Source organism: Falco peregrinus, chromosome 7, assembly GCF_023634155.1.
Source record: "Falco peregrinus isolate bFalPer1 chromosome 7, bFalPer1.pri, whole genome shotgun sequence".
Lineage (NCBI taxonomy): Eukaryota > Metazoa > Chordata > Aves > Falconiformes > Falconidae > Falco > Falco peregrinus.
The window spans coordinates 27716304-27788392 of record NC_073727.1 but is presented as its reverse complement, the minus strand read 5'-3'; positions in this window follow the sequence as shown (position 1 = coordinate 27788392).

The window sequence follows — 72089 nt, the reverse complement described above, 5'->3', positions numbered from 1 at the left end:
TTGTTAGGAACAGTCCATGGGCTTGGAACTAAGACGCTCTGTCCTTTCCCTCTTTTCTCTGCTACCATGAATTTCTTAGGTAAGGGTTTTAGAAATAATTCCTCCTTTATTTGTCTCAATCACATTGGGAAATAAAATAATTTCAGTAGAAGGGGAAGTTCAGATCTCCTCAGACCTGATGCCACAGTCACTAAGACCGTGCACATTGGCAAATACTCCTTACAGACAGACAGAAAAGTAAATCCTCATGGGCAAAGGAGACAGATGAAGTTCTGCAGCTTTCCCCCTCATAAGTGGAGTTCTACTCCCTGATTTGCCAACATCCCTTCTCAGGGACCACTGAGGAGCAAGGGAGCTGTAGATGCAAACACCATGTGAAAGCCAGACACAGCAGGTGAGCGTTGTGCCAGACCCGGGCATGTGGCTGAGTGGCCATGCAGCAAGAGGCATCACACACAGCACTGCAGAGCATCATCTCATACAACTGTATAATTTCAGGTTAGAGCCTGTGCGAAGTAGGTTTGGTATAACAATGTGAAAAATGAGCATCTAATTCAGCCTCAGATTTGCTTGCATAAGGCAGAAGCCTTATCTGAGATTCTGCACCAGCTCTGACACACAATTTGGTAACTTTTGCGTGGGATGTCTTGAATTTTAATCACAAAGCTTCAAAACAGATTAGTTTTTCTAAGTGTTAGGAAGGCCAGCTTGCAACCCAGCCTCATGCTTGTCTTTCATCCTGAGAAAAATGAAGAGAGAGGTGTTGAGAAAATTGATCAGAGACACAACTGTAAAAAAAAATGAGATAGACCTATTTATATATTTAACCCCATGTCAACAGGCAAGGACAAAGGATTTTTTTTTTCCTTTGTTGTCCCTCATCCTTTACTTTAAGAAGCAGGATAGCATGTCACACAGCGACTGAGCTAGTAAAGTGACCCATCAGGCTACACCACCTACAAAATCCATAGAGCTTGATACTAAATTTGTAGATTTTCAGCTGGGTCACTTGTACCAAACAATCTCAGAATCGGTCATTTTTCAAAGAACAGCTATCAAACAGCCAAAACCCAAATCATCTTCTGTCCTATCCAATACCTATCTAAGGTGGTAAAGGCAGTCAGCAGTGGTCAAAGAATACCTTGAGATACAATACTGCTCCCTTGAATGTGGTGGGAGCCTGATTACAAGGCTGTTCCTTCCCCCTGTACACCCACCTCTCTAAAGCAGCATGTTTTGCATCAGCAGGTATAAGCAAAAATCAATTCTTCTCTAAGTTAGGATGCTGATTTCACAAATAAAGAAAGAATTAACTTCACCAGGAATGCACTCAGGAAGAATTAGAGTCTGAGCAGTGGCTTTGTACTAGTGATTTCAGGTGATAAACTGCTCTCCAAACTATAGACTGGCTGGCCAGCCAGGCTGCTCTGCCCTACAGCTGGGTGCCAGGAGGCAGCAGCAGTCTCACACATGCTGCTGTCCTCAGTCTTTAACTCTGCAACTGAAGGAAAGTGGGCATGCATGTAACAGAGATAAGAAGTCCTATAGAGTAAGTAGACAGTGGAAGGAGAAGCTACATGAAAGGTAGGAAACTTACAGTAGAATTATCTTGGTTTGTGGGAAAAGAGAGAAGCTTTCTTTAGAGCTGAAGCAAAAGAACACAGACCTGAATGTTCCTGTTGCCAGGCAAATTAAGTGATTTTTTTTTCTCTCTTTTAAAATTATAAGCTGTGAATGATGCTCTGTCAAAGCTAGTTCTATACCTACAGTGAAGAAGTAGGGAAAAAAATTTATAAAAAGTATTACATCTTAATCTGAAAGCTCCTTGTCTTCCTAAGAGAATACCCATGGACACACACAAAGCCACTCCTGCAAAGTGCGTGCGCGTGCTAGGGATAAGGGCTGAATAGAAATATTCTTGACACAAGTCAAGCTTTCCATATTTTTGAAATCAAAGAGATTTAGGAGAATCATAAACTCCAGAGCTGTTCCCTCAAATGATTTCAACAGCTTGAGGCAAGTTCATTAAAAAAAATGTATCTCCAGTCGTTCAGCAGAGACAAGTTCTCCATAGGACAGCACTGTTGCTTATCTGGGAAGGGCCTCTCGCTGAGTTCCCACTGGTTTATTCGAGACTGGCACTGGGCTCCTGTTACTCTTCTCCTGCTGAAAGTTAAACTTGTTTCATCTAGTCAGTGCTGTCTGATGGATCTAAATAAGGCAATGCTGAGCATGCAGACCACACTCTGATACAGAATATGATTACCATGGAAAGCCTTCCAAATTCGAAACAGCCAGGAATTTTGACTTTGGAGCCAAGGCAGTTCTAATAAGAGGGAGGAAATTGCCTTCTGAATTTAATTTGCAAAGTAACATTAATAGGAAAAGAAATAACTTGTACATACTTCTCTTGTCTTCTAATGAGAAGTATGATAAAACGTCAGGAAGATTCAAAACCCAGATTATCAAAGTCCAAGATGTGTGATTCAGACAGAAAACCCAATGATACACATATATGTGCATAGTAATGAAAAGAATTAAAGCCTGGAAATATGTGTAACATTTTAGTTTGGAAATTAATCTATCTGGGTTCAAATATAGTTATGTTCATATGTATCACATTTTTAAGCAGGGAGGGATTGTTCCACAAAAATGTGTGCATTTTTCCCAGCTCCACGACTTGGTCTGAGACAATGTATTTTTTCTCCACATAAGTTCATCTCGCTTCATTCTTCACAGCTATGAAATATCTTTCTCATGACTCCAGATCATATTGCTTGTCTGTCGGGGCTCAGGACTGGACATGAGAAATAAAGTTAGCTGGGAAAGTTTCCCTATCCTCCATAGATATAGTTCCATAGTCTCTTACATCATAGATATGTGTATCATCATAGAGATTTTGGATATTTAAAATAGATAGTGTCTTCTATTAATACTTACATCTCTGTTTTTGAATCCCATACAATCTCATACAAAACCTGAAAAGCGTTGTCTGCCAAATCTAGGACATGCATATAAGTTCCTATAAAAAGCCAGGTGTTCACAACACAATTTTTCAATAGAAATCTTGTCTGATATGCAAAACTTTGGTAAGAACCAGACAGAGGCATGAGGTCTTTTCCCATTTGCTACTGTTTAGTTCATGTTAAAGGGGAAATCATAGTTACCCACATCTTCAAACTACTTTCAGTTTTGGAGTGTACCATGTAAATATAATATTGATATTATTGTTATTACTGATCACAAATTCATGTAATTTCCATTATGACATGACTGTAATGGTACAAATACATGTAGTGGTACAAATACATGGAAATCTACAAAGCTAAGATATTTTTGTTAAATATTATTAGTTCTATATACAAGTATAAGCTCAGTCGAACAACGGAATGCCACAAGGTATTCTGAACCCGCAATATGCATTCAGAAAGTCCTGTGCAGCAGGATTATCACATTATTTCACATAATATTCAAAACTCACAAAATATACTGCAAACAAATGAATTAATATAACTTATGAAACAAGATAAAACCTTCATCAAATTCTAAAAAAGACCCTTTCCTGCATCTTAATATGTTAATCTAGAATGCAGGATACACTCTTAGAAGCTACATATGTTTATTTATTTTCAACACATATTTACCATGATAATTAATCACAAAAAAACCCCTACTGATGCAGCAATAAAGCAATTTATTCAGGAAGTTGAGCACCTAAAACACATACACTGAGCCTGCTTCTCACTCCCATGTAAGATAATTTAATAAGTAGCAAAGCTGCATGAAAAAAACAGTCAGCACTATATCAGAAGAGTAATTTATTAAAAGCCAAATATTTTACTCAGAATCAGTGTTAACTAATTTGTTAATACTGTTAAGTTCCCACCAGAGCAACTCCTTTAGGAGTGCTTTGCTTTGTAAGAAGTTCTGCTGGGGTAAGTTCGAAACAGGACCTTTTTCTGTAACATAGCAATATTTTCTGTCCATCTATCAATGTCTTTCTCCTTTTGTCTTTTTTTGTCCCTAATGGAACTGGGGTTTTTTTGTTTTTTTGGGTTTTTTACTTCTAAAACGTTGGGGTTTTTTTCTTTTAAACTTAAAAAAAAAATATAAATCAAGCCTTGGTTGTATGAGGTTTCTTTTCCACCTAAAAACAGTTGCAAAGCTGGGTGAATACTAACGCTTTGTGTAATCTCATTCTAACTTTTATTTGCAAAGAAATCTTCCCAGTAAGAAATTACTCTGGGCCATCTAACTGAGTCGGTTAAAGAGAAATCAAAATAACAAGTGGTGAGAGCTGCTGGTTTTGACGGATATGCTAATTTCAAAGCCTGATAAAAGCACCTAAGAAGAATATATTATTATTTCTCATTTAATCAGTTTTGCCGAGATCTTGATTTATTCTGAGTGGAGCTTAAGCACCATGTCCTCAAACTCAGTTTAACCTCTGTCCAGAGATGAATGCAAAGTGATTTCCCCCCTCAGGTTAACAGTTCATATGGAAGAGTTTCTTTATACCTTTCTATTTAGTTTAATCTATTTAGGGTCATGGCTCCTGACCTTTACTTTGAGTTCTGAGCTCAGATGAAGCCCAAACATTGAGACTGATTTCTCTTGCAGCTGCCACGCGTCACCTGGTAGTAAATGCAGTAAAAAAAGCAAGAGGAAAGAAAGTCTAGAATTTTATGTATTGTGTCTCACCCTTCGTGCTTTTCTAGTGACAGGTAAAGTACTTAACATCCTCCTATGTTTTCCTGGCAGTTACTCAGACATGAATGGCCATGGCAAATGGTGACAGCAATAGGAGGCAGAGAGGGGGGTGGGGGGACAAACAAGGACATGACAATGGTGACTTTTTTTTTCAAAAGTCTAATGAATGAAGGCAACAAAACAATCATGTTTTATTACTTCATAGTTCTACATTCAAGCAAAATGGAAATAAAAGTCTTATCTTGAAAAAGAAGCTATTAAAACATGCTAGCATCCACAGTAAAGCAAAAAGAATCAAAATGTTCCAAGTTATACCACTTTATGTCGACACAAACACTTCAGTGTCACAGAAAGAAGCACACACTGAAATTGTGTTGTTTAAACACCAACTCTTTCTGAACCCAAGCTCAGTGTGAAGCCAGTATGAAGCTGGATGTAAAATGCAGTTGAAACTGAGAAAGGTTTTTCTTTGGTAGGAAGTTTTGACTATTAGCCGAATGTTCAGTCAGTAGAAATCAGCAACCCAGAAAGAAGCATTCGGTACCAGTAAAAGTAAAGCCATCCACAACTGGCTGTACGTTTCTGCATCTGTGTGAAGATTGTTTCAAACGGCTGCACTGTTTCCTAGAAGATTTTTTTCCAGATGGAAATTTTCATCTGTCGCTAGCATTTTTCATTCATTGTTGATTTCTGCTTCTGTGGGTTACGTGCAAACTATGGCAAAGATAGCCATTAGAAATCTGGAAAATCATGAAGAGCTATTAAAAGATTTTAGAAACATTTGTGGTATATAGCGATATTTTACAAAACTACACCCTCTTTTCACTAAATATACCTGTTCCCTGTACAGTTAGTTTGCTAACTCACAGATTAAGGGTGAAACATGATCAAGTATTTTAGGCATCACTGTGCCTAAAATTTTCTAGCTATAGATGAAAGATCCTTGGAAGCAGCAAAAGGCATGTGAGCCTCTTAGGAAGTCACTGACAATGCACAGTTCCCACAAGAACCTTTTCAGAGAGTGGAGCTGTTTGTAGCTCATCCCTGGGAAACTAACGGACACGCAATGCAGGCAAACTCAGAGCAGCCCCATAGCTTTCCCAAGGTGTTAGAGCAGCAAGCTAACTGAGCAAGAGCTACTGTTTAAGAAGATACTGGGGATGCTTCTCTTGTTACCCCGTTTACCCTGTAACACAGAAGCCTGAGGCCTCCTTCCTCTCTCCTCTCCAACAGTAGCATTCCCTCCGGCTCCTGGGGCAGATGTACACACAGCTCTCCTGCTCCATGGGTTGAGTTTTTGGCTACCTGGCTGATGCCATGTGAGCAGGCAACAGCATTGACACTTGCCAGAGTTTTCAATGAGAGGCACCGGGGCTGGAGTACCTTTTCAGTGGGTATCTGCTCTATCAGGTGGAGGGGCAGGTGGGACGTGTCCAGGTCACCCCTGAATCCCACCAGAGAATGGGTGTGAACAGGGTGCTGAGCACTAACGACTCTTCAAGGGTGCTAGGGAAGTTCATCAGCAAAAGGCAAGGTAGCCTCAAATGGGAGCTCTATAGACCACCCACCCGGGTTTAGTTTCCTAAATTTCTCCCACAGCCTCTCTGTCACCAAAGCAGGATTTCAGGGTCTCTCCCTACATTTCCCCCCCACTTTGCCTGATAAAACTTTAATACAATACAGAATCTGCTTGTGCAAACTTAAAGTAACTGGTTCTTTTATTTTAATATCTATTCACTCATTTTAGGGTACTCAAAATGGTGTGAGAATGTGGTTTCAGTGCCATGGGGAAAACTCTGCTCCCTTGGAGTCACTTAGATGTCTGCAGCAGATCTTAGATCTCAAGATCCTCTCTGCTGAACCTCAGTGCACACCTACATGCTTTAATTCATGATCCTGATGCTGCACAGTTTAAGAAGGTTATTACAGTTCTATTAATTCCATCATATCTGGTTAGAAATTTGCCCAGATTACCTTACACATTATGTACATTACCTTCTTTGCCTATATATATATATGTCTCCACTCTTTCATATTGAGAAGAATAAAGAACCTCAAAGGTAACTGAAATAAATCATCACATATTTTTGAAGTTCTGAATGTTTGAAGCAGTAAAAGCAAGAAGAAAATAAAGTCTTCCTATGCAGGCATTGGTCTGGCAACAAAGACCCACAGCAAGTAATTATTAAAAAAGTCACCCACCATAATGAACAATAGACAAAGAACGTTGAACGAGTTACTTTTTACTTTTGTATAACACTTTATAGTATCTTTTTTCCCCTCAATATATATATATTTAACCAAGATTGGTTGCTAATTAACACTATCTTGTTTGGCAACACTAGCTAACAAAATCATATTTCCCAAGAACTCCATTGATTTCCTAAAAAGATCTGAAGGCCATGCAAGTTGCTGACCTTATTTATAAAGTCCTTATAATGATTTAGCTTCCATTTACCTTGGAGATTATTTTCCTTTACGCTTTTACTGTGACGATTCAAGTTGATGGATTCTCCCAGGGTTTACACATCTGGAACAAGTCATATGTTCCTTCTACAGGGGCTTCAGTTACACTGTTTTACTTGGCCCTTTGAGCAAAAGAAGAGTCTAGCAGTGTTTCTTAAGGTGTAATGTTGTCTTTAGTTACAACATAGTGCAAAATTTCAAAGTGGAAAGTTCATTCAGAAGGTTGTTTTGGTTTGATTACCTTGTCTATATTCAAATCAATGAGACAATGTGGGGAGCAAGGTCGGTCTGAATGCAGGTCCCTGAGATAACCTTTAGGTTGTAAAGGTCAGTCCTTTAGTAAGGAATAACTGTTATCATCGTGACCAGCTATTATTATTATTTCATATTTATTAAGATGTTTAATAAAATGAGAGTGCAACTGAAATATAAGTGTGTAGTATGAATTTATCTTTCATAGAATTTCAACCACTTAATTTAATTATCTGTTGCATATTATTTGAAACATTTTCTACAGCTCTGGCAGCTATGAAACAAATAAATTTCATAAATCTATGGAAAGAAGTTGTAAATATGAAAGACCAGCTACTGAGTCTATTTACAGAAGGATTAATATGAATAAATGTTGTTGACATCAATGAAGCAACTATGTATTGATGTTGAGAGACCTGAGATCAGGATTCAATTATGTGTTAATTAATTACCAATGACTATTGGTTGGTGCATACATTTTCAAAGGACATATCTTTTTTAACTTTATCATGTTAACAAAATACTGTGGTATTTCACAGCAGTAATTTGAAATGTTTAATCTTATTGTTAGTGGCAGTACAGAGTGGATGGTTATTATGGGATTTACCATAAATAATCTGTACAGTGAGGAATCTTGTGAAAATAGACATTTGTGAGCAAATTTTAGGGCTAGCTTTTGTCACCTTTTCTCACAAGGGCTGTTCAAGAAGCAGTAGGCAGGAGAAATGCAAACTGGATTGTGGGGGTTTGGCTGAGAACTCTCTCAGGGCAATTAATGGTGTAAAGAGCATCTGTAACCTTTCAGCTAACTCATACAAACAGCTGTGAAAGGAGCATTCATATGACATAATCTTTCTCTGATCCCCTGCAGGAAAACTTTTATCAATATCAGGACAACAGCTATCATTAGATCAGGCTTGAAAACCTGTTGGTGCTCTCCATGAAATCTGTAAGCCATCACTGACTAATTCATTTCTTTTAGCAGAAAATGAGCCTTACATTGTTTCCTTTCTGTCTCATTATTCATTTAGCTTGGATAGAGAAGTACAGAATGTTGCTGCTGAGGAAGAACCAAATATTTCAGAGTAACTGACTTCACCCAGGGAAAGCCATTTGAATTAGATGGGACTATAACAGAAACAAAGCTCTTTCAGTCTTCTTCCCCGTTCCTGCCAAAGTACAGTGATCTCTAACCTACCAAAATTCAAAGGTATTTGCTGTACCGTGTTGGCCGACGCACACATCCTTTTGTTCAGTGTTAAGCTTTTCTAGTTTTAAGTATTACAAATGTATAAACAGATGATCTGAAGCTGATTCTAGCCCCTGGGCTTCCCTTTGAGCCCAAACAGCACAGCTGCAGAAGTTTTATAATTCCTTCAGAGAAGGAAAAAAAAAAATGTTCAACATTCCTTTCATTGAGCTCTTGGAGCAAAAATCTAGTTTCAGACCAAGTAGTGATGGTTTTTCCCATATGGCTGAGTTCACAATCAGAAAGGCTATACAAAACTGTTTTCCTTTAGCACCAAATACAAAATTTGTATTTGGGCTCAAAGCAGTTGCAGCCTACCTGATGCTCCCATTCTGTTTAGTGCCTGCTAATGACTGATAACGGAAGAAGAAGGTACAATTCTCTTTTGATGCTGGAGATACAAAGCACCTGCCTTCCCTTTTCTTCTTAATCAAGTCTCCCTTCTCTTCTTAAGGAAGAAACTTTACATTTTTTTCTCAATTATTTCTGGAGATAGCACATAGGTAAATACAAGCTACACCACATAGTGGTAGCATTCAGGGGTTTGATATTTTCTTTTCCATTAGGGAAGAAATTAATGATTGACTCACATATTTCTCTTGCATTCCTCTATTGGATCCTGGATATAAACATCACATGTAAAATCTCAATTCTTGAACACTATAGAGCCCTAAGACCACCAGTGTTTTATTTGTCTGTAGTACTATGCCTTTTAACAGCATGCGTGTTTTTAACACCGCGTATACCACTTAAATGTGCTTTCTTTAGTTTTCACTTAGATGCACAGAAATACTCTCACTGTTTCTGTTGCTTTTTTAGTGCTTTTGTTGCTCTGCACACAAACGCTCCTATCATCTGACACTCAGTTCCCAAGCTGTGCATTCAGATAACTGATAATTCATAATATATATCTGAATCCTGACCAATTTTTCAAAAGAAAAATAGTGCTTTGGGCAGTGACTCTTATGGTTCCACCTGTCTGTTCCACACAGGAGCTTAACAGCTTTTGCATTTATCTTGAAAGACAACCTCCAGATTTTTCTAAAGTTTTGCTTAATCTGTTATAAAGGAAATATGGCTCTTGAAAAGGAACTTAGAAACAAGACATTTTTAGAAGGAAAAAAATACATTTTAGATTACTTGTTCTCTATGTGATATTACTGTGATAAAATGGATTTCACAGGGTTACTTCTCCAATTGAAGAGTCTCTGTCTGAACACTTCCTAAGTGCAGTGATTTTCTGGGTGGGATAAGACCCATTCTGGGTCAAACTCCACTGAAATATAATCAAATGCCCAACTACATTAGGCAGAAGGCACCTGTAGAAAAACAGATTGGGAAGATCCAAGTCATATGAAAATTTTTAATGCAAATTACCAAATAATATCCAACTCATTATGTGTGGGAAGCTCTTACATGTTTGTGATAACTGTGTACAAATTAAGCATGGAAATTAATGTATTATTTAAATCATAAAATTGCATTTGCTGTTTCCTGGAAATATGTGCTCAAAAGCATACAGCTTTCCACAACTAACTCAATGGTTAGTTTTGTTCCGATAGTTAAAAAAAAAACCTGTTAATACTGTCAAACTTAGTTCTGTTGTACACCATGAGAAAAAACAAGTAGAGCATTGCCACGTATTAGTTTACATTGTTTATTTTATTGAGAGCTGAACTCAGAATGACGTGGGTAGTAGGTGGAAAGATGACTAATTGCACGCATTCAGTATGGCAATGAGACTAATGTGAGAGTTTCAGCTGATATCCTCCCTGCCATGGCACTCTGAATTTAAAAAGAATGATTATGCTTCAGAACAGTGTAAAAATAGACTTATTAAAAAAAAAACCAAAACCAAACCAAAAAAACCCACCAACTTTTTTAATTAGAAAAAACCAAAACCTAGGTGATTAAATGTTAGTAAAATATTAATAGAATAAACGCAATGTGAATGGTTATCCCCAAATCATTTTTTTTTCCTGCCTTGCTTGTTTGTATACAGACAGGTTGTATTCTCATGTTTGGAAAAACATTAAAGAATGTGATTCTTTTTTTTTCACGACTAAGCCTTCCTTTCTCTGAACCATGCAACATATAGAAAGCATCATTTAGTGTAGCCTGCTGCCACAGGACAACACCCACCTACACAAGCAATTTCAGTTAAATGAAACGGGAACAATCTCTGTCTTTCACTGTGTGACTTTACAGAGTTCCCTTGACAGAGTATTCCATACTATCATTATTTCCAAGAAGTTAAATGCTTGGAAATTGCTTAGACTGCTCCACAGCTCTGTAAGATGAAAACAATGTTGGCCATAGATTTTGGAATGTATGGAAGAAGGCACTGCATGCCCTGCAGAATAGCACGATGGATGACAGGAGTAAGACAAGGAAAACAGCACGACTGAGTAAGGACCTCCTGGTCAAATGGAAATGCATAGGCAGTGGAAGTAAGGATAAGCTTCCAAGAAGAATATAGGAATACTTCTCAGGAGTGTAGGGATGGGATCAGGAAAGCTAAGGCACAGCTGGTAAATTTCTCAAAGGATGTGGAAAATAATAAAATGGGCTTCTATGGGTACATTACTCAGGAAAGGAAGACAAAATAAGTGGTACCCCTTGTGATAAATGAGACAAGGGTCCTGAGGGAACTGGCAGATGCAGTTACTAAACCACTCTCCATCATACTTGAAAAATCATGGCAATACGACAAAGTCCCCAGTGACTGGGAAAAGGGAAACATCACACCCATTTTTAATAACGGTAAAAAGGAGGACCCTGGGAACTACCTTATAGTTAGCCTCACCTCTGTGCTCAGTAAGATCATTAAACATATCCTCCTGGAAGCTATGCAAGGCATTTGGATGACAAGGAGGTGTTCAGAGACAGCTAACATGCCTTCATAAAAGGCCTGATTAATCTGGTGGCACTCCACGAGACGTGGCTGTGTTGGTGGATAAAGGAACAGCCAGTATCTTCTATCTTGACATCTGTAAGGCCTTTGACATGGTCCCACACAACATCTTTTTTGCTGCATTGGAGAGATGTGGATTTGACAGATGGGCTATTTGATGGGTAAGAAATTGGCTGGAATTGGTTGGATGGCTACTTTCAAAGAGTTGCAGTGTCCAAACAAAGCACAGTAAAAAGTAGTGTCCTTCAGGGGTCCTTACTGGGACTCATACTGTTCAGTATCTTTATTAATGACATAAACAGTGGAATTGAGTGCACTCTCAGCAAGTCTGTGGATGACACCACACTGACTGGTGCAGTTGATACACTTGAGGGGAGGGATACCATCCAGAGGGACCTTGACAGGCTTGAGGAGTAGGCTCATGCAAACCACATGAAGTTCAACAAGACCAAGTGCAAGGTTCTGCACCTGGGTTGAGGCAATCACCGATATCAGGATGGGCTGAGTGATGGATGGATTGAAAGCAGCTCTGTGGATACGGAATTGGGGACAATGGTGAATGAAAAATAGGATATGAGCTGCCAATGTGTGCTTGCAGACCAGAAAGCCAATGGTATCCTGGGCTGCACAAAAAGAAGCATGACCAGCAGGTCAAGGGAGGTGATTTGGCCCCTCTATTCTCACTCTTATGAAGCCCCACCTGTAGCACTGTGTCCAGCTCTGGGGCCCACAGCATAAGACAGACACAGATATGTTAAAATGATTCCAGAGGAGGGCCACAAAAATGATCAGAAGGCTGGAACACCTCTCCTATGAAGAAAGATTGAGAGAGTTGGGGTTGTTCAGCCTGGAGAAGAGAAGGCTCCAGGGAGACCTTATTGTGGCCTTTCAATACTTAAAGTGAGCTTATAAGAAACATGAAAAGATACTTTTTCCAGGTCCTGTACTAATAAGACAATGGGTAACAGGTTTAAATTAATGGTGATTGGATTTAGCTTAGATATAAGAAGGAAATCCTTTACAATGGGGTTGGTGAGATGCTGGAACAGATTGCCCAGAGAAGTTGTGAATGCCCCATCATTGCTTTGAACAACCTGATCTAGTAGAAGACATTCTTGCCTGTGACAGTGGAAATGGAATGAGGTGATGTTTAATTGTCCTTCCAAACCATTCTGTGACTCTATGACCAACCACTGCGTCTCCTCTGGTTCTCAGCTGTTGCCATTTCTTCACGGGTTTCACAAATATGAGCATGCAACTCATCTAACTGAACTCCACTGGACATCAAATTTCAGAAAAAATCCCAGTCTTTTCATGAGAAGAGTGTTGGAAGACTTCTGTTAGTTTACCACTGTTTACTGGATCTTCAGAAACACTGATGGAATGCACCCAAACCAATCCCCAAACTACCTCAAAGACATGTAAAAGTCCTATATGAAATAAAAAGTTTCATCTAGGGATTCCAAATACAGTTACTTATCATGTCACTTATATAAATACTGTTTATATGATTTCAGCTTCATTTCTAGATAGCCCTCAAATTGTCCTTTCATTTCAGAACATTTGGGTCACAGACTGACACAGCTATTGACACTTCCTATAACAATGCTTAGATTTGTAGTATTAAAATATCTTATAGTAGATTTTGTCAAAGAGCTGTTGAGAGTGACATTATACAGACCCACATACATTTATATTTTAAATAACCAAGGCACCTGAAAGGTGAAATGAAAAAAAACAGAGTATACATAGACATGAGGCAATTTCCTGACCAATATGCTGTTAATCATTAATCAAAGCAGGGTAAAACCCCAGCTTTCATAATTCCAAAATTATTATATGGTCTACACTAGTCTTCACCTTCTGCTACACTTGTAACTTACTACTGTAAACAGTGGCATCTTAATCTTGTAGAAAATCAGTGTTTGCTACTTCAGGAATATAAGAGCACTAAGTTAGAGGGAGGTAATAACTTGCCTGGGCCTGATGGAAGGGCTATGGTTGAAAGCTGAAGAGGCTGTTGAAAGCAATAAATTGTTTCTCCTTACAGACTGTGTGACTGAATGATAATTATTCAGTAATATAGGTAAACCAAGCTTCAGGGAGATGGAGTATGATCCATGACTGTAAAAAAGAAACACTGCAAAATTAGTACATATATCATTACTATAGACTCTTCATTGTGTCCTTTTATTCTGTTTGCTAATAACCAAAGAACTATATGTTTTTCACAAAGCCAACACCCTTTACTTAAATCAAATAATGTTGGTGCTTAAAAAAATGTTGTCTTACACTACAAATATAATGTAATTCAATGTAGAAAGTCATAAAAAACCTTCAAACAAACCTTGTCTTATTTTCCTTCTGTCTTGCAACACAGGTTTTTAGATAGTCCAAGAAAATTCTCTGTTCCCTTTTCCCTATGAAAATATTTTATCCTAATTTCTGTGGAAGACCAGACATTGCTGACAAAGCCAGTATGACTCTTTTATCAAACTATACAATCCTGATCCAAACCTCAGTTCATATACTGATAGGCATGTGAGGAAGCTGCAATTTACATCTAGCATTTCCAATAATCCCCTCTTCAACTTTCATTATTGCTTCTGACTACGAGCTTTCTAGATGACATTACAGCTATTCTTTTTTTTTGCTAATAAATAAAAAAAAGTTTATGATTTTGGAGAACCCAGTAGTCTGGAAATGATGCCAGGACCATAGCACTGCAAGAAACTGTGGTGGTTATAACAGAAATGTAGTGGATCTACAATTTAATCCATATCAGGTCTACTTCACCACTAAACATGGCTAAAGAATTCTGCTAAAGTAGATTTATTCTCTTGTTTAATCAGTCATAATTTCTTAGCACATTCAGTAGAATATAATAAAAAGCTTGAAAATTGCAAGAGACATAGAAACTGCAATGACTAATTGAAATAATAGTATACTAAGTCTAGAATCATGATCTCCAAAAGGATAATAGGAGGAAAATGAATAACACAGTTCTGGCACAAATCTTTGGATTATTTTTTTGTTGTTGCTAAATGCACTATATCTTCATATTCGTTCACACTTTTAAATACTTACTTAACCTTTCCATGCATTACCTAAAAACAAATTATGTAACTCTGCTTGAAACAGTAGGTTGCTTATCACATACTTTTGATCACATTCAGTGACCCAAAGGAATGCTGTATTAATAAAAAGAGGTGTACCTTTATCAACCAAAGCACAGGTTTATACTGACAACATATTTTTATAGTATTTAGCCTTTTTTCACTGACTGAATTGATAAGTTAGTCCTGTAATACTGATTCCAGTGAGAAAGGTGAGACTCAGCATAGAAATAAACCTGATAAAACCACTTAATTACTATGTTTACTCATTGTTTAAATATACTTTTAATTCTAAAATGTGCTTAAAAATTCTCTTTTTAAAATGTGAAAGGTGTTACAAAGTATTGCTCTTTTAACCTCTAGCCATTTTCTGACTTCAGGGACTCAGAACAACAGGACTTTTAGATCAATGACTGTAGATGAATCCCATAATAAAGCAATAACCTGCTGTTATTGAAGATGATGCAGTGATTTTAAGAGTCACAAGGTCTCATCCCAAATCAGGGATGCATGGACATCAGCAGCATGAGCATATGTACATTCCACAACATACACTCCAATACTTTGAAGTACATACAACCTCAGATGTCATCCCATTTGTTTCAAAAGGGCATCACAGAAAATAAAACACTGATCATAGTCAAAGAATATTAGCCTCCATACTTCACTGAAAAATTTCATGATACAGTACATATATTGGTGTTGAAATCATACTCAGGACATTTAAGCATTGATCCTTGATGCTTTTTATAAGAGAAAATAATAATACCTTTATAACAAGGTGGCCAGCAGAAAATCATCAGGCTTCACTTTTGAATTAGGTATAGCAGAAAATTCTGTATGAGAAATTTTGAACTCAGTTTTTTTCACACTTCCTCTTTCTCTTGACTTACAGCCACACTTGTTCAAATTACTTCCTTCACTTATAATCTGTTATTGATTCATAGCATTTTCTTTTGTTTTGCTTTGGTTTTGTGAAGAAATGTGAGCTGTGAATGAGGCTGTAGAAAGCAAAAGTAGGGTTACTAGAGCTGGGCAAAATTTTGGATCCAACCAAAATGCATTGGTTGACCAAAACTGTTGTGAAATACTTGCTAAGTAAGGGAAAACAAGGGAGGAAGCAGGGGAGTCAAATAAAGCTAATAATAATAAAAAAAAAAAGTTGAAAATGTTAAATATTTCACTTCAACATTTTTCCAAAGGATTTCCTTTTTCTCTGATTTTAAATGGTTCTTTCTTTCAAAATTTACCATGTTGTTATATTAAGTCCATAAAAAACCCAACTAATACAAAGCAACATTTTTCATTTTTAAATACATTGAAGTGACTTTTTTCTGGATTTTGCATTTCACCAGTGATACTGAAAAATCTTTCAATTCAGAGTGATCCAAAAGTATTTATTTCTTTTTATCATTTTGGCCAGTGAATCAAAGAACAGCTTTGCACAACTCTGACAGTAAATGGTTTACTTTTTTTCTGAGTATTTCTTTGTACTTGGCAAAGAATTCTATCGTTGCAAGGCATGAAGAAAGATTCTATTTTCTGGATAAGAATTGTTGTTTACAAGCAAACAAGATAATTGCTCATGTTTTGCATTGTATTTTGTCTAATACATTTATGGTGGCTTTGATGTGTGGAACTAACTCATCTTCACGGACTCCTTCTGGAGCTGGCACTTGTGATAGGAGTGGGAGCTAACTTTCCAGTTTTAAAAAGAAAACTGTATATGAAAAGACACTAATGCTTCCTTAGTATGATTATGATAGTATTGTCATTATTTAAGAGCCACCACACTCCTTGGAGATAAGTTTGTTATAGTGGCTTCTAAAGGACCCAACTGCTGATGGGTCGATGTGTGTGCATGTTTTAGTTTTCTCTCTGTCGTCCCCATCACCAACTGTTCAAGCGTGACAAAGTCACAGAGGTCTCCTTTTGTTGCCATCAGAAGTATTTTGTCTAGGAAATCAGGCAGGAAAACCAAGGATCCATATGAAACATAGCCCAGGTTTTGTTCTCCTTCCACATGCTTCCAAAACAATTCCTAGTGCAGGCAAGTAATCATGGAAAATATAAACTTTCATTTGTGTGAGCTGATCTGAAACCAATTAAATCTTAGCATCAAAATGCTTCTGGTCATTTCCATGATATGATAGAGAAAAAAATTTATTAGAGAACACTCCCAAAAATAGGCAATGAGAGTTCACCCTAAAAGCATTAACATTGCTAGCCTGCATTAGTCACTGAGAAATTACTTTTTTTAATTAAGTTAAATGAAAGAACGTACTAGCCTGTATGGACTGATTTTCACGTTTTATTTTAAAAAAAGTTTTTATTGGTGGAAAAAAACTGAGTGCAATTTACACTTCGCGTTGCTAGCTCCTGAGATTTTACTACAACTCTTGTGATATTTGGCATTGATCTGAAATGTTTCTTGACATTTAAATTGATGACAAGATTTTTAGGGATTTAGCTTTTGGGTTGTGAGCACCTGTGGACTGCAATTCTAGCTTATTAGTTTATCTTCAACATCAGAAATGCACAGTCACTTCCCATTGTACAAAACTCTTCATGAATCTCCCATATGCTGTTCTAAGCTGAGACCCTAACATTCCAGCATCACTCACTCATACATAATTTACTTTACTCCACATGCTCTCAGAACCAAGATTTCACCTGGTTTTACTCATCTAAAAAGGATATTGCCATTTAGCCTTGGTTGCAGCCATTGATGGCTTTCAAATTTACTGTAGTCCTGCAACATATGAATTGTATTTAATTTAGAAGGAATATTTTCAGTCCTCACTTGCCTTTCAAATGTGAAACAGTGGGGATGGATGGAAGTCTTTGAATGAATAAGTCATTTGACAAATGCTTATTCCAGTCTAAGGATTTTTTTATAAGCAGTTTGTAATTTTCTCATACATATTAGTCATGCAACTTTGCTGCCTATTTTGTGCAAATACTCTGCAGTCCATCGATTGTACTCCAGCAGATCATTCCAGATATGTAAAATCTGAGCCACTCTAGATATTTGTGACTGGAGACAGAGCTCATGTGACATTAGTTTTGCTTCTCACATTTTGACCACAGCTTTTAGAAACCAGATTTCCCTCTACGGGGATGTCTTAACAAAACCAAAATTAGTTTTCCATTTACATCTCCTACAATTCAATGTTCCTGCAAAAACTATGATCAATAAACTTATTCACTAGAATATCAACAGACATTAAACACAGAACGATAAAAAACAGGACTAGTAAACTACTGCAAACATATAGACTTATTTTGCAGATAAGTATAGAGGTCCTGAACTTATTTTGCAGATAAGAATAGAGGTTCTGATTTGGCAGACCTTTTGGAGGAAGCATAAACTGTAAGGGCTTTATTCACCCCATGAAGCCCTTTCAGCATATATAAATGCTTATCTGTGATATTTTGAAGTTCCTACAATTCTTTTTTTGTGGAATTTTGAAGTTCCACAATTCCTCCCAGATGGAAGAATGACACACACCACAGCAAAACTAAAGTCACCATGGCAGAATTAAAAGAATGAATAGTTATCATAAATTACTATACCATCACTGAACTGCAGTTATTTTTTCTAATTGTTGTTGAGATATTATGCTATTGAGTAGAAGAATTCACCCCACCTAGATTTAGCTAACTAGAAGCTAAATCCTAGATTTAACTAACTAGAAGCTAAAGTTGTCTAGACTAATATTATCATTTTATGTTCTGTGTGGTCGGTGGAATGAACTCAGGCAACACATTCCCTCAAAGACTCTAGTCACAGGTGACTGGGAAGACAGCTCACACAACTAGCTTCTGCTCCAGCCCCAACAGGTGGTGAAAGCAGAATGTGAAAGTTAGGAGAGATGAGTCAAAACAATCATGGACAAATTTCTAATGCTCTTACATAGTAAAGTTCTGTCATACAGCAAAATCCACAAAGAACTGGACTATGTGCTATGTTACTTTGAAACAGTCTGCACAGAAAACATGCTAATGACTCTACACAGAAATGGTGAAAGTGATTGAGGATGCATGATAGCTATAGTCAATATATTTTATAATGTTAAATTTATCAGGATTCCTGTATAAAAAAAAAGGCTTATGTTCCTCAGATATTGGGAATTTAGCTTTTCTGACACAGTCTTTGTTCAAGTTCTCACACATCTCCAAACAGGATAAATATGGCTTTGATGTCAGGCAAAATATTTTTAGTTTTTGTTTCTAATGTGATGGGTTCTTCAAAAATAAACACCTTAAGCAGCTGAGGAGTGTATCACCTTGACTCACTCGAATGAACATTGGAAAGTTATAGCATATTATACCACATTTATTTTTATATCAAAATAAAACAGATTTCAAAGAGTATTTCCAAGAAAAAATGTGTCATTCAGGAAACAAAGAGGGAGACCAAAAGTCAGGAAGACTGTTTCATTTCTGTTTCTGTCTACTGCTTATTGGGTGACCTTGGAAAAGTCACTGCACCTCTGGTTTCATCTTTAACATTTAGATCATAAGCTGTTTTGGATAGAATGTTTTTACCTGGTGATTGCATAACGCCTATTATGCATAAGGAGATGTCTAGAGGAACATAAAGGTTAATAATAACTAAAAAAAGATCTATTTAGTGTATAAAACATAAGTAGGTCACAGGGTATTGTTTAGCTTCTAAATACAAAAAGAAATATCAATGAAATTTCTAGGAACCACACACATATGACATAAACCAAGAAAATGATCTGTCTTTTTCAAACTTCTAGAAGCAAGACTGAAATTACTGACGTGGACCTAGATGAACACCAGCACAAAACATCCACTAGTGTCTTCTTTCTCTACTAAACTGCCTCTTTCACTTGCTAAAAAACTGTATTAGCTTTTATTATTGCAGCAATTATTGAATTATTCACATTGAAAGGAATGGAACAGATCAGGGTTACCTGGTCCATACACTAAGGCAACTGGAAAGGGTTGTGAAGCAAACAAATTCACAACTGTGTGGCCACTGAACCACACAGGTTTCAATGCATCCAACCATAAGATTAGAAAGCGTACATGCCTTCTACATCAAGTAGTTCAACTACACGGCAGATCAGGAGTGTTCCCTAAAGTATATTCACTAATGCGTTGTCCAGTTAAGTTTTAAACATCCCTCATAAATGTGTGTAGTGTGCACAAATTTCCTTGTACTGTAATACTCCTGCAGGGACAGGCCAAAGATCCAAACATCCTGTCTTAGTGTCTGTACCACCTAGGAAGAAATTTATGAAATGTTTTGGTCCTGCTGCTTTCTGGTTGTTTGGGCATCAGGGAAATATGAAACTAAGTCAGTTGGATGCTGTAAGTCTTCTCTTCCTGTTGACTCTGGCACAAAAGTACATATTTCAGGGCTGGAAAGCTGAGATTTCTCCCTGCACACCCAAGTGGATTAAATTTCATAACAGAGGATCAGCCAGTAGGCAAAAAAAATATATTCCATTACTGAAAATACTGGATTAATTTTATGGTGAGTGGGATGACATGGAATGGTCTCATCATTCTGTTATTCTGTGAATCCACAAAGGAGAATGAGAGGAAAGTAAGAATAGTCATATTTACTTGGAGTCCATGAACAAGGATCTGTGATTGATCATGTGAGCAAAATAAAAGTATATAGATATCTAAAGAACATATAATCTGAGGTTTTTCCTTTGGCTAATACATTTCATTAGCCCATGGTGTTTATGCAGCTTGCCTGTTTTCAAATATAAATGAAGAAGAAATTTTAATTACAACAAGATAGAATAAAATATATATACTACATGATAGAATACAACAGTTCTTAAACTGTGGAACATATAGTACTCTGAAGTGTTAGTCACCAGCACAGGTCTAGATGTTGTCATTGACACCAGTACTGTTGCTATTGCTACTGTCGATGGTGAAGGTACTTAGAAAATACCATTAGGTAATACAATATATATAATATACATATTAACAAAATAGCATTCTCATAAATTTTATTAATTCAAATACTTAGCAAATGCCATTCAGAAGTTATCAAAGGTGGGAAATGTTCGGTTAGAAGCCTTTGTCCAGATAAAGAAAAGTCCAGATGGGAGGGGAAATGTTTGTCAATATCGTTTTCCTTCTTAATCAAATGAAAAATGGAGGAATGCCTGACAAGTGTTTCTTTCCAGAGCAAAGATACTGGATGGAAAATTTCTTGTATGCATGCCAGAACAATACTACTAGATTTCTAAAACCAGCCAGGCTGCCATCAATGTCCTTAAGAGGAAACCCCTGCAGGGATTGCAAGTCCAGTATCATGCAATGACCAGTGCTTTATGTGCAGCTGCCTCCTGGTTTGCAGCCCTGGAGCCACTCTCTGTTGGTCAGCAGTGTGCAGTATATCAGCCTGGAGCAATTTTTGCTCAAGTATTAAATGGAAGGAACTGGAAAAACCTGGCTCCAAGAGGAAATCTGGCCTTCCCTTCTTGGGGGTCTGCCAGTGACCTCATCGCTTCAACACTCATTCATCACTACAGTGGCGTCTGTGCAACAGCACGCTTTAGGAAAAAACTCTTCAGTCACTTATATCCCCTGTATCAACTCCGAGTCACCCTTTCCTTAGTCCATAGAAAGGATTATATGATCCTCATCTGCATCACTTTGTTTTTCCTTTCATACCAGAAGCTCCTTGGCAATCTGCAGCAGTGTTCCTCACATCAGAGACCTTTCTATTTCCCTCTAGCCCTTTCCCAAGAGCTCTGCTCCTCAATGAAGGATGTCCTTTCATCTTACAATCGTACCCTTCAGCCTCCTATTTGAAGAACTATTCAGTTGAATGACTGGTCAGTTCTCTCCTGACCTCGCACTCCTGGTCAAGTATGCATACAACCTGTACCCACAGTTACACACAAGGTAGATTTCATGAGGAAGGTCTTTTCCAATGTCTGGCTCTTCCAACAGGCCTTTTGAGCAGACACAGAAACACAAAATTCCAGTGAACGCCATGGGAAAGAAATCCAGACTTCTGTTGTATTTCTGTATTTCCAAGAAAGAAGAGTTACAAATGTTAAAAAAAAAAAAAAAAAAAAGACAACTGAAAAACTGAAATACCCCTGTAAGTACACTTGGAGATTTAAAATGACAAAGGGTTTCTCACTATTTCAATTACAAGCATGTGTGTTTGTTCCATATTTTTATGACAGAAGACTAAGATTCATACAATACATTATTTCTCACAGGCTGGAAAAGATGTTGAATTTTCTTTAGGCTTTACTCAGAGACCATACAGTTCAATTAGTTGTATAAATCATCACTTGGCTGATGATCAGTCTGCCTTACAACATATTAAATATTTTAAACTATGTAGATTTAAATAGTTAATTCATATGAAGCTGAGTTATTAGGTGTAAAATGACTTCTGGGGCATAATTTATTCAAATCTGTATGAATATACGGTTCTGGTAAGGCAGAACAAAGATATAACACATAGTTTCCTCAAGCAAAATTCAGAGCCTGTGAAGACTCAGAGTCACATGAAACAATTAAGACATTACATTTTTCCACAAAAAAAAAAAAAAAGAAGATATTTTAATGGCCTTGCTCAAGATATTAAACTGAATTAGTTTCCACTATTCATAGATTTTGCTTTAAAAATATAAAGCATTGAGACAAAATTACAAGTGACTTAATGAAAATGTATCCAATCGCTGATTGTACATAAATTCTGGATTTGGATCTGAATGTGTGTTTAAAAATGCATCTCTTCAGTGTTAACTAACAAAGCAAGAAAAACATTAAGACAAGCATGCAAGTGGTTGAGCTGTCAACTATCCTTGGCTGAAGAGTCTTTCACAATATGATATAGGTCAATATTTAAAGAAACAGTGCTTAAAGTTGGCAACTTTTAGTAGCTTAGATATATAAATTTATGAGATTAACATAAGGTTAGTATGTTATTAAAACCTGGATGGTTTTTACAGTGTGTTTCTGTCAAATTGACTGTGAGAGCCAGAGAGAGATGCTATGCTCTCAGGGATCCTTACAGCTTGGCTCAGCTGAGTTTTCCCCTCATGTCACAACTAGTTCACCACAATGACTAACAGGAAAAAGTGGAAGGAAAAATCCTTTTTCTCCTCTGGAAAATCTGTGCCTGATATTCCTTCGCTGTTTATAGAATACTGATATGCCAGTGAGACAGCCACCCAGCGTTAACATTGGAACATACTATGCTTCAGATATAGATGCTGAGATCTGATTTATTCAAATAAATCTGTGCAAATGTTGATCCAATTTACTATTGCTTGAGAAGCTATCTTAGGCAAAGCACTAAATGATGGGGCTTTTTTTGCAGTGTCCCTGTATGCATGTCGTACTTTCATCACCTTAGAATGTCTTTGCAAAACTGTCTACCAAACCTGATCTGGGAATAAAGCAAACAAAAAGGAACAGAACTGATCTGCGCAGTAGAGAGAAGCGTCCTTGAAGGAAAACAATTCAGCATCTCTGAGCTCAGGTGGTGGGATTCACCTACCACAGAAGCTTATGGGAACTGGACAAGCAAAAAAATAATAAGAAGATGAAGGGCATCAAGAGGGTGTGACCTCTTAGAAATTGGGGACAGTATCAAAGGGGAGTCAAGGTTATGGAGATGGAAACAAATGCTAGTGGGCTTTAGAGACAAGTGTTTTGCCTGTGGGGTGTCTAAACCTTTAGACCAGTCACTAATTTAAAAGTCTCCAATTTAGGCCTAAACTGAATTAAAAAGTATAACCCCTTGGTAAAATTAGGTATCAGCTTGATTTGGCCTAACTTTCCATCAAAAATATTTGTTTTACCATCAGGTTTAAAGACTTAATTCTCATCTTAAACAAATTCAAATAAAGTCATGTTTAGCACTATCTTAATCCATGATTAAATGTTACTAAACTTCTTAAAACATGACATAACAGCAATGTAAGTTCCCTGGAGCAAAAGCCTGTGCACATAGTCTGCACCTAACTGAGTAGCTAAGAATAATTACTACTAAGGTGGTGGTTGTTGTTGTTATTGTTAGTATTAATATTACTACTACTACTACTACTACTACTACTACTACTGCTATTATTATTGTTGTTAATCTGAAGACAAAATTAAGACCGGCAGATTGATCTGAAGAGGACCTGCAGATAATCTCTATTGGAAAGTTGACAAATTAATGAAAAATCATTGAATATTTATTTAGTTTGGCATTGAGAATGTAGAACTGTATCTGAGTTTTCCAATAACATTAAGACTCAAATAAACAGCTTTTCAGTGTAACATAATAACACACACACGTTTGCCTCACTAGTTATCAACAGTAACATATCAAGAGGAGGTAATGATCCCACTGATATAAAACTACTACATATTAACAAAGAAAAGCTCTGATCGGGAGCAGATCCTCTTCTCTCTCTTGAAATTGCGTGATAAATGCATTCCCCAAAATGCTGAATCTGGGAGACTGCTTTCTCTAGACAGAATAGAAAAATAGTTGGAGGCTTCCCCAAGCAAGCAGGAGTCATCATTCAGGGAAATGAACAGGGAAAGTAATTTTGACTGGGACACCCCTCCCTGTTTCTCACTCTGGAGTTCAGCTGAAATGATGAAAGTCTTCATCCAGTGAACGCGTCTTCTTATCGCATGGCAAGCAGACCTCCTCAGAACAAATCTGTAGTAAATACCCAGTAACAAAGAGCAGTGCCACAGGCAAACTGAACAGGAGGCCCCAGCCATATGGGCACACTAATGCTTCACAAAGTTCCTAATATGCATGAAGTTATGAGTGGAATACACACTGTAGCATGCCAGTTAGTTCTTCTAAGGTCAGCACGCTTACAGACTAGCACTTACACAGCAGTGTTTTCAATCATATCAGCATCTGACAAGCAGCTTAGATTTTCCCTCATTTGCTCAGTGTGGGGACAGTTATAACCATGGATTTGGAAACCTCTGTTTTGCAGAGATTTTTACTTGCTTTTTTCAGAAAGCGTTGATAAATAAACCTTTTTTGTAAAACAGAGGTGCCTTTAGATTTTTTTGGCTATAGATAGGTAATAGTTTCTGCATGCATGGTAGAAAAGGTCCATTTGGCACTATAATTTAAGAGCTAATGTTAATGGAATAAAATATATATATATTTACCTTTTTTAGTCTTTTTCCACAGCTACAGTAGCACTGAATGGTCACACTAAACACCTCAGCATTAAAAATTAAAATACTCTGCCCATATACTGTTTTTACTATTGTCTCTAAACTGTTCCAACCCAGCCCATAGTCAGGAAACTAATAACTTTCAGAGAAAATGGCAGTATTCTGTGCCATTTGCAAGGACCTCTCCCTATTAGCTATAAACTGGACAAATCTTAAATACTTCCCGGGGCTGCTGATAAGCACCCAAAACATCTGAATGGCTTGCATTTGCAAAGCTGGGAGGGAAACCTTGTAAAAAGTCTTTCCTGTAATTTCAGACAATTCCTGTTTAAGGTCAAGCCAGAAATTCTTCACAAATAGTTTCTCTCAGGGTACAGAGGTATTTCCTTTTCAGGTTCTGGCTAGGACTCAAAGTGCAAAAGCATGAGGGAAAAAAACCTAATAATAATCAGAAAGTTAACCAAATCCTTCCTATCTCAAAAATGCTTCCACTAATACTTCCACTAATACAGTTTGGCAGACACTCAGTAAAATGTGGTATCAACCTATCTTAATGGGTTCCCCATCCTGACACCCTGATAGGTAAGGTGCCCTCTGACGTTCAGTTGCCTCTGTGCTATGGGGTAGTTTGCTGTTTCTTCAGATAAAGCACTTTCTTAAAAACTGAAAAATATTTTTTCACTTCAGTCCATATTTGCAAATGATTGCAATGTCTGCGCAGTGGGTGGAATTTCTTACCGGCTAATGTGAGGGGTGTCTGTGCACTTTTCTCATGGCTCTAAATACCAACACAAGCATCAGAAGTTAAAAGGGGATACTAAAGGTCCGTTCTGAAAGCAGACATACTTTTCTTCTAATATATGTTCTCACTTTCTGATTACTTGCATTAATTTAATGTATAAACCTCTTAACATAATTTTATCTTTTTCCAGCGTGGCAGTGAATGTATGTACCCTCTTCACTTTATTTACCAGTAAATAGTAATCAAAGGCAGATGGACCATCTGGAACAAATGTCGAGTTCTCTTACATATGAGCCCAAGAAATCTGAGCTCTGAACTATACTTTGACTACAGTTCTGGTTTGAATTTCAGGTAAATAATTTAAAATAGGAAAACTGTGCCAACATAAATCAATTTCCTGTGTTATTTTTGTGTTTAATGTAACACCAAGTGCCTCATTCCTGAGTGACTTGATGAGACCACATCATAGCAAGAGAAGAAATACCCCCCAATAAGGCTTTGGTTTGGCTTCCTGGTTCCTTTCAAAATGAACCTTGCCAAAAGGCTCATGTATGGTTAAACCAGAACTGGTCAGATACCTCATCATGGGTTAACTATTGTGATTTACAAGTCATCTTCTGTTTCTAGTTATAGCAGGAGAGGAACGGGAAGTATGCATTCAAGGTAGTAATCCCTGTCTCCATGTTTGTCACCAAAATTTTACTCTTACAGCCCAAAGGTACCTTAATTTAGGTTCAGTATTCTATTTTGCTTCATCATTCCTTGCTGGTTTGTATAGTCACAGGCAGTAAAAAGTCTGCAGTGGTATCTACCCCATTAAAGGACGTTGCATTGGGCCCATTCTCCGGGTTCGGTTGTGTGGACACTGGCCCACATCCATGCTTTTAAAGTCTCACACCTTCCAAGACAGGGTGGCCACATTCAGATTATTTGCTAGGAGTGGTCCATTCTCTGTGCTACCTTCTGAACTCTCCCTAGGACACCCCTGGGAGAGCACCTGTTGGCTTAGACCAAAACAGTGCTAGAAATTAGGTAGCATAAAGCCTGGGCCATGGTACTTTGAATTTATTAACCAAGATGTAGACTATAAATCCTGGCATCCAGCTGGATCTTTTCCTTACTGAATAGGAAAATTTCTCACTTAATACACACCGAAGACACACTTCTTCTGTTAAAGGTTGTATCAATAGTGCTAAGATACAAGTTATTCACTAAAGCTGCACCCAGAAATCAAAACTCATTTCTGTAAATGCAGACTTTCTACTTTTGGCAAGTGGTAATTCCCCTGACCTGACCTCTGTGGTTGGCTTCTCCCCCTCACGTTCAGTGGGCAATACTTGGCATCAGCAGCAGTTACATAAACAGAGCAAGGGCAGTAAATGTATCGTACATCTGCAAAACACTGTGCATGAGAAATGTTTTCACTGAGGGATTGTACGCCGAAAAAATAAGTAGTATGCAAAAAAATCAGTGTAGGTGGATTTTAGGGGGATATTTAGATAACAAAACCCAGAGCAAATAAATTAAAATTACTACTTGAAGCTTTGCCATGTACAGATTTTAAAACATAAAGCAAGTAATTTTCAACTCAAAGAAAAAATAGTTAGCTAGCTAGATTGGGACAAACACCCTTCCTGAAGACTATGTGAATATGTTCAGAGTGTTGAAATTCTTAAAAGAACCATTTTTCTTATGTCCTTTTTGAGATCTACTCTCTCAGGTAACAAAAAAAACCACACACACACACACACACAAAACCAAAAACAACAAAAAAACAACGCTGTTCTGAACTTCCACCTCTGTTCCTGACTGGGAAATGAAAATGCAAACAAATATATGTTAATGAAAAAGTTGCTTAAACTGATTCTGCTAAAATTTTTACTAGAGTTGAAGTTAATTTGGGGCTGTTTCAGATCAGCTCCTGCATGATCTGAATGCTTTGCCAACAGTAAACATAATGTTATGTGGTGGAGATTGTCATGTCACCTCTGTACACTCAGAAAATAAAACATGCTCATGTTCTGAATGGTTTCTAAATTACTTTCTGGGTTGGAAATGACCCTTAGTTGAGCACTTTAAGAGCTGGAAGCAAACACCTTTGATAAGAGCAAAGCATTTAAATATAATAAAAAATATATTCAGATTTTGCACTCCTCCTGTTAGACAGTTCATTCAGTTTGGTTTTTAGGAACAGTAAGAAAAAACTTTGCAAAAAAGCTGTGCTTATTAAAGTGTATTCCACAAGGTGTAATATGGCTTTGTTTTAGTCTACACTGCAGAAAAGAGCTATGTCCCTGGGCTATTCCTTCTGAGCTCCATTGGTATGGTACATCACGGGTCTGGGATTTGCTTTTCCTAAACTAACTGGAAAGATGACATTCTTACAGGTTGTGGAATGGTAAGCCAGAACCTACCAGGTGGCTGAGAGGGAGCGAGGGAGGAGTGAGGAATTTATCAGATTGATCCTAGACTTCTGCTTTAGGATGAAACTACTCACCATGTGGGAAATATCTGCTTGTCTGTACATATTAAACAGCCTGCAGAGAGTAACTCCTCAGATAGAATCAACATTTTTGTTGTCCAATGTTAACCGAGATTAATCCCACTTTATATTTGGAATGAAGATATGCATACCTGTATGTGTCTGTGCGGGCACATATACAAGTGCATTTGCATATGCATCTTCCTTTTCTTTCTTTGGTGCCTTGGGTTTGTTTTTTTCCTTCACAGGTGCCATTTTGCACAGCAATACCAATTCCCTTTTTCCATTAGTGAAGAACTCATGTGTTTGCTGTTAAGATCTCAGCATTTACAAAAAATTATTACAGACATACATGTAGTTTTCCTTATAGGTATCTAGGCAAATGCAATGTTTTTTTCACTTTTGTCACTGTGGAAAAAGGATGTCTGTTGGTCTTATATACATGCTTGCCAATTAGTCTGCATTTTGTCTTTCCCTGTAAACCATGGGTTGGAACCTTCCCTGCCATATGCAGAGGTGAAAGTAGGAAGCAAATGCCTTGCAGCGAACATACCACAGGTGTTCTCTACTCTCTGCATCCCCCAAGAAAGATCAACCAACATATTCTTATCTCCCATTCTGCTGAAAATCTGAAAAACACTCTAGTCACAAGGACAAACCAACATATATGGTGTCTTCTGCGAAGAGAAATGGAGCAGGAGACAACATAACTATGTTCATGTTGGATTTAATCCACATTTCCAGATTTAAATTTTCTGTTTTCAGTGGTTTGTTTGGCTTTTTTTTTTTTTTTTTTACTAAAGGTCAAAACGTTTTGTGGGAAGCAGACATTAATCATAATAAGCAAAATATTTATTTGCAAATATACATGTCTAATTAAAGACCATAGTCAGCTCCCAGAATATATTAAGGTTTGCATTTGCTGATCCACCAGTCCCCATCACATGTTAGAAAATTAAAAAAGCAACACTCCTACAAGTGAAGAAAACCCTGGTTTCCTTTAAAAAGTCTTTTTGACCTTCGAATATCCGAGACATATTATTTAGAACCATTTCTGTACATCCAAAGCTCAGAACACTGCAAAGCCATCAGTAGTAGCTAAATATCACTGCAAAGAAATAGCAGCAGCTAAATATCACTGCAAAGAAATAGCAAACAAAACACTGAAATTATGCCAACCTTGTGTGTCAGATTTCAAACGTCAAAACTGATTTCTTTAGCTACTGTCGATTTCTGTTCTACTACTGCAGAAAAATCTTAAAAGTAAACTCTAGATGGTTATAAAAAATTTTGTCTACTCTTAAGATGTCACCTTACTATTTATTTAAGAAAAAAAAAAAAGTATTCTAATGGTGTATTGGTTTTTACAGCTTTGGAGGAAAAAAAATACAATGGAAACGAAGGCATGATGCAAACTACAGTACCTTCCACTGCAACAGAGATGAAAATGGTGGTCATTAGGTAAGGCAGATCCTGGCACTACACTGGCTGATTTTGGGTTTGATCTTCTGCTGACTGTTCCTCACATGTGAACAGAAATGTTTATAAAAGAAACCTTCAAAACAGCACCATTCTTTCTGTCTCCCATGCACTCACCTTGTTTGAAATGCAAACAGTCAGTTGGACATGCATAGCCAAATATTACTCACTAGAAAATGCTGTTTGTCCAAGACTCTAATATCTTCACAGGATTTAGCTCTACATATTTAAAAGCTATCTTATTTGTTAGGGTTTTGGGTTTTTTTAATTGATATAAACCCTCATGATTTCATAGAATTTCTCTCTGGAAAGTTTTTATTTTGAAATACATTTGAATGTAAAGTAGAATATAAGCATTTTTTGTGACAGAAATATTTTAATAAATAAAGCATTTTGTAACTACTGAAATAAAAAGAACCCAGTCAGCATTGTTTTACCCAAGAAGATTGCAATTACAAAAAAAAAAAAAAAAAAAAAAAAAAAGAAAAGTGAGTAGCTATCCATTGTGATTCAGAATAGAAATTTTTAATCTACCTTCTACCTGGGACAGGAAAGCCTCCTTCTGCCCAGCAGAACTTCCAAGTGGCGATCCAGTCAGCCCCAGAGTTACCTGCTGGCCAGCTATATTGTTTCCTTTCATTCAGTAGTGTTTAACATAGAATGCACAGTAAAATCTACACTCTTGCTGCCAAGCCTCTGAAGCGCTGTATCTTGTGAATGACAAACTAAAGCCATTCTTTACAAAAACACCTGTGGGAGAGCATTTAACATGTATGGAAATAAAAGGCAAAGGTTCCCCGCACTGCAGGAAAAAAAAAAAAAAAAATGTTTGTGTGCTGTTTATCTATTGCTTTTGAAACAATGTAGCCATAAACTTTACCCAGAACAAACAAACATTGTGCTTTTGTGCAAGGCATTGCAGCCACCACTTTGCACAAGAATCAATACAATGTTTATATATGGCCAGGGCAACTGACAGTAATTTCTGACCACAAGGTAAATACTGTTTTCTTCTACTCTGTTTCTGCTTTCCTGTCAATATAATTATGTATGCCAAGAAACGTGTGAAGCTGAACAAACTGAAAGGCCAGTTCACTTAGCTGATATCTTCGCTGGTCTATGATGATTTCAATCTGAACATGGACATTTTGAACATTACCTTTGAGCCACTTCCAATTACCAACAGACAAACTCTTCTTTAGTAGAGTTCTTTGGTCCTTTCCAAGCCCCCACCTTCTGCTCATGGGCTGTTCGACTTAACAAGGAATACCTATGCAGAGACTTCTTGTAGATGGCTCACCTATACAGTGAAGTTACTCTCAGGCTACACTATGGAAATCTTTTCAAGATTACTGTGAAAGATGTGGTGGTTCTTGACATTTCACAGGGAACAGAGGTAAGAACTTTCCAGGTTTAGTAGAGCAGTAAGGACAGAGCATGACTGTGACTTCTGCTTTGTTTCCATTCTAGTTTTTTCCTGTAGAAAAACAACAGTTATGACCAAAAGCCTCTCAAATCAGTCTATAGGCTTCTTGCCTATGTTAATCTTGCAGTGATGTTAAGCTAAAGAAAGCTAATGATGGTTTCAAATGAAAAAAAGAATGTTCTGCTTCCTTTTATATAGAAAGGAATTACACCAGGCTTTCTATCAGCAGTTGAACACAGTACTAATACAGAAATGGTTTCTCAATTGCTTCAGGTTTATGTCAACAGGCTACCCAGCCAGTAGAAAGTCTTCAGCAAATATAAAAAGTGTGTGGTTCTCTGATATAAGTCATGCCTTGCTTTTTCCTGCCTCACTAGGCTTTGTGTTTTTTTCTGATGGATTTCGGTAATGTCTGTTATGTCAGTATCACATTTCCCATTTAAAATGGGTACTGCAGTTAAATTATAAGCTTCAAAAGTACCTTAAAGTATTTTCACCAAGGAGCCAGCACAGCCATTTCCTTTCACAGGTAAAAGATACAGTAGGTTATTTTCCAATCAGTGAAAGTTTACTCTGTATTTCTAGTATATTAAGAAATCCAAAGCCAGAGATTTTATTTCAGAAGAGCATTATTTTTCTGCAAAAAAGCAGTGATAATAATAATGATTTGATGAGTGCTTTACAACCAGTATCTGGTTGGCCTTCACATCAGCTCTATGATGACGTATACATAACTATGGAAAAGAAGCGTATATGCTGCAGAAAGGTAAATCCACAAAAAGGCAGTTTCCTCTAATGGTGGCCTTGAAGTTACATGAGGTGTCTGAACCCAACACTGGCTTTATCCAGACTCCCTCTGACAATGGGCCCCAAGTCACTGTGTCCCTGTCAGTGGCATCTCCTGCATGCCTAAATCTCTGCTTCTGCCTATGCCCATAAATCACTTCAATCTCTGCAGCACTAAGCAGCTAAGCACAAGTTACCACATAAACCCCTTGGGCTCTGAAAACCAGGTGTCTCCCTCTAATCTTGCCTCTGTGGCCTGCAGAGCTCTAGGACTCATCAGAAGAAAGGCAAAGAGTCATAAAATAGATTGGTCACAGAGGAAGGATCCTCCAGAGAGATCTGCTGCTATCTACAGAAACCCCCCGAGTGCTAAATCCGAGGCTGGTGTTGTTCCTGTACCCTCAAGGACACACTGATGTATTTCAAGGTGTCCATAAATAACAGCCATATGAACAGTCCCCAAGGTTAGTGTCTCCAAAAATGTGAACTCTTAACCCTCTAAGGCAAAGCTTTCTTTCCAAGAGGAGGAAAGGTGTGCATATGCAGACACTGAATCTTTCTGTTCTCATTTATTGTCATTACGTACTTCAGCTGAAGACTGGACCTTTTCAAAGAAACCTTTCTGCATCTGATTTTTCAAGAAGACATGGTTGTTTCATGATAGGCATTATTTTCTGTGTTTTAAAACCATGTCTACATGCAAAGTTTCATCTTATGAAAAAAAATAATTAAAAATCTGATGGGCTAGTTTAGTATTATATTAAATAAAGAATATCTTCTTGATCACAGCAGCACATTGGAGGAAATAGATGTATGTAACACAATATCCTATCAGTTCAATGGGTGGGTACTAATAGGCTTTCCACTTACAAGCAGCAACCTCTTCTCTAATTATGAAACACGATTTGTTGTTGAACAACTAATAGCCATGCTAACCCAGACATATTGTACCTCTCTGAGAATAAGAGAGCGAAGAATAAGTGACTTTCCTTGAAATAGCACTGAAGAACAGCATATTTTTGCCTCCACATCTATGCCTCTCCCTGTGTATTCCCTGGGAAATTTCAGGTCCTGTACATGAAGAAGGGAAAAAATAGGAGATCAAATCAAAGCATAAGATTCAAGCTTAGCTGAAAGCCATAGCTCATACATTTTAATTATTGTTATTGAATTTTTAATTTAAAGGAAGCTGCTTCTTATGGAAGTGTTGGTACTACATCATCATTCAGCCTTCATTTATTTTGTGATCTGACAGACCGAGAAACATTTGTATTGATGGCTTAATTGTTTCTTTCCCTGAGCGAGTGCAAGTGGGGGAAGTTCACAGGATGGCATGCCAGGTTATCTGAACTGCAAGGCAACCTGGCTTGCAATAGTTTGTAACTAGCAAGCAGGCACACTTAGAAACATATTTTCATGAAAAAAGGAAAGGAATGTCTTATGATCACTTTTGGTTTTTTTCCCCAAAGGTAAGTAAGAAGGAAAAAACCACCACTTTGAGAGACAAGAAAATCTGCAGAATAACAATCATTTTTTAAAGGCCATTGAAGTGATGAAGGCGTTAAAGAGCAGTATTTTGCCCCACAGGTTAACTTTGTTTCCTACATAGCACTCTCATTTTGTTGGGCCATCCAATGCCATTTAAAGGCAGAGAGAAAGAGGTCCTGGCTGTGCTTAGGCAGAGGCAGCCCACTGGGCTAGGCTGGCTAAGCCAAGCTATTTTGTCCAGTCTGTGGAAAATCAGAGATTCATAAACTATGAAGGGTTTTTTTCGTTATCAGACAGATTGTTATTTTTGTTCTTTTCTTTCGCTCAGTTGTTTGTTGCTTTGACTTTAGTACTACTGTTGCGCAGTCTAAGATACTAACCTATCTGATACGTGACATCTTACAGCCTCATTTTGCACCATAATATTTGAGTGCAGTCATTGGGCAGTGTAGAGAATAAGGCCACAATTTTCTTCAGAACTTGCAGAGGGAGAAGAAATGGTTTTCTTATTATACAGGTAACTGCTAGGCATGTTGGGAAAGCGGAGTTGTGTTACTGAGAGAGTGAGTTAGGTCCAGGTCTTCCAGGTGCTTTCCCTGTACATCTACATTGGGAATTAGTTTGAGGATTGCTGCCTATAATGAGCTACTCTCACACAGAGGTTTTTTTTTTCTTGTAATATGAGGGAAAATGATAATGGAGGCATTTTTTGTGCCTAGGCTAATGAAAAATACTTGCAGCATTGTAGCACCACCTGCAGGAGGCCTTTATTTTACTAGGGTGCTGTGTACCATGGGCAAGATTGTGTGGGAACATCATAACCCAAAGCATTAGAAACCTGAAGGTCTTACAAGGAGGGGGGGGGGGGGGGACACACACAGAGAAAACAGTGATAACCCTGCTGCACACATGGCAAACCCATGTGAGACGTGTGTTGTTTCAGACATACTCTTTAGCTCTTGATTTTTAACTCTTTTCTTTCGACCAATTTGCTGCAAGAAATTGCTTTTAAAATTCGTTTTTGAACCCACTGGTTAAAATGTAGAAGGCAATATCTCAAATTTTCAGGCAGATGTAGACGGAATGATCACAGCTGTGTTCAATACTCGAGGTGCACATGCTCTGCCAGTGGAGATCCTGGGGTCTCAGCTCTTCTGATAGCCCAAAGCCAGTGGGAAGCTGTCCTACAAGGGCAGCAAAGGATTTCCCATGCACAGGGAAGCTGCCCAGGGACCGGGGTCTGCACGGCTGAGCCTGGGCCACCAGCTGAGGCTGCCTCATGGGGACAGCCATCTCTATATGTGGTGGAAGTCCCAGGACTGCCGGACCAGCAGCCCTTCCCCTGTGCAGCTGTGATTTTGAGCATCCATCACAAAAGTCCAAGGGGACTCAGGGATTGAGTGGGGCCAAAAATGTAACAGAAATTCATCTGTGTGGCTTTTTTTATTAATATTATTATTATTTTCAGTAGGAGAGCATAATTCTGATCTATTAGGAGACCTAAGCATATCAGCTAAACATCAAAATTACTGTAGTAGGTAATTTAGTCACGACAGGCCAGATACTGTTAGGGACAACCCCCGATTCAGGGCTGAGCTGTGGAGACAAACACTATGTTTCCACTGATCTTGCTGGCAGGACTGGACTGTCTGGTAGGAGCCAGCCTCAGTGATGGGGTCAGGGATATCCAGGACTTTCACCACCCAGTTCCAGAAGGTTTCAGTGCAGAAAGGACGGAGTCCCTGGAGAGAGACACTGCTCGCTGCCAGCTGCAATGGGTGCAGACAGGGAAAACCACTGACACACAGCTCCAAGACCCTGTTATTCCTGCAGTTTTCTGCATAGCACAGATAGGAAGCAGAGTGTCCAAGCCTCCCTGAACAGCCAGCCACAGCGCATTAGACAAGATATCAGCAAGGGAAGCAGAGCGTGGAAAATCAGTGGGAAAGGAGAGGAATGAGGACCTGTGATTTGCAGTAGTTGGTCACGCTGTGCACATTTCTGGGGTATTTTATGCTTGTGTGACTGCAGATACAAAAACACACATATGTAAAGCAGCTTTGCTCCTAGACATGCAAGCTCTCACATACTTTAAAATCTTCAGTCTGTTGCTGACTTGACATTTTTTTCCACTGTGTCCCCGGCCTTGCTGAGGGCACAGGACATGTGCAGGAGATGGGGATCAGCAAAAGAAGGAGCAAAGGCAAAATGATGTCAGCTGAGACAGAAAGCAAAGGCTTTGTGACACCCTTCCATTTGGAGCAGGGGAAAAATGCTGAGAGTCGAGAGGAAACAAAAGCCTATTTCGCTCTTTGCTTGGCATCCCTGCAGCCCCATCCCTGCTGACGGTAGAGCCCCATACTCCACTGAAGCAACGCTGCTCCTCCCTGGGTCAGACATTCCTCTATCATTCCTGTGCTGAAGAGCTGAAGAAAGGTTTCAAGCAGATAAAAGTCCCTCTTTCTGGAGAAAGGTTGTGAGAGCAACACCCCATGAGACCTTGCCTCACCTCTGAGAATGCGATTCTAGCAGCTGATGTTCTTTATGTGTTTGCTTTCTATTTTAGCTGATTTTTAAACATGTCACAACACCCTCTTCAGTAATGCTGGAAGAGACATGGGCACATGTGGCTGGTGAAGGGATTTTGCTTTTCAAATAGGTACTTGATTTTGTGAGAAAGAGTAGGAGCGAAGCTATTTCTGTTTCCTGGCAGCAAATCATTTGGGCGTTATTCTTTGAAAGTGGCTCAAAGGAAGGAAAATGGGGTTAGAAACATAGATTTGCTTGTGAATGTGTGTCTTTTTCACACTTTCCCCCATTCCCTTCACTCTCCTGCTCTCCCACCTCTTACACTGTGTGTACATATATGTGTGTGTGCATGTATGCATATGCCTTGCCTTATTTTTTTTTTCCCCCCCAGGAGAATCAAGCCTCAGGAAATTGCTGTATGGTCCTGTCTCATAGCAGTTTGCCTGTTCCCTCCTGTAGGCAATTTGGTGCCAACTGGATTATATCAGAGCAGTTGCTTTCTCCACAAGAGCAGGGGAAGGTGCAGGGGATTAAAATAAAGATCAGCCAACCCTGTAGCACAGCAAATTAGCTCAGGCCATTAAGCATAATGGCCTTCCAGAGGCCAAAGGGGTCAGCTGTTAGTTCAAAATAATGACCTTCAGCCCAGGCAGGAGGAAGTATACACACATATGCCTGTCATTCTCCTGATTCTGTTTTCAAAAGATCTATCTCATTCCCCGTTTTGTACAGTTACAATGTTTAACACATTTAATGGGACCTGACTTTTTTTCTTTTTTTTCTTTCAGGCTGACATGGGATTTTGAAGTTAACCGTGTGGAGGTTGCTAAAAGATCCAGGCAGAATGATTCCAATTAACAACATGGAAACACAGTTTTGCTTAATTTTGAACCTACTCAAACATCAAAGGTTCAAAAGTTCAGTGCAAATGTTCCTGGATTACATTATTTCAGAGAGGAAGAGAGAGTAAAAAAAACCAACAAAAATTCCAAGGCCATACAGTATAGACTGCATATCATATGAAATACGAACTGGTTAGGGAAGATGTTGAAAGGGCTGGACTGGGATTCAGGGGATGTAGATTAAATTCCTTGTCTCTGCTGCAAACTTCCTGTGTGGCCTGGAACAAACTGCATTACTGGGTCTGTGTTTTAGTTTCTGACACGTGCATGGGGTGCAGCTAATGAGTCCTTTCTCTTGCCCTTAGTCTCTTTTCCTTACTTAGAGATGCTCTTTACAGAAGGGTCTGCAGACCTCTTAATGAGCATGTATATGGAGAGGAATATTCAATACAGACCTTACCTCAACTTCGAATACTACCAAAGAACTAGAAAAACAATAATTAAAAACAGTAGGTTGGCTTTCAGGAAATTCTTGGCTCTGTCGCAAATTTCCTGTGTGATTTTCACCAAGTCATTTAATCTCTCTCTGATTCAGCTCTACAACCATAAAAGTACCTCTTAGTAATGTAATGTGTGATACATCCATTCATAGTTGTAAGGCATATGAAAATGACCATAGGAGGCCCAAAATGTAGCCAGGCAGACTTCCTTCGGTGAATAAAAGCTGGAAGGCTCAGTATCATACCACAGACTTGTCTTCTCAAGAGGCTGTCTGGAACCTCCTAACATGCGCAGTGTTCAGCACAGTGAGGTGGGCAAAGGAGTAAGCAGACCACAGATGTATTGTGCTGTATATGGTCTCCATATGTGTCAGTCTTGAATTTCAATTATGTTCTCCCAATCATAATGCGAAACAAAAAAAAAACCCACAACCAAACCCAAGCACATTTGTTTGTTTAAATCGGGGTGAAGAGAGGATTAGAAAGGAGGGAAAAGTTTATGAACTCAACAAGTTTTGTGAACCCCAACTGGCAGGAGAGAAAGTTCACAAATCCTTGAACCCCGTTGCTTTCTGTCATGCCTTGCTCCAGTATGGAGAAGTCTGGCTGAATTTATGACTGTTTATGGCATGTGAGCTACACAGTGTTTGTGGAAGTATAAAAGCTGTTGTTGAGTATCATAAAAAGAATTAAATCACCAAACTGTTTTCACAGGAGGTTAAAAGGTCTGATATAAATCTTCAAAGGGTAGGCGGAAACTCTGTCCTTAATTTGCCCTGTTGTGCTGAGGTACTGCAGGCAACGCATATGGCATATAACGTTACCCAGTGCCGAGAGACTTTTATAAAGCCTATAGGCACAAAGAAGCCGATAGGGGTGAAACTGCATCATTAGGCTAACGCTGGATTTTTCTGCTTTCATGACCAGATATTTAATTATAAAGCTTTCTATTTATTTATTTATTTTTTTAAATAGGTGAATGTAACATTGAGCCCTTTGCTTCTTGTGGAGGTCTTGTGAGCGTACGTGTTTAAAAGATGGAAAAAAATGTACAAGGGGAGAGTCAGCGTATGCAATGCTCTCTCCACCTCTCAGTGATAACAATTAAGCACGCTTTCTGCTGGTGAGCTGAACTTCACCCAGTGAGCTTTCACCGTGCATCGTTTGCCAGTGGGACTGCAACAGCTGTGAGGCAGGGCCAGGAGTCCAAACTGCAAAACGCCCAACAGCACTTCTGAGGGGACAGTTAGAGAGCTTCGGTGGGACTAGGTCATTACAGTTCCCACTTGGGTTATTAATTTATCCTAAATGCTATAGTAGGGTACTGCAGAAAATCAGTTCATGGCTTACAAAATTGGAACTAGAGCTTTAGGAATGTTTTTAAGCTGTGCAAGTGTGAAAACCCCAGGTATCTGATCAGGATACCATTTTAAGTTTAACAATAGTTAAAAATTAAATAATTCATATTAATTAACATTAATCAAATGTTGATAAGAGAAAAAATAAATTTAAAAAATCATTAAAGAAAACATCACTCCATTGCCAAGTCTGATGCCAGTTTTTTCTTGCCTGGGTTGAATTTTATATTGGAATTATAATATAAACCTCTGAAAAGAGGGTTTACAGTGGAAACACTGACAGACTCTTAACTGGAGCATGCTACGGGTGCCTTTATAAACATACCAGGCATGATGGTTTCAAGCCAAAAAAGTGCTTCTTAAAAAATGTATTAAAAATTAATTTATTCCTTATGTATGTCTAAGTTAAAACTTCTCGGCATGAGCTTTATTAATTCCCTGAGGGCTCCTCTCTATCCATTGCAGACAACAAAAATGTACTCTATATAAGATAAACTGTAACAGCCCAGCCCTCCATGGGATAAGTGGAATGTTTTGCTGGTAAATAGCAGCACCTTCCCCCATGCTCTGCACGCTGTGCATGTATGGAACCGTACCCAGAATACAGGTACAAAACAGCTAGCCTTAAGGAAATTTAGGTTTGCCTCATCTTCCAGCTTTACATGCAGCACAGGCGGTCACACAGTGCACAGGACAGCAAGTGATGGATGCGTCAAGGTGCGGAGTTTAGGTCAGGGCATGGTTTGTAAGGGCATGTGGCCACAGTCCTGCTGGCCCTCTGCCCAGCCCATGTGCATGTGTGGGAACCCACTGCGACGCCAGCCCTGGGGTAGTGGGGAAGGACACACATCGCAAAGGGGTGGCGTGTCCTGCACGACCAGGTGTGCTCTGCCAAAGCCCCTGCTCCTTTGCTCACTCCTCCATCCCTCCCTCCCTCCTGCAGGGACACAACAAGCAAGAAAATACCTTTCCCAAACAGGGGTCCCCCTCCACCAGCCAGGAAGCAAGTGGGATTTGGCCACAGTTGCCATCACTTCTGCAACTGAAGAAGAAACAGAGTGCAATTTGAAAATTGGATATGGTCCGCAAACAAAACCTGACACACCAACAGCTAAGAATGTGGGTTATGTGCGATACCCAGCTCCACATCTGCATGCTATTTGCACAAAGGATTCCTGTCATTTTACGGGGCTGAAACAAAACCCTGGTTCAGCAAGCCCCACAGCTTTGGAGGGCTGAAATTTGCAGCAGAGTCTTGCAGCCTGGTTTCCCCTCAGACAGAAACATTCCTTGCTGTAACTCCCCAGTTTCTCTCCTCCAAATGCTGAGCATATTCTCAACTCCAGCCACACACACAGCTGAAGATAAGCCCGGGGCAACGTCAAGAAGAAGCTGCAACATTTCTTTAAGAGGCAAGTATTAATATATTTCCTGTTAGTACAGAAAATAGGATTAGAGGTGATATTATGACAAAGGCCTTCTGTGAAATAAGGAATAAATGTCATTAATGCCCCCTAATGGGCAAAGTGGTCCCCCACCTGCCTGTATGTATCAGGTCTGCATTAGGTTGTCATACATAATTGATAGTGAAATAAGACCACTTTCCACCAAATGGGAAAAAAGGCTCATGCTGTAAATTCATTTACAGCAGATTCATTAGCAAAGAGATTGATCTGATCAAAGACTGAGAAATTGAGTCCAAACTGATATTATTAGTAAGATAATATTAGAAATATCTGTTATATATACAGCAAGTAAAAACAAAAAACAAATCCGTGGAAGAAAATCCTTCCTCACCCTGAAAGGAGTATGTACTCTTTATTTCTTCTTACCAGTTCTAGACACAAGACAGTGCTACATAAAATGTTGCTTTTAACATTAACAACAAAACCCTTAAAGTAGTTTTCTCCATGTGACATTTACTAAACAGTGACATCTATTGGGGAGCAGTATTTCAAGAAATTGGAAAACAGGAGTCCATTCAGACTTGACTGACCAAAGCATTTTAAATTACCCATGAGAGGACACAATTCTGATTTAGACAAGAGATGGATGAGATGACCTTATAGATCTATTCCAGCTCTAGGGCTAGACCATGTTATTAGGTTACAGACTGAAGTAGTTGTGGGTGGGGAGGTGTGGGTGTGTGGAATTTCACTGCAGTTTTAAACAAAATACTGGCAGCAGGCATTTCCCCTGGGCCTCCCGTGGAGCGCATGTGGCAGCAAAACTTTCCCTATCCTTCTAAAAAAGGTGATATAGATATGTTGTCTTCCACTGTGGGGCAGCTTCAAAAGCCAGGTGTTCAGGTTAGGAACCATGTCTCCAGCTGCTCCCCAAGCAGTGCTCTTCCCTTCCCCAGAGGCAGGTGAAATGCCCTGTCTCTCCATCCACATTAAGTGTCCCCTTCTTTCCAGAACTGTCAAAATGTAGCCCTGTCAAATCATGCAACCATTGGTGCGCAGTTTTATCAGAAATGGGGAAAAAAAAATATTGTCACAGAATGGGCTAAATAACAGCAAAGTCAGAGCTCTTGTTTCATTGCCTCCCTCTTCCCAGCTGTTCCCCATGCAGCCCCCTGGAGCCGTCTCTCCCCACACTGAGCCAGCTCTGTCCCTCAGCCTCTCCTCACAGGACAACTGCTCCAGCCCGGATCAGCTTGGAGCCCCTCGCTGAATTCACACCAGGTTGTCCATGTTTTGTATTGAGGGGGGACCCAAAGCCAGGCACTACAACCTCAGATCTCATGCGTGCCGAGCAGAGGAGGATAATCTCATCCCCGGATGGACGGGCTGTGCTCCTGCTGCCTGGTCGCTGCTGGCTCCCATGCAGCTTAAGGTGCTCCAGGGCACCAGCACCTCCCACAGAGCTACTCCCCAGCCCGGCCGCCCCCAGCCCACACCCTCGCAGGGTTATCCCCTCAGAGGTCGAGGAGTTTGCATTGATCCTCCCTGAATTTCACAAGATTGCTGTTGGCTTATCCCTCCAGCCCAACTGGTCCCTGAGGTGGAGAGCAGAGCTGTTGTTGCTCCTGAAATGATTTTACTAATCTCGTACATGCCTTGGAATCCCTTCAGTGCATTTCTGAAGGCAGCTCCAGGGTCAGATGATTTTCTGAAGTGAAGCTGGCAAGCAGTGGCTGAGAGGCGAGCCAGGCCATTTTCCACAGAAGTTCAGTTGCTGTGTTTTTGATTTATACTGTTATTTTGTAAATGGCACATTCTAAAAGTAAAAAAAAATAAACACCAAGTTAAGCAATGTAGCCTAATACATACTTAGAAGAAAAATTAAATGAATGCTGAGAACCTGCGTACTTGATTTCTGTGGCCTCACAGCCACACGGAAGCCTCACAGAAACAGCCTCAGTTTCAGGTTGACCTGGAGTTTTTCAAAAGAAAATGCAAATATATTTCAATGAAATTTTTCTAATGAAAATATATTGAGTTTCCGTAATGAGGTCCAGAATGGAATTTCTAGTCTGAACCAGAACAAAGGAGCAGCACCTCCGAACTGTCCCTGCTTAGGGCCTACTTTTAGGGGAGGAGAGACCCAGACCCATAATCCTGTTGTGCTTAGCTCCAAACAAGGACTTCCTACCTCCCAGTGGATCCCTAACAGATTGCTCTGCTCATTTTCCAAAACAGTTTTTGGAAGACTTTGATTTTGTTCCAACACAGAACGAAAATAAGTTTCAAAACCTCAACATTTTTTGTTAAACAGAATTTTCCCGGCCAAACCTACCATACATTGTTACTGTTACAAATCCCCCAAGTGCCTCCAGAATAATCAGAAAGGAGTGCTGCTTTCAGAAAAATCCCAAATCAAAACCAAAGTGTAAGAAAGAAGAGATACAGCACGTCGGGAGGTCAGTGGTTGTGTGGCCACCCTGTGTAGTGGCACAATTGTACAGGGAAGATTATTATCACCATGTAAGCGCCTGCAGGAATAATCCAGCCTGTTTAGGAGGGAGCAGCTCCGAGTTGTGCAATCTCCCACACACTGTTCCCCACTCAGGCAACGGTCCCTGTGCACACAGCCATCTGTCTGCACCCCCCATCCCCTGCCTTGGCAGCCACCTCCTTCTCCACATTTCCCCGCCACAAATGTAGCAGCCCTTCCCAAACATCCCTGTGGCAGGGGCTACCACTGCCAACCCTACCCTTCTGCTCACTTGCTGGGAGGAGTGGGGGGAAAGGTAAGGAGGGGACAGAAATACTGTCATACGGGAAGGAGGAGAGGAGGTAGCCTTGAGTATGTGCAGCCCAGCTCTGCTTGCCTGGGAAGAGAGAAGGGAGCCAGGATCTGTCACGAAGCTGAGAGAGAATGGGCTCATTCCCTGCATGACTCTCCTCTTTCATCTTCCAGTGCTGACCAGGCACATCCCACAGCCTGTGTTTGACCTACGGACAGTCAGGACAATGCTACAGCTGGTATTGAGGGCTTTATGTAGCCACATGTCGCCTGGATCTTTTACCCAGGTGAGGGACGCCCAAGCTGACCCTGTTTGGGTATCACCAGCAGGATGATGGTGAGAACAGGAGCTGTAGGTCTGTACGCACACTCATAGTGTGGGTGTTTTGACTGTCACAGCATTGCTCTTTCACTGCTCTGCAGCAGCTTGGACACAGCTCCTCGCTCAGGTTCACAAACTGCAGTGTCTATCCTGGGGCTGCTGGGCTGGGCTCCGCTCAACATGTGATGTTTGTCCGCTTCTGCATCAATTCTCCTTCTGCAATATGGGGAAAATACTTCTATTTCCCTGTTTTCCAGCACGAACACATTATGGGATTGTGAAGATCCGGATGGGGACCAGAAACAGGAAGAATAAATGTTTCTCTTTTCCTATGAAAGTGGGTGGAATTTTTATGGGAAGGGAGGTAAAAACTTTACTTTCTGTAGCAGAATAATAATCTCAGTCTAAAAAAAACCCCACAAAAACATAGAAGAGGCCTCTGGTGGGAAGCTGTACCTTTTTGTCAAAGAGTTCAGACACTATTATAAGACAAAATACCTATACATTTTTCCTTAGGACTGTCTTTCACCAAAAAAGATAAACTCTTAGTTGAATGCACAGAATCAAACAGCAGATAGTGAAGTGGGGATTTCTCATGTGCTGATCTCTGTGAGGAAACATCACCTTTGTGAAAAAGAAAGCACAGTTTGCTAAAAGAGCAGTTTCACAGCTGGTTGATCTTTCTGCTCCTATGTGGACAAGGGCTTTTCTGGCTCTGCAACCCTTCTCCCTGACACCTCTTCCCTCAGACCTCTCTCTGGTCTGCACTGAAGCTCTTCCTCTGCTCAGATGTCCAGGAACATGCAGGTCAGAGACAGGGTATGCACTTCCTCAGCGTCTTGTTCTCTGAGATAAAGATGAAAAGAACAAAGACATTAACCAATCCAGAGCTGCACTGTATTTATAGCAACCATAATTAACATCCTCTCAGGCTGGCCTGGGAGATCCTGGGTTTGTTTGCCTCGTGAGAGACTGCCTAGGGATATAAGCAGCTCTGGGAAGAGATCCCTGTGGAATTTTTGCTTCCTGGAGATCCTGCATAGGTCTGGGTCTGCTTCTTTATCTCAATACCCTCAAAAATAAAAGGGAGCCAATCAGTAAAGCAGGGATGTAGGGATGGCAGACGATGACACCTCATCTGTTCCCTGCGGCAGCTCTGCCTGGCACAAGTTCTGCCATCATTAGGGCATCAGGCTTTCTTCAGGATTTTCTCAGCAGGTTTCCACAGACCCCATGTGCTTGACCTAGCATGTGATAAAGTCACCATCAATGCAAACACATGGTTTGCACAGTGCTGTAATAATTGGCAAAAAGAAAGGATTAATGCAAAACCTCCTGATCTGACTCATAGAAGCAGTTTTATCCCAGGGTAGAAAACGGGTGTTTCTCCACACAGATCTTCTGTGAAGGCAACTGCCCTGAATATCCCAAGCTGTGATTTCTAGAGACTTCAGCCAGCAGTTACTTGTGTCTATTTTCCCTCTGTAGCAGGAAAGTAAGGGCTGCTCAGTTTATCTGGATATTCCTCTGCTCAGTAAGGCCTTAGGCTCCCTCCTAACCCTGTTCCCCATCTGTCTCTGGGTTTGCTTTCTCTTCCAGCAGCTTGGGCATCATGGAGCATTCCAGTGCTGAGAGGTTGAATGTGAAGAACCATACCTCCCTGCACATTCCACCTCCTGTCTCAGGGGGCTTGATAATTTTATTTTCCTTTAATTTGAAAAACATTTAACCAATTGTATTGTTACTTTTTTTATATGGTATTTGAAACATCCCGTTATTAATGTTGTCCAACACTTCTGTACAACAGTGCTTCTATTTGCTTGTTTCTCTGCCAGATTTCTGTGTTCTCACACAGAGTGCTTTCCTCTCACTGATTATATTTTTAAGTGTTGGGATTTTTTTTTCAAAATCAGCCTAAATCTCATTCCTTGGAAGAAAGCTGAGAATACGGTATGCCATTTCCCATATTAGAAAGTTGTTTTCTGATACCTTTGTAGTATGGGATGTTTTTCTATCTCAGAGCAAGGACTGGAATCTGGCTGGCATGGTAGCCTTTAGTATTAATGCGTACCTTTTGCCATTTAAAGGAAAATTGTCTAATTTAGGCCTGATTTCAGAAATAAATAAATGCATTTGTTCTGTGTTAAGGATATCCATGGAAAACATTTTAGTGCTTCATTCGGCAGCCTTATTAATAATGTTTTCAGTGTATTATTTATACATGCTATTTTATTGAAGTACTTTAAAAACTTATTTTCCAAATCCCCTTTTACACCCTACTGAGTAGGTTCTTTAGCATATAAAATTTCACAGACATACACACACAGAAAAAACTGCTCTAAGTACAGCATTGATTAACAGTAAACTTTCAGGTGGAAAGTCTATAGGCTGCAATAGCACAAATAATTATTACAGTCAACATGAAGAGATTTTTTAATATAGCTTATAAAATAGGAACAGTGGCACTGTGTGTTTTTTCCTGTATTGAAAGCAACTATTATTTGCCATTTCTACCACGCTGCTGTTTGAATGAGACATTAAAAATCGTGCCTCTCATTTGCCAGGCTCTGAAGCTACCCAGCTGGGACGGCAGAGAAAGGAAGTGTTCAGGGTGTTCACAAAGAAAACGTGCCAGGTCCTGCTACCGGTCCTACCGGTGTAATTCTAGAGTAAATCTACTCGCTGTATTCATGGATATTCTGGAACAGCATAAAACAATGTGATTTGGTCCGTTGGGTAACAAGAAGACACAGAAGAGAAGAAAGAAATGAAATGAAGGAGAGACAGGCTGTACCAGAGTGATCACTGGTGTCTGGGCTGATAGGGCAGAAAGAATATCAGCATTTCAAGTCTTGCTAGCAGCACATGTTTCACTTCAGCAAAATAAACAAAGTACAGCCTTCTCTGGTCAGGTTTGACCATTCCCACATTCAGTCACAGCAACCCCGCAGAGCACATCTGTAGGCATTTTTGCAGCAGAAGTACAGGGGTGGTCAGATACCTGCAGCATTCCTCACCACTGGCCAATCGATACCAGGAGAGATACCAGCCCCCAGCAGTTTCATACAAGACCATGCATTTTTCCACCTCTCCTTTCACCTCACCTTTTGGGTGCCTCCGTGCCATGGCCTCGTGGTATGGTCCCACACTACCGTAGCTGCACATACTTTAGAACTGCTGATACAGCCAATGTGGTGCCTAACAAGACAAGTGCATACATAAATGAAGATTTATATCACAACTATTTACTTTTTTTGTGTTAAGTCTCACCTGTCTGTGAAAAGGAGCTAATAAAATCCGAGGGCAGGTTCTGGGATGTTTATTATGTACAGTATTATGTTTTGTTCCAGTATGAAACAGCTGTATAAGGATTATAAATATGTGATTTGCCAAAAATATTTAAAATATTTGAAAAAGGATTTGGTGGCATTTTCCTTATAAAAATAATCAATTCCTCCTGTGTTGACTAATGCGATGTACATAAAGCGTTTTGGCAGCCATACAGAATGAGGTGTTTCAGCTGTTGTTCATATAGACAGATCATTCTAGAGATGTACAGATGTGATGCACGTTAAAAATGCAGCGCTACAAGCTTTCGTAACATGCATAGATGTTTTAGGAGGTGAAGAGCAAAAACTTGACATTCATCTGGCATTGTACTGTTTCTATTGGGTGAATAATTGTGTTCACAAAGTCAGGAACAAAACCTCAGGACTAGTCCTGTGCTAAACACCACAGCTGGGAGTCCTGGGGAACCTGAGGGAACTGCAGAGTCCCACACATATGCTGTCATGGAGGAGAAGCATGTGGTTAATGATGCTACCAAACAGTGGTGGCCAGGGGTCCCTGCTGGACTCCTACTTCATACCCCACTTCAGGATGCACAGGGGCCTTGCAAGGGCCCTGAATGCCAAAACATACTGGAGGTATTGGCTCAAACCAGATTCCTCTGTGCCTCCCACATCTCAGCTGAGCAGAAGTGTACGACCTCTATGAGAGGGGGCCATCCAGACCTGCAGGGAAGGGGAACGCCTTTGCCTTTGAGGATGCACTTGCAGAAGCAGCAGAATGCTGAAGCTTGGAGCACATTTCCTGTGCCAGCCGCAGGGCAAAAGCCACCCTCTCCTAGCTTGCTGCCAGTGTAAGGGATTGCAGAAAGTCTGGCAGTACATCTGACCTGACTGCTTGATGTGCAGGAAAATGGACTCGCCCACAGTGAGCCCCACACATACTGCACTTCTCCATGTGGAAATGGATCCTCTGAGACTGCCCATTCTGCTATCCATATGCTGCAGAGCCAGATTTGTTGGTTTCAATGTACATGAGCTGGAAAACTCACCTGCTTACGTGCTGAAAGTCTGATGCATCCAGAACTTAAGCAGGCTTACAGCACACATGCTTTGCATTGCACGCAGCCATTTTCTGTCTAGGATTTCAGAGAAAAATATAGGCTCCCTAAGCCACTTTGCTGTATAATTGGAGACATCACAGCTGTGTTCACCTAGCACTCCCTTTGAGGTTCAGGGCTCATAGCCCTGTGAGTATACCTGTGTGCCCATGACATGTTCAGTGTTACACCAGGATGAAAATAGGGTCTGTACTAGAAAAAATGTATAAACTTAAAGACAAAGAAAGGCATGACCTACCAGAAATGGAGAAATAATGATTCATGCTCTTTAATAATTAAAGTCTCCATCTGAGCATCCAGGCAAAGGAGGGATAGTATTTGGGAGTATTTTACACTAAAGGTTAAAATACAGAAAATAGATTTATTTTGAAGGGAAAGGTGGGGAAGCTTAGGGAATGTGAATCACAGGAAAGTCACAGGACTGTATGAGGAGAGTATCCCAATAGGTGGATCTCGTGATGGCTCATTTTTTATTTTATAAAATAGAATTGTGAATAGCAAAATTGTAGATCATATCCTTTTTAATTTATCTTCACTGAAAGGAGACATGAACTTTCAGATTTCCAATACCTATGTGAATCAACACAAAGCTTTGGGTATCCTGCTGGTTTAGAGCTTTTTGGCACACCAAAGTTTGAGTGGGAAGGGAAAGGCTGCATTGTGAAAATGAAACAGTTTGCAAATTGAAGATAGATTGCTTTGACTTATTACATAAAAATGACTGGAAAGAAAGAACTGAGGTCACCACACACAAATCACCTCATGCTATAACCCACACACTGTCTTTCCTCAAATTGAGAGAGTAATGGATATGCATAATGCAGAGCTTGCTACTGCAAAATTTTCTATGTTTTCACCTCACATGAGTACACAAGCCCCAAGCTGAGCTTGCTGGTCATCTTTAAAAATGCACTTGAAATTGTACAGCACTGAGTCTGACAGCACTAATACTGCAACTTGCTCCCAGAATCACTTTAGAGATACAGAAGTCATATGTTCACTTTATTGTGTATAGAATATGCTGATATTGGAGCAATAAAACTCTGTCCCAAACTATTGCAGGCTTAGCCTATGTGTTGTTTCAGGTGTTAACAAAATACCAGAGACAAGTGACTTGCAAGCTTTCACTCTGAAATGCCAAATGCCCTCTGAAATTGAAGAAAAACTTAGGTAAGTATGTAAAGGCAAACGAACAGATCTAGATACCTTGCTTTGTAATGGCAGACACACAAAACTCTACATGTTGAAGACTGTTTTTATCCCTATCAAAGGAAGCAGGAAATTAAAAGCTGTTGAAACATATAAACAGCTCTGCAATTTCAAGATGTAAATATGTGGACACAAGTAATTTTCATGTATCAATATTTTGCTAGTAAACAGATGCACAAGTTTTGACACCTGACCACAAGCTGCTATTTTTAATTTAAACTTACACTGAAGAGCGCAAGTTTTTTTTTACTTCCTTAGCCTCATATCTCAATGCAGGCAGCTTCCACTTAGGGCACATAAATACCTTGCCTGTATTGCCTCCAAAGGCAAGTGGAAAAGAACCTGTATTTTAATGAAAATGAGGAAGTTCATAAGGCTGATGCCTCTCAGGGCTTAGCAAGCAATTATATTTACTCTATAAATGCTAGCTGTTACATAGGCCTCCAGTTAAGCTGACTGACACTAGCACAGCAAGAGTGCCGGGTCAAATGCAATTAGACTGGAAGTAATGTTGGAGTAAAACTCAAGTCTGTAACAGGATGAGAAGCTGACAGCAAAAGCCCATTTTCTCCCTCCCCACTGAGGTCACGGATGGTACAACAGAACGCACTTACTGCATTACGTCCCTCCATCACTGCAGCTAAGAGGAAAAACAAATCAAAAATGTATTTCTTATTTAACATCCAGCAACAGCTCAGGTCTCAGTCTCAAGACTCCATTCAAACACTAATGCTCACACAAAGCTCTTAGTCAATTACAAGAATGTTTTTCATTTCTGTTCCCTTCCTTTTCCCAAGAGCAAAATTCCTTATGACATTTTGTGTGAACCCCCCATAAAATTGTGCCACAAAACTGAGAAGAGGAAAATAAAAGCCAAATTATTTAACATCTCAGTGTTGGCTGTAAGCAGTTGGTACATTTTTAAATCAGTGGTTGTACCCTCATCCTCATCACTGAGAGGAAAGAACTAACATGTACCCTGAAAAATCATTACTGGAGCCCTCTGGAATATAAACTGAGTTGTATTTATAAGCATTCTCTAAAGTAAGGATTTAACAAAGCTTGAAAGGCTGGGATTTGCTTGCTATTTCTTAAGTAACGAACAAGAAAAAGATTTGAAATGCCTAACTGATATTTATCTAAAATAACCTTTGCGAATGGATGCTTATTTCAAAGTGATAATTAATTGCATTTTATAACAATTTTAAGCAGAATAACAACTCTTTCATATTGCATTTGTACACATATTGCATGTCAGCAAAAAAACACCTACTGATTACTCAACCAGGATTACTTCTGACAGTTACTAATAGTTGGGGTTTATTCCCAGCATTTATTTAGCTAGCATTTAGTTAACTATGTCTTCACTTTTCTTGAGAAGTGCTGAACACTTGTCAATAGTACTGAAGTACTGCAGTCATTTAACAAATTTAAACGAAGCAAAAATGAAGAGTTGAGGAAAATTTATCAGTGCTCAACAATGGCAGTTGTGTTTTACAGGCTTGTTTAGAGTTGCCATTACTTTTTGCTGTTAGGCTTCACATAGCAGAGGAAAAAATATGTAAACATTAAATCACTGTCACCTGGTCTTCATACCAAATGTGAAGGTCTGTGCATTCGTACTCAAGCAGCTTCCATGCTCCGGTTTGTGATCCTAGTGGTGCTACTAATATTTTCCTGTTGGGCTGCACAGGCTATAGAAGCAGAAAGTGGGGTCTTACTCACTCGGAATCTGGATAGACATTTGAGTCCAGAACTCATGCTCTAACCTCTCTAAGTGTTTTAAAAATGTATTGTATAAGGCAGAGTGTCCTTGCACAAAGGCGAAAGCAGACAACTCAGCCAGAAAACACTTTCTAGACCACAGCAGCAAAATGGAGAGAAATGTCTCCAAAGCCACTGGGAAGAAGGCAGAGAGACAAGAAACAAGGCCACACGTACCTTGCTTCCTTCAAGTAAATTGTGAAGCCTTTGTCCTCCAAAAGGCAAAAGCAAGGAACCGCTATCCCCAGCAAACGGCACTGGGCCAGCTGCCTGGTGGTCATTGCAGTGGGGGACAGACCCTACATCCTCTGTCCCAGGAAGGACACCAAGCTTCCTGCCCAGGCATTCCCCTTCCCAGAGCCAAAGACTGAACAACCCTACTTTGTAGCAGTGCACAGAAATATCCAAAGAGATGGGAAGCTGAACTTAACATTTCCCATAGAGCAAATCTATGCTGTAGACCCCACAGTAGCACCACCAAGAAGCAGTGATGCAGAAGTAACAAACTGTGGTTTTGCATGGATTTGGGCACTACCATGGATGCTGTGAGCTCCAGCTGAAGCTCCATTTGCAGCTGAGGGTATCAGAAAATGCCTATCTCCTATGCAACTTTTGTGGTGCCTAATAGTGCGCAAACTGATACTACAGCCTTTCCTTCAGCTGGGGTATTTACAAAGGCTTTCACAAATTTTCCCTTCTCTGGCTTAGTTTGAGTTTCCATAAAATTTGTGGGAACTCAGCTCAGTCCTCAGTTAACTTTGCTTACAACTGGCAGATTCAGAGGTAAATGGAAAGATAGACGCAGTAGCACACAAGCACAGTGTGAACATAGAATCCCTGTTTATAATGGGAGCTGGGCTAAAAAAGTAAGATTTGTGCAGTTCAGATGATGGAAGCTATTTGGAATTGAGTATTAAACGGCTGCTTAACTTATGGTCTGACTTCAGGGTAGAGTTTGGGGGTGGAAGTTAACTGTTTGATTAAAACTCATATTTCCACACTTTAGACTTTTTTAATTGCTTTGAAACTTAATCTTAACTCTAAACTTTTGAAGATTGTTGAGCTTTTTTTGGGAGATACTTACAAAAAATGAACAATATTTTTTTCCTTTTGCCTACTAATATGCTTGTAACTTCTAATTAGCATGGGACTTAAGCTACCTGCATAAAAAAACCTGCTTATTTTCTGGTAGAAAAAAAATCTTATTATTTTGGAAAAGCATGTTATCCCAGACTGGGTGCTGTTAAATTAATGATTCTTTATGAAAATCCAAACCCAAATAGTTTTTGTATTGTTTTTGTGTCAAGAAACTCAAATTTATTCAGACTTCATGGGTACATGTTTTATGGAAATATTTGCAATATTCAAATAGAGTATTGCTTCCAAGCTTCATGGGAAACACTTTCAGCTAGACGCACTTGTGAAGGCTAAGGTGTATCATTATATTGTAATGAAACTGCTGGCTCAGGATACCAGCTACACTAATATAACTCCATCAAGACATTTGCTCTATGTTGGTATAAAAAGGCATTTTCATTTTGCTATATTTCCTTTTCCATCCTACACCACTTTCTGTTAACCACCTGTAAGGTATTTGCTGCTGGATGACCTAAGGTTTTGTTCATATTGAACAATATATTGCTTTGTTCACTGTAAAGAATACTAAATTAAATCAACCTCTAAGACAAAATGAACATTTGGCATAAAACTTGCTCTAAAAGGTTAATGAATCTCAGAAATCCTCCCAAGTAAAGGAAAGAGGTTGTACCTCACCAATATAAAACTCATGCAGCGAACACTGCACTCCTGATATAATCCCTCTGATTTCAGTGAATTTACACTGGGAATAAATTTGACCTATATGAGTAAAACCCATCCTTCTTTTCAGAAGTACAATATCTATCAAGGAAAGAATCACCTCTCACCTGCCAGTAGCTTAATGGGAAACTTCAGGTCAAGGTATGAGCATAAAAACATGGTTTATTTCTTTTACAATATCACTTTTATTAGCTCAAACAGATTTCCCAGGCATTAGAGGAAGCTAAAATATGTGCAGATAAAACTGAAAATTACTGCAAGGGAGAATCTTGATAACCTAAAATAATTCAGTATTTAAGAAAAAAAAAGTGAATGCATTATATTTTTCGATACCTTGCAAATTTTTATGAGTGTGGTTACCAGAAAATTAATAACCAGAGGATGAGACCAATTCTCAGAGGAGACAGGATTAGTCTGAGAAAAAATAATAGCATAGGACGGAAATGTGAATTTGCCACTCAATCATTTAGAAAGGAAAGGAAAATAACCTTGGATTGCATTTTATTTAATTGGGTTGCATCTTATTTATTTTTTTAAAGATTCAACAGTTAAGATATTCAGAAGCGGTAAGGCTGTGAGGCAGTTTGTAGGAAATCTGATGGTTTTGGTGTCACTGTAGTGAACCTGAACCTTGATTCCTAGCAAATATAAGTGGGGTAAATTTGATGAACTTTTCCGTAACAAGTTGATCCTCAAAGCTGGAAAATCTGGTATCTCCTTTGGGAAAAGCATCTAAAAGGATTGAGCTACTATTTTAGATAGCTCATCTGAAAGTCTGAAAAGAGGTTACATCCTGGCCAGTGCATCCTTTGCAAATTAATATCTTATATTTTCCTGAAGTTACATTAGATTTATACCAGAATAAATACTATAAAACAAATGTAACCTAACAGACAGATCAATCAATTACTAATCTTTGTAAGTGCCTGTGGTGCCAGCTGAGGCCCCACTCTACACCTGAGCACTGCACTGCAATAGAGGTTGTTCATTTCCTAACACTTTCAAGAGCGTGAAACACTCTCTGTGCACAGACCCAAGCAGTGACAAAGCCAGCACCTTCTGGAGAGGTGAACGCCAGGATGGGAGGGTGTTACAGGAGAATACCACTGCATCATTGCCTTGATTGTGTACTGCTTGTTAGGTACCTCCCATGAAGACAGGATCCTGCATCGACTGTTATGCTTTCTCTGTTCAACCCATTTTATTTATTTTTTTTTTTTCATGTTAACAGAAAAAAAGCACCCAAATCTTCTCAGTTCATACAAAAAAGGGGTTCATAGCAATGGTGATACAGGGCTGAGGATACCCACAGCTGGGCCACTGCTAAGGAGGAGGGGGAAGAAGGGCTAGATCCAAAACTGCTATTTAAAATACACTGATTTGGACATCTGTCATCAAGGATACTCAATGGTTGAGTGATGGTTGATGATACAAGACTCAACTCTTAGGTTGAGTCTTATATCCCTGTGCCAGGAGAAGTTTACCTGATATTCTTCGAAGTTTCTTCATTAGTAATTTTGGTCAGTGTAGTTTTAAGGGATCCAGCATGAAGGGGATTTCCATGGCTGCCTGGTGGAGTCTGATTCAGGCCAGCAAACACGCCTGTGCTGCAGCTAGGGTATCATTTTCAATGCTCTTTATGCATTTCAGTGTCAGATGGTTGTGCGGGGAGGAGGAATCAGCAGCCAGTGGAGGTCAGCTTCTTATGGAGAGGTTATGAATGTTATTTAGCCCCTAAAAGATAAAGTAGAGAAGCATTTTCTGAATACTGAATGCCAAGAGAATCCATGTGGGACTAGGATCAGTAATACAGAGCTGAGGATAAAGAATATAGAATTAGGTTAGTGTGGAGTTAGCCCATTAAGCTGTAATTTAAACTATCTAAATGGACAGGTTCTCACCCCCTCCATTTCTTTAGTATCCTTTATTATCAGCTCAGAAATAAGATACATTAGTTGGTACCCTGTGTTTTACTATCTTGAATATGAAGGGGGAAAAAATGGAGTAAAATTATGAGTAAACATTTCTTAGCATATTATTTGTATTCTGCCTTTTGCAGAGCATATTAAGATGGAAGAAGGAATATTATACCACCAGAGGCAGAAATTCAGTGCATGGTTCACTACAGATTACAGAGACCGGAGAAGAAAAATAAAATCAGTAAACATTTTCCTTTTTGTTCATACAATATTACTAGGGCAGCAATGACTGGTGGGAAATTTTCCCACTAACCCTTTACATGTGTCAACATCTTGAAGGCTTCCTGAAAATTACAGTTACTTTGCAGAAAACAATGTTTTTGCAAGCTTTTTTATATTTGAATAACTCAAACACATCTTCTTTAACAGATTTCTACTAAGTTGTTTAATTATCAGTGAGGAATATATATCTTATACAGACACAAACAACAACAAAAAATCAGAAACCCTCCGCAAATCATATAACCTAAAGGAAAATAGCACCACTTCCTCCTCATTACAACTCAGTTACGTGATATGTGTACATGAATGAGGCAAAACAGAAGCGTTACTTCATAGAGTTTTGAATGCCATAGATATGAGCAAGCTGATTCCACTGAGTTATAAACCATAATCCTACATTTCTGCTTTTTCTCAGGTTGCCTGGGCAATGCCAATATTGCTACTGCAAGTTGGAATCTTTCTGTTCAATTGTAGTAAAGGCACAAGTTCATTTTCTCAGACTGGCATTACTTCTGATTATTTTTTTATTTTATTTAAAGAAAGCAAAAATGTTATTAATAAATCTCTAGCTAGATTAATGCATTTATTTGTTCCATCTCATTAAAACTTTGTAAGAGTAATAGTTAACGCTCTTCTTGCTTCTGTGTTACAAACTCAGAATAAATCCCTGCTTGCAGTTACAGCATCAAAGCATATTTTAAACCAGGTGGAAACTGGGAGGAGCAAAAGGAGATCAGGTCTGCCTTGCAGTTTATAGCACGGGCTTTTGCTGCAAGCTCTCCTAGTCTCACCACTTCAGAGAATTCCCTGGCAGCATACCTATGTAAATAATTGTGCTGCTTCTTTCACCTCATGAGAAAGGTCTCTGGAGAAATCCTGTAGTTTCCCATTAGGATCAATCCTTCTTTTGCATTAACATCCTCAGTTAGGGTTGCTGGCTGGGGTAAGAAGTTAAGTTTCCTGCTGTCCTGGCCCTCTTCCCACCTTTGCAGCTACACAGAATACACAATAAACACAGGATACGGCAAACATTGGATCAATAGATAATACTTGGATACTGAAGCTAAGCATAAATAAATTAGTTTGATCCTCCTCTTCTATCTTTGTTTTTTTCCCCGTTTATTGAGCTGCATGTGTTTTGGTGTTAATTTGAGCCTTTATTGGAGTTCAAATTTGTGCTTAGTAACTATATGGTATTCCCTTTGCTGCAGGAATAAAGATTTGGTACAAAGACTGCAAGAATGGTGAAATTTTCACACCGTGCCATTTAGAAAAATTCTTATTTCGTGTCTTTTAAATGGCTGTCTAAAGCTGATCATTATAAGCTTCTATTACTAACCAACACAAAGAGCAGGTTCTGGTCATTTATTGTGCCACCATTTGAAAAGGAGGAAAAGATGAACTGCTGACATCTTCATAACAAGTTAGAGTAAGGTGGAAATTGAAGGAAAATTATTCAGATTGTGTTCTGGATGTGAGAGATTTAGCCTAAGCCCAGGTTCTCCTGAACACCTCATTTGTCAAAGCAGATATCTCAAACCTAAAAATCCTGTGACAAAGACAAAAGAGAAAGTCTATTCATGCCATCAGTGTGGACCAGAATATCAAAACACTTTCAGATGTGTGGGACAACCAAAATCAGTGACTTCCCACCCTTTCTTTTACCCTTCTCCAGCTACTAGGTTCCACTACAGTGAAGGAGAAATGAGTTAATTCAACCCATAAAATCCTGGGCATACGGACAGAGCAAAGAAATACTCTATCAGGAAGTAAAAGCAGCCACAATACTACCTTTTGCAACCAAAATAAGTGTCATTAAACAGAAAAATCAGTGTGGGATTGTCCTTTGTTTGATGGTTGCTGTTTTGTTCCCCCCCCCCCCCCCCCCCCCCCAATAAACGATGGATCTGTTACTTCTATCTTTGTTAAGGTATTTTTGTAGTCTACCTGAGCATTTTGACATCTTGCAAGTATTTACAAATAGAAATAGTAATAATACCTTAGAAATAACATGTATTGCTCCATCAAACTCAGTTTACCCTGTCAGTGAATCAGTTTTCAAGACCAACAAGAAAGCTTCTCCTTGGATTTCTCATACCAAACCCCAGGCAAGGGGTCCACTACACCCAACTACATCACTCTTGTGTCTCTGCCTCTTTACTCTGGAAACTCCTTGCCAGCAATCCTGCCTTATGAACACATACAACCTGGCCCAAACTAGCTACTTCTTATCTTGCCCTTTCACCCAGGTTTCTTGCTGAACCTATCTAGGTTAGAGTGAAACAGGTAAGAAAAGTATCTGTGGTTTATATTGTTTGGCTGTGTGTTTTCAAAGTGTGAAATAAACAAATATTCTATTTTTACTGCCTTCTGAGTGATTTCTGATGTTGCTTGCAAGTGTCTATTCTATTACAAGTTGTACATGATTTACTACATTTCTGGGAAAGTGTACAAACTAATAAAAACAGTTTCACAGAGAAAAACTATAGGTAAATGGTCTAATAATAACAGAAACTGTCTTGGAACAAATTAGTGTTGCAATCTATCTTCGGGTAATTCTCTCTTAGAGGAAATACAGCTGCCTGAGTTAACTGGCAAACTTCTGAGATTTTGGTCACATAGTCCAAGCCAAGAATTATCTATGCTGGTTAAGATCTTCACTGCCAATGAAAATAGGATTATGCTTCGGATACACAATCCAAAATAAAAATAGCAACCTAGCTGCCAGTGTATTTGGATGAGGCTAACATTCCCTCACAGCCCTTTCTTTCTTATCTCATCTCAGAAAAGCAATTTTGGTTTCAGTTTTGCACTAGGCAACTTTTTGGCTGCTGTTCACCACAGTTTTCAGTTTCTTTATAAATGATGTAATACCCCGAGATACATAGGACTTTGCTACACCTTATTTCCTGAATGCAAGCTTTGCAATGCACAGGATTTTTTAACAGTGACCTCTGGATTGGTAACATATTCAAAACATGATGGGCTTCAAGAGGATATTAAATTAAAAAGGTTATTCATGTGCATAAGTGTCTGTACCTAAGCCAGAGCTCCAGATAGTGTGAAGATGTGCAGACCTAGTAACAGGAACAGAGCTTTACCAGGCTATACTGCAATTTTAATGGGAGTCTATAGTAAGAGGCCAACATTTGCCATTAATTAGCTTTGAATGAATTACTATCCAGTCTTGAAGTGAACATATAAAGATATTGAAATATTGTTTCTTCTTATCAAATCAGCCAGTTTTCCAATATCCAAGGTGAGCTGAATCCTGAGACACTGGATTTCGAAGTAGATTCAAGAGATCGCACAGAAACTCTGCTCAAAGTCTCTGTCCTTCTTAGGTCCTTTGACTTTTATGCATTCATTTTAAGCACATTTGTACAAAGTAGAATGATAGACTACAGGACACTTTTAAAGACAACACTGATTTTCCTGTGGCCAGCATTTAAAAATAAACATATTATCAGTACAAAGAATCGCAGAATTCTCTTAATTGAATCAAAATGTCTGCAGTTAACAGATCAACATACAATAAAAAAAATAAATAAATGGATCCACAGCTTGGACTGATGGACTGACCCAAATATCTTCAGTGAACAATGACCTCTCCCTAACTTGTCCTTTTTGTTTCTTTCAGACTTATCTTGATTGTATTCAATAAGATTCTTCAGTTTTTCCACAGCTTTCTGTCTCAATAGAGCACTATTTATATTTATTTATTTCTAGTTCATATTTTTACTCATTGTTACTTACTGCTTGTTATACTGGATTGTCTGTGTTTGAAAATTTTTTTTTCCCATTTATCTCCCACAGTTTGGTTCAGGTTTTCTTATAGCAATGCAACAAAATATACCAAGTGACACCTTGGTGTAAAACACCAAAATTCTAATTGTTTCCAATATGTAATTACAGTGAAAATAAGCTTATTAAAAGCTTTAAGGTATAACAGGTGGGTTTGGGTTTTTTTTTATATGTGATGAACCCACAATATTTATTATATTTTTTTGCCAGTATTCTTTTTCTGTTAACAATAAAGAAATCAATACACATTCCATGGAGTTTATGCTCTAAAAATCTCATATGTAACTTCACATTCACATGACACCTCCATTAGAAACACAGATCCATGTCTGGCAAATGGAGCAAGCTCTCATTTATCTGTGAGCAGGTAATATGCTCTGTTGATCATCCATGCTAGGGACACAAAGCCTCTTGTCCAGCAGGGTGTTTAGCAATACGTGAAGCACATCATTAATGCAGCTGTACTGCTTCCAGGGCTGGAACAGACCCAGGAATACAACACCTACTTTCCCGCAGAGCTTTGAGTAATACGGTCTGCTGGATACAAGTTTTATCTGTGCACGAGCTTAAGTTCACAGTCAAGAGTGTTGGAGAATAGCCTGAGCCTTGCAAGCCCAGCACTGAAACAGGATTCCTTGCAGTGGTATCTCTGTATCATACACAACAGAGCCTGACATACTCGTTTTATTCATTGTTTTCCATTATGCAGCACAGCTGAGCCTTCTCTTGCCCTGGACCCTATCAAGATGTAAGCAGTATGAACACTATGTACAGTTTGCATGATCATATTCCAGACATAGCACAGGACTGATAAAGTATAGTTGTCCCTGCTGTTTAGCACAGCAGCCAAGGACCTAATCCAAAGTCTGCTAAATCAGTCGGTATCTTTTTGTTGACTTTAAACTAAGGCCTAATAATGTAAAGTCAGAGAAATTCTTCTTTAGCTTATACATGAGAGGTGTGTGCTCTGAGCCAAAGCAGATCTTTGTAAGAGATGAATTTCCCTGATCAGTAAATTCTGCAGTAAGTAGATACTATTTAGTGACTGCAGAGCTTGCTTTGGGAATCAGCTCCTTCTGGATTAATTGAAGTGCTGTCTAAAAAGCAGTCTCACCAGTTTTCAGCTTGAATTTTATTGGTAATTGAGTGTTTATCAATAGGAACAACTATTTATATCATTTCTTTAGTACACATGCTTTACAAATGAAGCAGATTAATAGTAGTCAATTAAAGTAATATTGCAAGTAATGTGGTAGCCCCTAAGAGACCACCTCTAAATTAATATCTGTGTTGAAAACATAATTACTTTATTTTGTCTTTCAGCATTACCATCAATTTATCTCTCCTGAGAGAGAAACTAAAGTATCTTGCTTAGAACGAAGAGAGTAAGAGAAGTCAACAACAATTTGAGGTCAATGAAGACTGTCTTTTTTTTTTTAGTTCCTTTCCATATGTCATCCATAATTTGCAGTCACAAAGAAATACACTGCATGAAAACATAAATGATCTACAACTGGTATTTGTTGCCCTCTTCTGCAGATTTTATGGGATCTCCGCCAAGAATAGGCAACAGTGCAATTCAGAAAATTTGTCAAAGGTGCAGAATTAGGCAAGTGAAACTGGCGAATTCAGTCTGATCTCCATTGTACTGGCTCTGGGGGCCGCGCTGTCCTGAATTATGAACAAGCCTGAGTGACACAGTACTGCAGTGTCCCCTGAGGCACTCAGGACACAGGCATACCATTGGCTTCATCAGAAGTCAGCTTGGGCCCTGCTTGGTTCACTAGGTGCAATGTAGCACCATTGTTAACACTTGGTGAGTCCTTACTGGGGAAGATGGCAACACCATCCCCTCTTCTTACCAGGGCTGGCCCCAGCACAGGACCCTCCTGACACCCAGAGGAAGACAGCAAGGACATTGGCTCCTGCTGGAATTAGTCTGGGAGGAACTCTGCTGGATGTAAAACTTGTAAAGGAGAATTTCCTTTCATTCCCTTGATTTAGTGTGTGCTAGTCAGCACGCCCTCCAACTGAAACTTATCAATGACCACAGGAAACAATGCAATCCCTCTGAAGTTCATCACTTGAAACCAGCACCAGGCAGTACTGGCAGCATTATGTGAGACACTGTTCTTCAGCTAACACATCTACCTGAGTCATCACTGTACAGATACAGAACAGTAATCTGTGGCCTACATAATTCAACAGACATATACAAGTTGGTGATACAACTCTAACATAAAAATGGTTGGTGTTCAGTAAGAACATCACAAGAAGCATATGGCATTAGAAGTGTGTGGAATGAGAAGTAGAAAAAAAGAAAAACAAAATGGAACTCTGCTCAAGAAGATCTTGGGGTTGTCTCAGCATTGTAAGACAAGTGCATAGAAGATAGAAGATTCACACTTCCTTACATTTGTATAGTTGGTCTGTAGGCTATACATCTTTCTCAGATTATTGACTGACCTAACTTTCTTGTATTCTAGGCATAAAACCATTCACTGTTTGATGTTTTTTGGTTCGTTTTTTGGTTGGGTTTTTTTGTTTGTTTTTTGGTTGTAGGCAGGGTTGTTTTTTTTTTGAAGTTATGTGTTTTATGATCAGAAGGCCCCAAAGCCCATATTTGAATTAAAGCCAGTTCAGCAAATTAATACCCTTGGATATGGTTATGAGAAGCTGGGCTTCTACAGACAAGCAACTTTTCATCCCTTCATTCACCTCAGTCCTCAGCTTCCTGCATATCAAACATACCATACCCTGTGTTTCCAGAGACCTGTTCCATCAGCACCAGCAAAGCAGGGGATTAAGGGCTTTATCTCAGCCTCCATGGCATCCTATATATTTTGAAGAAAACATTTTATCATAGCAGGTGGGAACTGAAAACCACAAAGATCATGTCAGTTATGACATGATCTACTCTACAATTGGGATACTTTTTTGCATTGTGGAAATCCCTTTCCCATACAGAGTTTTGGCCTTGTAACTGACATTAGATTTTCTAGATTAATTTGGCTTCATACTTCTTTTGGTTCCATGTGGTTGAGACACACTCACCACTGTTGTACTGCAAGGCAAGAAAATTTCCTAAATAACACTAGACCTGAAAAACATTTATGTTATTTATTGTCAACAAACAGCTGAACTACCAGCTCCCAAACTGGACTGCACGGAGGCATATTCTGTTATACTTGAAATATTCCATGAAATATCATTTGAAATCTGCACAACAACATGAGATGATAAAAGTCCAGTTCACAAGAAAGTTCATTACCCTACTTTTAAGGATTTCTACTCCAAGGAATAAAAGGCCTTTGAATTTTCCGACTATATTGAGATCATCTTCAGTGTAAGCTAGAATAAGATGAAAGAAAAATAGAGAATGTATTTACGAAATACAAATAACACAATTGAAAAAGCTTTAAAAAAAGATGAGTGGAAGTGAAAATAGAAGCACATACATATCTACTACTCAGAAAAGCTCTGAAGTGTCCTCTTACCCTACAGTAGGCAGCTAACAAGCTGATTAGATGTTTCATGGCCTTGTCAGGCTCATTCTACAAATCCTATGTCCTTACCTTCCCTCACAGAAGGGTAGATTTGCTGACTCCTGTTCCTTTTTATGCCCCAAACTTTTCTTTAGGGTGAGTTGAAATTCAAGCCCAGCTCCTTCTTCTTTTATTCCAGGATTTGGTATCAACAGCTTCCAATAAGAGGTAGTTTGGAAACTCCATCCCCAAGCTATTGCTTAGCTCCTTCTGCTTTGGAAATACTAATATTCCGTGGGCATGGCCAGACAAAGGCATCTTTTGCCCCAAAAGTGAATGGAATGTGCTAATGACTGAGCCCTGCAAAGAGAAGTACTTTATTATCATTCAAATGGTAGAGTGGAGCCTTTCATCAAAACCTTATCTTTTCATATAAGTTTATAATTTGATAAATTTCATATCCTATGAGTTATATTACCAGAATTAACACAGGCAAATCATTACTGGGTTTTATTAGAATGTAGATACAATGGTAACTGTTCCTGAATGTTTTTTTTGGGGATCACCATTGAATACTGGGATCATTACTGAATACTAAGACACATTTGTTTTCTTTATATCACAACAAGGAGTCTCTGTATTTTCTCCTATCCCTTCTCTTGGGTAACCTCTGTGCTAATAGCCTGTCTAGAAATTAACTATTTATTGAGAAGAACATGGTTCTTTGTCTCCTGACTCTGGAAATTTCCACAAAAATCTCTTTAAATATATCTTCCTTGCTACATCCAATATTGCTAAATGCCTTAAATGGGACAGTCAGAGTGTACATAAATCTATGAGAGAATAAAATTTTTTACCTAACCGTGAGGTCAGAGGAATATGTGCCTTATGGATAGTTGAATAGAAATAACCATTGTAGTTATACAATATGTGTATAGACTTGCAGTAAAACATAAGTACTCAAGAAAAAAATTAAAATCAATACCATCCAGTCAGCTGGATGACAAAAACACAGCTTCAGCCAACAGTGGATCTAACAGAGCTGTTGAAAGATAAGGTCAAGTTCATAATGAAGTCACCAGATGATAATCTAATTTAAATTTTGGATAAGGTATTTGGGTAAATGTATGGTGAGGTCATAGGAGGAAACGTAACACGGACTTTAAGAAAATGTTGGGGTTTGAGTGACATAATGGAGGCAGTGCTGACATTGAAAACAGAATATGCAGAAGAATTAATATCAGCAGAATGTGATGAGGATTGACTGGCTATACCACCCTTTGTGTGTGGAAGTAATACAAATGCACGATGACAGACCAGCCCTCTGAATAAATAATGATGAATTTTCAGTGCTCTACTTATATATTTCATGGTCTTGTTTCTGTCAAGCACAACTACATAGATAAAGAAGCACATGGATTCAGACAGGATTAAAAAAAAATTAAAAAAGAACAAATACCGATTTGATTTTTTGCTCTTTTTTTAAACGTCTTTGATTCTTGAAGGTATAAATTGAATCTGAATATTTTTTCTTTTAAAAAACAATAACTACTGTCAAAGTTTGTTTTTTTACATGTAAAATACCAAATGAACTTCATTAGTTGCTTATTCAGCACAAAGAGTCTTAAAATCCTGCAAAAATCCTAGTATACTTCCTTCCCTTCTCAGTGCAGTAACATTTTTAAAAAATGAAAAAAAAAACCCAAAACATTTCCTTGCAGTTGAAAATGTTTTGTCAGGAGTGAAAATACCCCAGTTAATAGATATAACAACGTTTTGAAAGTCACCCATAAAAAAAAATACAAGGTGCCATGGAGTGTTCCAGGGATACTAAATCTACTTAAATAATAAAGTAAATGAAAATGCAATTAGACCTAAACCTTTCAAAAACACAGGTGACTTGTCAGGTCTGTTCACACAAGTGGGCCTGTGTGGGGCTGGCCTTTGGGACAAAGACTTTCAAGTTACCAAGCAACTAAAGTAAGTGCTGCGTACTTCGGATTGCATTTGCTTTCATGGAGAGAAAAAGGCCCATAGGGAATCGAGCAGACTCACAGACCACCGGTGCTACCCACTGGAAATGTTGAAATGACTGCATAGGAGTTGGCCATAGCCAGTGAGAAGTAATAATAATAATAAGTTTCCCTTCTGCCAAGAGTCATCATTAGCTTTCCCCTTGATTTTCCTAGGGCAAGGACTAAGCTCACTTTCGGAAATAATTGTTGATAAAGCACTTAAAAATGTACAGCATAGTGAAGATGCCACTAGGAAATATTATCACTATTCTTGCCTGAAGTAGTAGTGCACATTTTCTTATTGCAAATGACTTGACATTGCTTCTGGTATTCACCTGCTTTCTGTTTCCAGCAGCTGACAGACATCTGTGTTGGAAGGTGGGGGGAACAGGAAGGTGGGGGGAACATTTGATTCTTCACGTTCCCTAACAACCCCTCATTGTTGGTGAGAACAAGGTCCGGCACAGCACATCTCCTCATTGGCTCCTCCATCCTTGGAAAAGCAAATGATCATCAACACATTCCAGGAATCTGCTGGATCACTTATGCCCTGCTGTGTTGTCCCTCCAACAGATATCAGGGTGGTTGAAGTCCCCCATGATGACCAGGGCTCGTGAAAATGAGGCTGCTTCTCTGTCTGTAAAGGGCCTCATCTGTTCAGTCTTCCTGGTTGGGCAGCTCGTAGTCGACCCCCACTATAATGTCACCTGTCCCTGCCCTCCCTTTGAACCTAGCCCATAAGCTCTTGGACAGCTCCCCCTCCATCCCCAGGCAGAGCTCTGTGCACTCCAGATGGTCATTGACAGTACAGGGTGACACACCCTCCTCGTCTCCTCCGCCTGCCCTTCCTAAAGAGCCTGTATCCTTCCATTCCTTTACTCCAGTCATAGGAGGCATCCCACCACACCTCTGTGATGCTGGTAAGATCATAGCCCCTCAGGTGTGCACACATCTCATTTAGTGACCTAAGTCACTAAATGGCCCTGTCTTCTCTGCCCTACTTCCCCAGTGCTTTCTGTTTTCAGAGAGTAGTAGTGCTACAGGGAAGGACAGCAGGAGGACTTAACAGGGATGCAAGTCCTCTCTCTCAAGGAGCCGTTCCTACTACATGCATTTAAATTTTGATTTTAAAGATGAAATGTTTGCAATCTGCTGCACTTTTATTAACAACATTAATTATTATCATCATCAAGAATTAGTAAAATAAACCCTGTCTAGACAATTTCCTTTGATATGACCTTACAGTGCATTAACAAAAAAAAAAAAAAAAAAAAAAAAAAAAAAAAAAGTGATTATTTCATCTGGGGAGTATTTTTCTTTCTAATAGTTGACATTCTACCTTCGGAAATGATTATTTTAGAAACATAATTTTAGGACATCTAAGGGTTGTAAAGTCTAGTGATAACACACCTCAGTGTTTAACAGCTTTGTGCACTTTGTCTTACATTTAAAGGCACTAAAGCATGTCATTATGAGACTATAATGCACGCGCTGTCATGTCTTACTGCCTAATTAGGTCACCTAGTCTGCCCACCTCATTAAGTGCAATGGGTAACATCATATTTTTACCATTTTTTTCAGATTGCTTTTAAAGCTCCCAAGGGAAGGTTCTTCAACTAGTTTCTTAGCAGGATTATTTAATATTCCAGTATGTGTTACCATTAGAATGTATTCTTGACTAGTTTTCTATTTATTTAATATCAGGCAATTAAAGTATTGTTTCTCCACATGATTGCAAGGATTTCACACCTCCTTATCACTTCCATATCACCTATATCATTTATATTTTGCTATGTTTTGGCCAAATAAATACATATTTATAGCTGAAAATTTAAATGAAAAATATTCTGTTCCTTCAGAATCTAGGATTTTATTTTAAATAAAAGTTCTGGAAACTTTAAATAATATGCAATACCAGTCTTATCACAACTGCAATCAAAACATCAGCATGGCTCATACCCCTTCTCTCACCTGAAAGGCATCTAAAATTATTCGGCACTTTACAGTTACAGGGCATCTAAGCAGAAGCACCTATTCTTGCTTTCTTCTTCATGGGGCATTGGCCACAATCCAAGCTTAAATGCTTAGCATAGTCCTGCTAAGACTCACTAGGTTTGGACTGACTTTACTTAAAAATATGAGAAGAAGACACATTTTGCTCAGAGCTTGGTACCAGGAATACATGTGTAGAAATTGGGAGCAACCTGAGACGCAAGCTTTCCAGAGGCCGGAGGAATTTAAATAGACATCTTATATCTCCCTAGAGATAACCTTTGCCACCTGGCTACTTGGTAGTTTTCCCACCATTCCATTGAAAGTTGGGTAACTGTGTAAAAAGGAATTAAAGGTTTGGGAACGTAGAGAAAGGAGGAGACATGTTGGATCGGTAACCTAGTGGTAGCTTAATACCCAGAATGGAGCAGAGGAAGAGTGAGTCCTAGGTGCTGATTTCAACATCAGGACTTTATCCAGAGTCTCTTTCACACAAAACACATAACTAGCCTCCAAAGCAGTTCTGAAGCTTAGTATTTCCCCTCTAGTGTATTACAGACACCAGCTCTAGGTGTAAATCTGCATTCCTTCCATTTGGAATAAGATCTACAGTGTTTTCCAGAGGAGGGAGGCCAGGTTTCTAGTTTCTACTCCCTGGACTATTTCAGTACTCTACCCAATCCTTGTTTCGGCACAGGATATAGGGCAGAATAGAGGAATGCAGAACACGGTCCTGTTACAGGAAGTTTTCGCCTGAGTAATTCAGGCTTATAGAGGCATTTGAGAGTCTTTCTCTTACAATTGCCTTTGTCAGAGCAAACACAGAGCTGTTTGGCTTGGAAAAAAAATAATACGACCCTATGCTGAAAAAAAGACATAATATATATGTTTAAAAAAAATTTTGGAGGTCAAAAAATGTGCAGTGCCTGGTACTTTCTTAACATCCTTTTCAGTTCGTAATGTAGCAACTGGTAGTGGCAGGACTTATAGTGGTATCTCTGATTTGAGGGCAGGAGTTCATCCATTCCCTAATCAGTATTTTCCATTCATTATTTTCGTTAAATATACTGTCCCCTTGTGCCTCTTTTCCATACTTTAATGTTTCCATATGTATGGAAATCAGTATTCAGGGAAGAAGATCTGTACCTGGAGTCTACACAAAGCTCCTTAACAGGCTGATACATGAACACTAAGTGTTCTGCTAAGTGCCAAACGGTTCAGCCTCTCTTTGCAATGGGGTAGCAACCCTGCACATGCTTCAGATCTGCTACAAATAGCCACACAGGGAGGTGAAGTGATACAATAACCGTAAAGGAACACCAATCTTAATACACGCTAACCTTCCAATGATGATAAAACGTTATGCAAAGTTTAAGGACAAGACACAGAGGTGACTGAATTTCTGCAAATGTATTAAATATATTAACTAGACAATATACAGCCAAGTGTTTACAGCAAGATGAGTAATCTACCTGTTCATGTTCAAAAAGTCAATGCAAACATGTTTTATTTTTTAACAACTATATCCCAGACCCAAACCCTTCATTGTAGGAAACAGCACGGAGAAGTGTTTTGACTGAATGAATTTTCTGAGCATGTGAATTGAACTGAATCAATTTTTGTAATTTCAAGGCCATTCACTGTGAACACAGTTTAAGACTCCAAGGGAGCACTACAGCAACAAATTCAGACTGAATTGCTTTGGAATTGGTTAAAGGCTACTTCATTTTCTTCAGCTACATTTTGGAAAGCATGTTTTCATGGGGTAAATTTAATTTCAAGTTAAACTGCTGAATTGATTAAATGTCTCTTTGTATCTTACTGTAACTCTATTGTAATTCCAAAGCTAGAAAAATAAAACAGTAACTAAAGAAATGCTACAACAACCATGGTAGCTACTCCACCTTCAGAAACTTCTTCAAATCTTGGCAACTAATTTGCTTTAATATTTTTTCTTTCATATTTTTAGTTTTTTTCTGTGACTATGCATAGTCTTTTTTCCCTCTGTTTTCTGAATGAACATGGTCCTACCGGAATGGCCAAGAAGAGCAATTAATTTGCGTTTTTTTTTCCTGTGAAATTATAATGATTCCCAATAGCACATTATTACAAACTACTTATAGAAATGTGTCATTAAGATTTACTAGGAAGTTAGGAGGAGAAAAGTGGAAAGAAATGTTTTTATTCCTGTAACATGGGTTTCCAGCTCTCACTGTTTTCCATGGAAGATGCTCATCAGCACTCCAGAAAGAAAGGCTTCTTGCCCAGTTTTCCATAGAGCACTTTGCTCCTGGCAGGAAACAGGAGGCATCAGCCATGCTTGCAGTTGAATCCCCAATGAACATGGAATTTTTCTGAGTGCAGCAGCAGAGACCACGTCCACTGGTCCCACGGCCAGTCACAGCTACTTGCATGTACAATTAGAGGTTAAAAATGTTTAGCAAGGACATTCCTGAAAGTGTCTTACCCACAGCCATGCACACAAGGGCACTTTATTGAGCAGCAGATCATCTGGAAGTCTGTTTTCACAGCTAATGGTAATGACTCAAGGCATTTTTTACACAGACATTACTACCATGTTTTACAGGTGAAAATTGAGATATCTGGTTTGCATAAAAAGACTTTCATAATCTGTTTTCCATAAGGTAAGAAAGGAATAATAGATAAACCCAGACCGATGTTTATATACTTTCTGTTACGGTAGCCATTTAGGGAGTATCATCTTCTTACTCCAATTTAAGGGAGAGTTCACATCTGAACCATCATGTTCAACAGCCACCAATTGGCTCCTCTGACTCTGTCCAGACTTCTTTAAACTTCTTTTTATACTTTTTACCTTCACAGTATTCTGTGGCAATAAGTTTAACAGTATATTTATGCAGTCTTGAAAATTTGACAGACAAAAGTATTTTTGTCTGTCTCAGACTTTTGTCTTGTATTTTACCTTGATTCCCTTAGTTGCTTTGCTATCAGAAGCAAAAAAGTCACTTCCAGTTTAGAATGTTCACTTTTGCTGTCATGTCTCCCTTTGGTAACTTGTTTCCATACTGAAATATAATAGTGTATTTCTCTCTGCCCTTATGGAAGCCCTTGGTCTCTTCTGCTGTCCTTCCCTGTACCCCTCCCCATTCCACTGCTGATTCTCTGCAAGAAAATATCTGCTGAGCCAACTTTTTGTGGCACTGAGTATGTATTAATTTTTATGAAGGTGCCACGCCATTTTCTGTTTTGATTTTGTTTTGTTTTTCCTTCCCTAGTTGTTCCAACCTTTCTGTTAGCCTCCCTGGCTGGTGCTGAGCATGGAGCTGTCATTGGCACAGCGGTGTCTACAGTGGGTTCTAACTCGTTCTTTTGACTGGAAAAAGTAAATCTTTAAGTATGCAAAATTCTGGTGTTTTCTTCCCATGCACCTAACTCCAACTGTATCAACACTGATTTTCACCTCCCGTTTTATTTGCCGGGCACCTGATAACAAAATCATCCTCCAACTTTTTCTCAGCTTTAGTTTAGTCCATCCTAAGCCTTCCTTTGAGGAAAGCCTTAACAGAATTCTCAAAGAAAGTTAGTAATGGTTTGGGAGGGAAGAACTTGGCAACCAGTAACTAGGATCTAGAAAAAGAAGACTAAATGTGGAGCTTTTCTGATGTTCTAGAATACAAACTGGAAAGATAAGAGCAGCAATTTCTGTTTTTAAAATGTTTCAGATCACAACACTTCATTCCAAAGCTAATTAAGGCAGCCCTTTCTGTGGAGCATTGTGAGCAGGTTCCACAGAACAACCTTTCCCATCAAAGAAAGATTTTCATCTAGAAATTTCTAATCAGTGATCAACTACGTTGTTTTGACTAAATTAGATTTACTGTACCATGTAGCCTGATTTCGCAGGGCATTTTCTGAAATATTACACAGATCTTATGAGTGTATATTTTTACTACATTTTTCCTTCAGTGCAGAGAGTGCTGCCTCCATGGCACTATACAAAATAGAAGGAAGGCTACAGCTGCATTTCTGCAAAGCCCTTCAGCCTCTAATCATGGTGACTATAACCACCCCTCCTTACTCAAGATAATGGCATTTTAATATAGTTAGTTCATTTCTAGATGTTTGTATGCAAATTCCATTCATGGGAGAGCATTCTGTGTGGAATACACCCAAGGCTCAAGAAAGTATACCACAGCCCAGAAATAAAGCCTATAAATCCTGCAGTTTTATTCTACCACAGCTGTTCGTTAAGGTATTGCAGTATTATCACTACATTTTGCAGATGTTCACTGTGCCTGCATTTGAGTACCTCCAACTGGACAACATATTATCGCTGTAGATGTGTTTCTGTGCACTGAATTGTTTTCAAGTCCATAAAGTTAGAAAATGTCACATGGCTCTTCCAATGTCAGCACTGTGTTTTCACTGTGAAGTGTTACACATGGACTCTCACAGAAGTAAATAAAATTATCTCAGACTGTCACACAGCTGGGGAAAAATGTCATGTTTCTTTCTGACACATCACTTTGGAACACAGCACATCTCAGGAAGTAGTAGAACTGTGGGAAAAGTTATCTCTGGAGTTATCTATCTCAATAACCATGTTGCTGCACATATTAAGGCCAACCTCGAAATGACTCTTGTTTCGCTGCAATGGGACTCCTGCAACAAGGGGAACACAGTGAAACCGAGCAGAGATAAGGGACAGGGAGGAGGCAGAACATTATTTCAATTTAATTTATTTTTTTTTAAATAAGTGTAAATACGATTGTAACTTAATTTCTTACCAAGGGTTTATGAACCCTCTGCAGAATGGTACCTTCAGTTCCAGAGGTTTATAAAGGGACAGAAAATTTAAAGCCCAGTCCCTTGAAGATGTCAGTGAATGATTTTCCATGAGGGAGCTGTTTCATGCGTCAGTGGAGCCGGTCTGCTTCACACCCCCCCTAACATTTAATTTAAGATGAAGTCTCCCGTGGTTTCCAAAGAGACTGTGCTTTGGTAGGTCACTGTGTTACCATTATTTTAAATCAGGACTTAGCTCTTGTGTTTTTGTTAGCTTCCTATCAGAGAAATTCACACACCCCCTGCTGAATCCTAAACACAGCGGTAGCATTAATTACATATTTACAGGGGCAAAATACAGAAATAAATAACTTCACAGAATACAGGATCATGTTCAAAGGACAGTCAAGCAGAGCATATGATTTTAAATGCTTCTGATCCAGCAAGGAAGAGGTTACTTTCTATATTCATATTTTATATTATGAGTGACTCCAGACTAACCTCAGGGAGAGCCCAGAATATCAGCTTGTCTGCACCTGGGAGCTGACACTGGAATATGTAATCAGCAGAGCCTGCCGTCTGATTAAACCTCTCCTGACACTGCCCCAGCTTTGGTGAAATTTAAACTGCTTCTTCCCTCTTTCTCTGCCATTGTAAGAGGCATGGCAAGGCATTATACCCTGCTTGTTAATGATGGATGACCCTGCTGGTTCAGCCCAGCGCTGTCTCCTGGGGACACGGCAGAGATGGGCTGGCAGCAGAACGCAGGCTGTGCTTCAAACCAGCTGGCCAGCAGGGACCCCGAGACTGTATCACCAATGACGGCAGCCGCCTTTCATTTCCTCCCGTCCCTGAGGTTTTAATATTATGGTGCAGGGAAAGTGCCTTTTAGTACTTCATTGACCACATTCATTAATGCTGCTTCTCTGAGCCATTTGGACCAGAGCAGGAGAGGCGGTGTGAGGGGGAGGGAGATGTAGTGGAAAAGGAGAAGAATCATGTTTTGACTGATGCTACCACCACAGGCTACTGCACTCAAAGGAAAGTTAAATAAATGCTTTGAAAAGCTATAAGGTCTCTGACTGCATTGAAACACTCTGCTATCACAATGCACTTTGCAGCACCCTGTCCCAGGGCATGTTTTCTCCATTTTTGTAGCAGGCATATTTTGTCCCAAAAGATGGCATAAATGGCCTTTTCCCCCACATATGGATAATACACACAGACCTTGAGCTTATTTATTGCATTGCAGTGTCCAAATATGTCAAAGGCAACATGCTTAATCACAGAAGACTTCATTTCTGGTGTGAAGAATTTCTATGACCATGACAGAGAAGGCACCTTGAAATGAGGATGTACCTGAGGTGGAAGATTACAAGCCAATGCAGTGGAAGATTATTGAATAGAGTATTGGAGACTGTCTTGTTAACATTATAAAACAGTCAAGGTATTCGCTGCAGGCATCATGGAAGACATGGGTCCTTATACCTGAAAAAAAAAAAAAAAAAAAAAAAAAGAAAGTTGCTACATCAGCCCAAAGTACAAATTCATTAGTTTACAGGAGCTGAGACAGAAGGCCATGTTTACCTTAATCATCTGTTTATGAA